The 60,948-nt window shown below is 35.7% G+C and overlaps 3 protein-coding genes and 1 long non-coding RNA gene across 19 annotated transcripts; 1 reads left to right on the plus strand and 3 right to left on the minus strand.

Annotated features, from left to right (window-relative positions):
• Nucleotides 1-7,324: 7,324 nt before the first annotated feature.
• On the minus strand, nt 7,325-26,786 carry LOC18427153 (Ribosomal protein L4/L1 family). Of its 4 annotated transcripts, none has more exons than XR_016049233.1 (9): nt 26,492-26,786; nt 26,294-26,352; nt 16,099-16,222; nt 12,081-12,229; nt 10,578-10,685; nt 10,213-10,332; nt 9,744-9,917; nt 9,022-9,468; nt 7,325-7,610 (listed from the first exon to the last, which is right to left on the minus strand). XR_016049233.1 is itself a non-coding variant. In XM_006836208.4 (9 exons), the coding sequence occupies exons 1-8, from the start codon at nt 26,598-26,600 to the stop codon at nt 9,034-9,036; spliced, it is 945 nt and encodes a 314-aa protein (XP_006836271.4). In that variant the 5' UTR covers nt 26,601-26,610; the 3' UTR covers nt 7,325-7,610; nt 9,022-9,033. The 4 variants fall into 4 exon arrangements, 3 of the variants coding, with proteins under 3 accessions (XP_006836271.4, XP_020518463.1, XP_011620734.3); XM_006836208.4 differs by having other exon boundaries at nt 9,022-9,135; nt 26,492-26,610; XM_020662804.2 differs by lacking the exon at nt 7,325-7,610 and having other exon boundaries at nt 8,846-9,468.
• Nucleotides 26,787-32,456: 5,670 nt separating this feature from the next.
• LOC18427155 (Putative methyltransferase family protein) lies at nt 32,457-37,757 on the plus strand. Of its 9 annotated transcripts, none has more exons than XR_016049283.1 (8): nt 32,457-32,812; nt 32,994-33,061; nt 34,511-34,630; nt 35,066-35,144; nt 35,894-35,948; nt 36,392-36,501; nt 36,586-36,689; nt 37,557-37,757. XR_016049283.1 is itself a non-coding variant. In XM_088858131.1 (8 exons), exons 1-8 carry the CDS (start codon nt 32,736-32,738, stop codon nt 37,675-37,677), a joined length of 729 nt encoding a protein of 242 aa, XP_088714257.1. In that variant the 5' UTR covers nt 32,458-32,735; the 3' UTR covers nt 37,678-37,757. The 9 variants fall into 9 exon arrangements, 4 of the variants coding, with proteins under 4 accessions (XP_088714257.1, XP_088714259.1, XP_088714263.1 ...); XR_016049278.1 differs by having other exon boundaries at nt 32,458-32,812; nt 35,066-35,168; XR_016049282.1 differs by having other exon boundaries at nt 32,458-32,812; nt 35,066-35,168; nt 36,392-36,463; nt 36,543-36,689.
• Nucleotides 33,628-48,793, minus strand: LOC148783488 (uncharacterized). 2 transcript variants are annotated; one of them, XR_016049290.1, is made up of 4 exons: nt 46,851-48,793; nt 46,242-46,347; nt 40,127-40,178; nt 33,628-33,867 (listed from the first exon to the last, which is right to left on the minus strand). It is a non-coding gene; the product is annotated as an uncharacterized LOC148783488 (long non-coding RNA). The 2 variants fall into 2 exon arrangements; XR_016049292.1 differs by lacking the exon at nt 33,628-33,867 and adding an exon at nt 39,048-39,863.
• Nucleotides 46,853-54,356, minus strand: LOC18427156 (MutS2). Of its 4 annotated transcripts, none has more exons than XR_016049242.1 (7): nt 53,790-54,356; nt 52,856-52,961; nt 51,533-51,585; nt 49,767-49,898; nt 49,374-49,446; nt 49,024-49,156; nt 46,853-46,937 (listed from the first exon to the last, which is right to left on the minus strand). XR_016049242.1 is itself a non-coding variant. In XM_006836211.4 (7 exons), exons 1-6 carry the CDS (start codon nt 54,324-54,326, stop codon nt 49,048-49,050), a joined length of 984 nt encoding a protein of 327 aa, XP_006836274.2. In that variant the 5' UTR covers nt 54,327-54,356; the 3' UTR covers nt 48,713-48,897; nt 49,024-49,047. The 4 variants fall into 4 exon arrangements, 2 of the variants coding, with proteins under 2 accessions (XP_006836274.2, XP_020518548.1); XR_002279759.2 differs by lacking the exon at nt 46,853-46,937 and adding an exon at nt 48,713-48,897; XM_006836211.4 differs by lacking the exon at nt 46,853-46,937 and adding an exon at nt 48,713-48,897 and having other exon boundaries at nt 49,024-49,130.
• Between the last annotated feature and the right edge of the window lie 6,592 nt (nt 54,357-60,948).

A 60,948-nucleotide genomic window follows, 5' to 3' on the forward strand; every position in this document is an offset into this window, starting at 1 on the left:
CCCCGTACTATAGAAATAACGTACCTAAAATCTACTTGAAACTATTGTTTTAACATCGAAAAACCCTATAATTGATCTCTCGACCTCGTTTGAATATTAAAGAAAAAAAAAATTAACCTAAAAAATACAACTTCTAACATATTTTTAGATTGTTAATTTTTAAAATTTCTAGATGTCAATTGATATGCTCAACTTATAACATGGAGTTTAAAATTTTATGATTAGGTGCATAAATATATTTTTAGACTAGGGTTCTGGCACCGAAGCTATATTTTTTTTGCAAGATTTAGATTTTTATATTACTTTATTTTTTTAAGGTTGAACTTTACACAAACCACACTTCTTTTATGTTGCCCCCTCTCAAAGTACAAATAAAATTTGTTAGATTTTGTGACACACTTCTAGCCCCTTGATCTCAAATCTAACAACAATGAGTGACTATGACCTTCTTGCAAATAATTGGAAAATTTATTTAAAATTTAATTTATCAACTATTTAATATTGGGTTATATTAGAGTACTCATACATATAAATATTTTTTTAATGTACTCAATATTCTTGTACACTCATTCTCTTCGTTTTGTAACACAAATTTTTGTTGAGTATGGGTTTTTTTAGTCATTAAGATAGGTAAAATAGATATTTTTATATAAAACTAATAGTTAAAAAGCAACTATTGTTCTTTATAGGTATCATCACAATCCATTTAGATGATGCTATTATCTACTATAGCTTATAAATGTTTTTTTTCCATCAAAACTTATGCTATACTTTTAATTGATTATCTAAAACACCCGAGACAAAAATATTGTCAGGGACATAAGTATCAAGTAATAAAAAATATTAAATACTTTAAAGAAATACTCGTGTATGTGTATAAGTATCTTAATATAATTCTTTAATATTTTATCGAGTTAAATTACCCCAACTCATAAGTATATGCATTTTGATAGGACATTTTAATTTAATAAAAACCTCATAAAAAGTTACATATTTTATGTACATTTTGATAAATTTCCATGAATAAATTTTAAGAACAATCCTAAATAATTTCAGTAAATATATGAATTAATCCCAATTATTATCTCTCTAAATTTAATTAACACAATCTTAAATACATTTGAGTAAATAATATATGAACTAATCCCAATTATTCTCTCTCTAAATTTAATTATTTAGTTTTCTAGTAACGACCATTTTCAACAAGCAACAAAGGAGAAAAATCTGCAGGGTTAACTTCGTAATTTGAGCTGATCAAGACATGGGTAGGCTCGCTAAACTATACAAAAGCAAGGGATAATATAATAATTGTATCAGGGAATGTCAGACAGCGGTGACGGCGTCACGTTTCGGACACGGAGACAAGGGACACATCGACACGTGCAAGACCAGGAAGCGAGCTCAGTTACCCAAAGTCCCTCACTGACACGTGTTGAGGTTAGGACACGGCGTGCTGGTTTGCAATGATTAACGCACATGGCTTTGCCGCGCCTGAACAGTAGACGTGTCCGATGTGTCGGCACGTGTCACGAGGGACATCGATATTGGGTCTCGTGAGAGCGTACAATCATTAGACCCCAGACCTGCTCTCTATCTCTCTAAAAGTTTTCGCTCTCCTATCGTTTTGTTTTGAGAATTGACCGGATCCGGATCAGATCGGAAACCCGTTCTTACTATGTATGATACATTAGTTCGTCATTCATACAACGGGTCGGGTCGGTTCAAACAGAGGAAAAATGTACCAAGACCCGAACACGGACACTAACATATAATGCGGGACTCAAATCAGGATCTAATCGGAACCGATTGGGCCCGACCTAAAATTTAAAATATGTATATATTCAAAGGAAAAAGTGACATAAAAAACAGTACATCTTATAATAAATTATTTAGACCATCCATTTTTAATATTTTCATATATTTATATATCTACTTGATTTTAACCACTTTTGGAGTGTAAAATTTTATAATTATATATAAAAATAGATTTTGAGATAATGGTAGGAATTTTTTATTCCAAAATTACATGATGTCGTCAAAGTTGGAGATGCGCCTTAATTGGATTGTTTAATGTTGCAACTTTATAGAAACCACACCCATATTTAAATATATTTTACTATATCTTTATGAAAAAATATACAATGTGATCATTTATCTTTGGTACAAGGTTGTCACAATTAATATTGACTATTGGATGATAAACTAGATGGCTGTATTTATTTTATTGACAAAGGTCAAACTTCAAAAAAAAAAAATTCCAACTTTGTGATACACCGTAATCAGATTTCATATCAGACTATCCAGATCACCTGCATAGTCTGAATCAAGATATCCAAGAAGACTACCAGAAGTCTCACAGCTCCTGTCATAGACCAAGCCAATATCTGCACCTTCACTACCTTTATAAAAAACAGTTCCAGCAGAAGACGAAGGGATGGCACTTGCTTTCCTAACCTTCACGAACAGAGGTTATTTTAACCTACTAAGCATTTCCCCTTTCTCTAAGACCCACGGTCCTCCAAAGCTACTGCTTTAACGATCAACTAAGCTCAGGAAGTCAGGGTTAAGACGTCGACTTATACAGGGTCTTGTCCGAATCAGACTTCGATCTTGGGATAATGCATTTTAAAACATATCATCAAAAACACTCATTTTTTAAGATTTTTAAATATTTATTGATCGGCTCGATCTGCACTACTTTTAGAGTTTTAAATTCTTAAAATTAGAAGCAAATAGCTTTTGAGTCCATTATAAAAAAATTTGCATCGAAGTAACATTTTCAAACAAGTCTGAAGGTTTACCTTATGTTGATTGCTTAAGAGGCCTCTCTCTTTATGGAAGGGATAGAGCCATGGAATCTCTAAAGTTCTTTGATTTTGAGAAATGTGTCAAGGGAAAAGTTTTTATAGAGCCAAGGCTCTAAACATTCAAATTGGATCCTGCCACAAAAAGTTTATTAAAATAGGTTGTTTTAATATTCAAATATCCTCAAATTGATCATCTCGACATCATACATTAATGTATGGACATGAGAAAAAATAGATTTCAAGTTTTGAAAATAGTATATTTTGTAACGCATTTTTAGACCGTCAATTTTCAAGTTTTCATATATCTTTCGATCTACTCTATTTTTTAAGCTTTAAACTTTATAAATAAAGATGAAAATATAGAAAATATATTTTAAGGCTACCACAAAGATTTTCAGTATTGAAACCACATTTCTCAATACTATTTGAAGGTAGGATATAATTTGATTGTTTAGAGCTTAGGCTCTATACAAACTGCACCCATGTATCAATATGTGTTTTAATTTTTAAATACATATCATGTTTCTTTTATTTTGCTGTTCTAACTTAAAATTGTGTATATTTTGATGAGCTTTTGAGAAAAATAAAAATAAAATGAGAAGCGTATATACTTCAGCAAAAACATAATGTATATTTACTCCCTCAGATAGAAGACTGACTTGGGAAGATTTTTATGACCCAGCATTTTGTGAACCACCTAAAAAATTAATAGATGAATATATTCAAAAGAAAATTTGGAATTTTAGTTTTCTAATATTTTATATCTTACCCTTTAAAAAGTTGGACGGTTTCTATTCAATCTTGAGGAATTATCATTTTCAAGACCGTAAAAATTTGCAATTTGTGAATTTTTTTGATTGAGAATGGTATATGGATTGACGATGTTACATCCCAAAATTCGGGGTCCTAAATATAATCCCAATTTGGGTTTTGCCTGAAGGAGTAAATGGACAATATGCTCCCTTGAAAGCATGAAATCTTTTGATGAGCTTAAAATATTAAATAGACTGTGCTACCTCTGGAGTATATTCTGTATATCTACTCCCTCAGCTAGATGACCTACCTAAGAGTACTTTTTGGAAAAGAAAATTTGGGATCCTCATAAATTCACTGCATGACGATTTTCAAACGATAATGTTCAATTTTAAGTTTTCTAAGACCTATATCTCATTGTCAAAAAAAATTAGACGGTCTTTATTTAATCTTGAGATATTATTCTTTTCAAGTGTATAGAGAGTGTTATATTTGAAAATTTAATTTATCGATGTTAGTCTATGAGTTGAAACGGCTACATATCGAAGATTTGGGTATTGGGTTTTACCCGAGTAAATGGACAGTATGCTTTTGTAGGAGCATGAAATCTTTTGGCTTTAGTAATATCCAAAGGCAAATGATTTTGTGCTCTTGAGCTGTTCATTTATTCCCTCAAACAAAAATCAAGCTAGCATATTTTTAGGATCCCAATTTTTGGGAATTTATCCTCCATGACTTAGAGACCAACTCACAAAAAAAAAAGAAAAAAGAAAAAAAAAAAAAAAAAGAAAGACGAAGAAGAAGAAGAAAACAAAAAAAAGAGAGAGAGAGAGAATTTAAACACAAATTCTATCAGCCTAAAAAATAACGATTTAAAATTGAATGAGCACCATCTATGTTTAGACATCAACGTATAAGTTGAAGTCCTTAAAATCTAATTTATTGATTTTTTGTTTTTAAAATAATTATCTGATGATATTTAATGGATTCCAAATTTTCACATCCAAAAACATTTCCAAGTGCAATTTTTACTGTAGGGAGCAACTCCTGCTGGAGCATAATATATGCGTTTAAATCTAAAATGTATTTTAATAATTCCCAATTTAATATTTTTGGAATAGTGAGTATATAAGCACCAAAAGTGTGTGTATGTACATGGAAGTGAGATGTAGGTTTTGCAACGGGCCAGCCCTGGCCATGGGCAAGCCCTTGTCTCCAAAGGCTAGCCCAGGCCCGGCTTGGACTAGGCCACTGGCCCTGCCTGGACCAAGCCCAAGCCCAGCCATGGCACTATCACGTCAAACTGGGACAAATACAATTAAAGAACAAATGAAAGAATAAATAAGGAAACGAAGGCTGGAGCAGCCCTGGTGTAGCTCAGCCCAACCTAACCTCAGTGCCGTATTTTGTGGCCTAGGTCCTAGTGTTTTAGGGCTTACCGTGCTGGGCCGCCCGCCCAGGCCATTGCCAGCCCACTAAGATGGATCCCCGTTGCCCTTCAATAATAATAATACAGAAGATGGATTGTGGTGTACCATACAGGCATGTATCATGCGCACCTTGTCATGCAGAGGCTCAGAGAGTTTGAAAACTACCTGGACATGACTCACTCGAACGAGTAACTAAAGGTCCGTGGTTTGCCAAGCTTGTAGTGGCTTATACAATACACAAGCAAGTACTGTACAAGCTTTCCGGAGTACAACTTAGCTTGATTCTCCTGAATTTGAATGATGCTCGATCGATCGAGTCACTAACTCGTCAAAGTACTCTACAAGTTCATCATGAAAAGTTTTGGTAAAGTTTTATATTATTTGTCTATTTATATAATCTACCGCCTTTATTCAGGCTTGAGACGGGTTAAAAGAAAATTTAAGGTACTCACCCGTCTTAGACCTAAAACACCCAAATTTAGTTCTTAGATTTTGCCCGATAAATCTATTGAAAACCTTGATTTACGGGGAAAAAAATAGATTTAACGGGTTTCCTGAATTGAAAAGAAATGATTTTTTTGTGATCAATGGTCAATATTAGATGAAACTTGATTCCCTAAGCATGTATATTTTTTGCTTTTGATCCAACCACATGCATGATTTTCACAAACAAAACAAGAAAAATGGGATTGAAATTTGGATGTTCAATTCATTTGCATTTTTTGAAAGCTCAAAAACTCCATTCAAACTTTAAAAAAAAAAAAATCCAAATTTTGGTTCTTTGGGTTTTGATTTGGGACAAATAACGAGGGATTGGAGACATCAATTTGTGCTGAGATCGAAGATGCATCGGCCGCAAAATATGGGTACGTTTCACTTTTTTTATTTAAATTTCTAAAATTGGTTTTGTTTTATTAAATAAAATATGATTCATTTTTGTAAACTTTCAAGGTTTTCATACTTTTTCTTGTATCTATTTTACTCAATAGTCTCCATTTCTTTCAGATTTTGATTTATTTTAAGTCAATAACATAAATTAACTCCTACTATTTGTTTAATACAATTTAGGGTGTGGTTTCTATAAGGTTGCAACCAATGTTCAGTGTTCGAAAAACCGGCCGATTAGCTTGCTACCGGTGGAGTGGCGATTTCGATTAAGTCCGGTTTTAGTGTACTAGTAAAAAACACATCTTGAAAGAAATCGGCTAAACAATCGGTTGGTTTGGCCTCGAACCGACAACTTTTTGACAAAGGCCGTTTTTTGCAACAGTGCCCGTTATTTGGGCAGAACCTACGATCCGCCATTTTTTGCAACTTTTTTATGTTTTTTTTTGCCATATTTTTGCTATTTTTTTGCTCAATTATTATACTATACCTTCAAATCTTTTATAAATCCATCAATATTGAATCAAAAACTCCAAGATTAGATCGATTTTGGTGAATTTTTGGTGCGTTTTTTGGTGTTCTTCAGTTTTTTATAAAAAATCCGCCATTCATTTGATTTTGGCCTAGTTTTCCAATTTCTTTCGATAAAAAGTAGGGGATTTTAATTATCACAGAGATACATATATTTCAAGACTCCTGATTTCATTGAAATGGAGAGATTTGGGACTCGATTTTGAGATTGAAGCAGTCAAGGTAAGCCTGAGCCCAAATTTTTTAAATTTTTTTCTTAATTTTGCAGCTTTTTTAGGATTTTTCAGCCAATATTTGACTAGTATTATTTATTGCAATAAATAAAAGAACGATTTTTTAACAACAAAAAAAAAAATTTAGAGCTCGATTTTAGGAATTTAGGGTTTTTTTGTTTTTAATGTTATACAATATATATATATATATATATATATATATATATATATATATATATATATATATATATATATATATATATATTTATAAAAATATGTTTTTTGTGATGAATATGAGAATATATATACACTATATTTGTGTAAGATTATTGATTGCATAAAATAAATGAACGAATTTTAGAACAAAAACAAAAATTTGGAGGTCAATTTTGGGGATTTCCGTGATTTCAGAGATTTTCAGGATATTAGGGTTTATTGAATGAAAAGTCAAATTGATATTTTCTTTGTGAGGATTGTTTTTCATGTTATATAATATATATGTTTATAAAAATATGTTTTTTGTGATGAATATAAGAATATATATAAACAATATTAGTGTGAGATTATTGATTGCATAAAATAAATGAATGAATTTTAAAACAAAAAAAAAAATTGGAGGTCGATTTTTGGGGATTTTAGGGAACAAAAACAAAAATTTGAAAGTCCAGGCATCGAGGCATAGAAGTTAATCAACAAGGGAAAGACGAAGCCGTAACCGTCACCGTAACCTGGTTATTCATGATGATGTTAATATTGAAGATGTTAAAGGCCATAATACAGAACAGGGTGGGGGTAACACAGAAAAAGGTGCGGCTAACATAGAACATGATGGGGATAACACAAACAAGGTGGGGAAGAGCATAAAGGCTGGATGAGTCTAAGAGACTTTGGCCAAGGGTGTACCACAAGAAATATTACTGACTGGCGAAAGGATACAACTGCAGCATTACAGACTCCACCAAGCCTTACTCAGATTTTTCGCTTCGTAAATCCTGATAGTGAAACACAACAATATCAAGATCCCCCTCACCGCTCTCATTACTACTAGCATTGTCAGTTGGCCTTTGTAACTTCATTAATTGAATTAATGCCAAATTCTAAATTGTCTCGCATATCTTCATAGTATTCAAATATTAATTTATATAAAAAGTCGTTTCAATTTTTTTTGTAAGATAAAATGTATGTAATATAACAATATACACTTAATCTAACTTTTTTTATTTTTTTTCAATTTTATTTTTATTTTTTTGGACTTTTTTGTAAAAAAAAAAAAAAACTACTTGACCGGTTAAAACGGTTAACCACCTCCCAACTCCAAAACTAGTTAAACCGTTCCGGTTCAATTTTACGAATATTGGTTGCAACCTTAAACGATCCAATTAAGACGCACATCCAAATTTTATCATAACATGCAATTATGGTTTAAAGAATTCTTAGGATTATCTGAAAATCTATTTTCATATTTAATTATAAAATTTTAAACTCCAAAAAAACCTAAAATCAAGTAGATCTATAAACATATGAAAATCTTGAAAATGGAAAGTCTAAATAATATGTTGCAAGATGCACTATTTTTTAAATTCAAAATCTATTTTTTTTTTATATTCATAGATCTCAACGTCCAGATGATTAATTAGAGGGTTTTTCAACATTAAAACAGCTTTTTTAATGTATTTTTTATGTGCATATGTAATAAACTTTTTCCTTCTTTTATTTCTTTTTTTTTAAATTTTGGACCTTTTTACAAGTTTTATTTTCTTTTTCTTTTTTTTTTCGATGATTGGATATGGATAAGTGCGAATCAATGATCCACAAATATATTAAAATTTGGTCAAATAAAATACAAAGGTGGGGATTAAAAGGGACCTAAAAAAATATTAGACAAGCTAAAAAAAAAAAAATATGAATTTTTCTAAACTTAGGTGGTGTGAGTTAATTCCAGTAGAAGACTAGAAGGCTAAAATAGATATGGTTGGAAATAGTAATATATGATAACTTATAACCTCACCGAAAGTATGACTCTTAATAGAGTAAAATAACGGACCAAAATTCGTGTGGTGAACCCTAATTGTTAAGCAAAGGCTTTGACAATAATGATAATGAGAAACCGGGCTGGTAACATGTATTGAAAGGCATACCATGGGCTGGTAACATCTATTGAAAGGCATACCCAAAAAAGGTGTTGGGGGGGGGGGGAGGGCGGGGGGGCACAAAACAAATATAAGAGTTGCTTAAAAACAGGCCTCTTCACATTGAGTATCAGTGTTTCTTAATTTAACGATCAATGCAAATATATTGTATCGAAATTTCAAAATAGAAACATACAAGAATACAAAATTAAAAAAGAAAAGAAAGGTATTGGCTCATTTGGTAATGGCGGTGAACCGAGTTAAAGCAGCATACCAAATTTAACACTCAGCGGTTAATAGGGGTGTGCATCCGTTCTATGATCCGGTTCACCGCATCGCGGGTCATAACAAGTGTGTCATGTTGTAATATACTGTACACATTCAAACCCTGAGAAAAAAAGAAAAAAAAAAAGCCTCAAAATTAGCAACAACAAGAACTATTTAAGAGAGATTTAAACCACATGACGGGCAATCAGGTAAAGATATTGAGAACCACACTTGGAGAGAGAGAGAGAGAGAGAGAGAGAGAGAGAGAGGAGTGAGATTTGTAAATTCTCGAAAGTAGAATCAGATATGAAGTCGAGAAGATGCAACAAATATTGAGAGCGAGGTAGGAGATGGTAATCCAAACCAGTGATTTAAACAATGGATTAGTGACCCGGATAGGGCATCACAAAAACCGATCCGAATCGATGAATCGGAGGTCCGGATCGCTGTTTTACTGTACAAAGAAAATAGCAAAAAGGCGAAAAAACACGCGTAAAAATTGTGAACCAGCCAAAAACCGATCAAAAACAGTGAATCGGTGTTGTACTGTAGTAAATCACTGGCTCTCTTCTAAACCCTAGACGCAGACGATTGCCTATATATTGACAAAATCAGCACGGGTGACCAATTCCCGAGTAGGACCAAACAATTCCACGCCGACCTGGTGTTTTTTAAATCACTAATCCAAACCATAAAAAGTAGAGTAACCTAGGAAGTTGAAAAACTTACAATTGAAGGGAGGACATTAACGTAATGCAGGTTCTGCGTTGCTAGCTTGAGCTTTTCATTGATGTGTCCACCATCTACTAACAAAAGCTTCTTCACACCCTCCATTTGGGAGACATAACTCACGACATTCTTAGTCTTATGGGAAGGGACCTCCAAGTCCTCGAAAACAAGAAGCTGCCACCCAAAAAGAACCAATCTTAGGATTGTTTTCCTTCTTTTGATGGTTTTTTGTCCAAATACCATTAACATTAGGCCTGATTATTTACTATAAGGGAAAAGAAAAGCATTAAGGCTGATATTGTAAAGCGTTAAGCCTGAAATTGTTACGACTAGGCAGGCACCTAGGGTTCCCTAGGCAGTGCCCAGGGAGAGCCCACCTAGTTGGTCCGCCCAAGCGCTGGGCGGACCGCTTTTTGAATCAATGATATCTACCTATCCACATATATATGTATTCCAGTAACCAACTTGCCTTTCCCTCTGCTACACGAGCTGACAGAGCAATTTTAAGCCCTAGCCGACGAACTTTCTTTTGCAGCTTGAATGCATGGCTACGTGGTTTAGGCCCGTGCATGGTTGCTCCATGCCTAAACTGTTACATGCACAAACAGTAAAGACATGCACAAGTCTGTTTGGTCCTCCGCTATGGAACACCAAGAAATTGCAAATAAATCCCACGCCATGATGCTTTAGAGCTAGATGGGGGCATACATTAGTAAATAAATTGAAGAATCATCAAGCTATGAACAAATTTCATGTTACGCATCCCCTGACTTATGTATTCTACCACAATGTTGAGTAATATACCAAAAATTGAACAAATTTAAAAGAAATTACCTGCGGCCCACGCAATGTTCCATGCCGTGCTCGACCAGAACCTTTTTGCGGCCACGGTTTTTTGCCCGTTCCACTTACTTCACTTAAGGTTTTCGTTGAGTGGGTTCCCTGTGTACGAGCAGCGCAAGAAAGGAACCATTGCATATGTCAAATTAAACAATTAGACAGACATGGAAGAACAAATAATACAAAGAACTCATACCACACATTAGTTGTGTTTGGAATATAGTACACCCCAGGGACATCTACCCCATTCGTGATGAAGATAGAGAGATTAACCGCACCAAGGTGATTATCCGCCATTAGGGACTACATTCAATGCTCAGTGAATATTTTTCAGAACTGATAAGCGATGTGCTTCACACATTCTATATACCATTAATGTATGCCATAGTGTCCCAAGAACAAAACTAAACTTCTTGATGTATGCTATAGTGTCCCAAGAACAAAACTAAACTTTTTTTTTTTCCTTTGGATCGTTCATGCTAGGATTTGAACTTGGGCATGGTACTGCAAAGCTCAACACCTTAATCAGTCAACATGCCCAAAATCCCAAGACTAAACTTGATAAGAGAAAACATGCAAAAAAATTTAAATCAGTAAGAAAACATGTTATGTCTATATGACGAGTATGTGTAGGAAATAGTGTTCCAAAACTGCTATATGCACAAAATGAAGTGCTGGAGGATAATTGAATTAATTAACAAAAATGTGGATTTGAAGATAAAATGGATTCTGTGCTTCTGACACCCTCAAAAAGAAGATAATTGAACTTATTTTTTCGCTATCATATAACAAGGCCCCTAATTGCAACTCACTACCCATAAGAAGTTCAGATTGGTCTAGACTGAAATAGTGAAAAATGCAAATGCTTCATCCCCACGTTTCTCGTCATCCAACAATTACAGTAAATAAACACAATATAAAATAAAAATACCAGAACTCTCAGAAATTCTAATGTTAGTGTATTGCCATATCTCAGTGTTTCTCAGAAGTCGGATGTCCTAATAGTATAAAGCACCGTATAATGCATTTTGGAACCACCCTCTCCCAAATTGTGGTTTCTAACAATAAAGAATTTATATTCCCTGTGAATGTGTGCACTATTATGCAAGATGTATACGTGTGTGCACACAGCTAGATGATTAATGGATCTATACCTACCCACACCAAAACCTCCGCCAAACGGAAAAGCAAACAAAATTTAAACCTCAGGTTACCCCTGGAATCTCAATATATCAAATAACTGAATGGGGTTATTCTAGTCTAACTTCTCTCAGCATCCACCACCCTTCTCGGTGCACAGAGCAAAAGTATTCCCATAAAGAAAACAATCACCATAAAACTAGTTCCTAGAGAATGTAATATGGAAAACTCTCTCAAAAATTCAGTACTGTGACTAACTGAGAATAAATGAGTGCTTCAACTTTGTTTAGAAGGCATGAGTATCAAGATAAAAATATTAATACTTTATTAAAGAATTCGAACAAGTTTACACAGTACCTGCTGTCTTTTTGCAAGTTGCCACCTTACAACCCTATGAACAATGTCTTTCCGAATTGGCACATCAAACACATCACCAGCCAAGACCATCAAACCCATATCTTCATTATGGAAATTTGTTACTCTTGCAACTAGATCCTCATATAATCCTACAAACCAAAAAATATATTACGCCAATATACAAGTCTTCCGATAGCTATTCCCTTGATTATATTCATCCAATCCCAAGCATTATTTTGCAATGGTACACTTTTCTTTTTTCTGGAAAGAACAAAGCATTCTTCTAATACAACCATCATATGCTCAATTGAATGAACATCCTCAATCTAATGTAGTTCATCATAAAAACATATAGTAAAGCAGTGTTTATGGCCCCACTAGGCACACACTTTTTGTTTGATAAAATAAGGAAAGGTGTATAAGGAAATTATTGCAAAACATGCTTTAAATCTACATACAGATATATTTCAAGTCGAATTCATTAAATGAACATGTGAACATCAAAGGAATTTTAATTTGATGGTATATGCTTCCAAGAATAGTAGAATGAGGCAATAATCCCAACAACAATTTAAAATAAATGATCACAATTCTTATTCAATAAAAACAATTGATCAAAATTTAAATGCTCCCAATATTACAAATGCATGTGAGGAGTCAGTACAATAAATGGGCTATTTGTTTGTTGATATGTTTATTATGTATTGGTTGCTTGCACAGACAAGAAAAGGTCCCAACATGTTAATAAATGAATAAATGGACAACCGAAAACAATTAGTTTACAATGCTGCCTGAATCATATTATAATGAGCACGTATAGCATGCTTCCGCTATAAAACAACTCCCTCAAGCAAACGAGTAACTTTAAGAGATTTTTTTGATATGCAATTTTGCATTCTAGTGAGCACGTATAGCATGCTCTTGCAGAAGCATACTGTGCAATAACTCCCTCAGGCAAAAGAGTAACTTGTGAATAAAAAATTTATCCGAAATTTTGGGATCCAAGTATCATCAGATGATTATTTTTAAGGAAAAAATAAAATGGAATTTAAGTTCTTGAACACCAAGAGTTTTGCCCTCTGAAAATTGAACAGTTCTTGTTCAATCCTGGAACATTAATTTTTCTACGGTACATGGAGAGTCCTATTTTAGAAATTTTTTCTTTGAGATTGGTTGTTAGGTTCTAGAGTCTACATCACCAAAACATGAGGTCCAAACAATATCCCTAACATGAGTTTTACTCTGAGGGAGTAAATACACAGTATCCTCCCCAGCAAATCTTTTCACTATTCAAACAATATCATAGACACAAAGGGCAAGACTAAATGAAAATCTACAAACTATAAGGAGCACTTGTTTACATCATAACATGTTATAAATACTTAACACTGCCAGTTTGCATCCAGTTGGTCAGGGCAAGGAACAGAAAAGACCATACAGACCATGGAGTTTGGACCAAAATTGGAATGCCACGATCAGCAGTTTTAGCTTCGTGATTCATTAATGAAGTACAATGGCATCAGAGGCCCTTTGGTCAAATCAGAAAAGCAGTCTCACTTTGCAAAGGGTCAAGAACATTTGCATTCATAGTGTCAACAATTGTTTCATTAATCGTCAAAACTTGGATGCTATGGCATGAAGTGGGCAAGAGAGCAATGAGCTGTCCTGCCCCAACAAAACAGGGCATAAGGATGACATACTGATTCTAATCCAGCCACATATGTTTCATTCAGCTATTACATTAGCTTCGCTTTGCTTATTAATCCCCTTGAAATTAAATTAGGGCAAGGACATAAAAGAAGGAAAGAGAAGGACATAATTGATGTCAGAATATTATGAAACGGATAAGATGCTAAAATTGAATAAAATGAGTCTAGGCAACCAAAATAAATAAATAAAATAAGTAAAATAGAAGTACCATACATATGTAGGATTACAAAGAGTAGAACTTACCAAGCAGGTTCTATTCCAAAGAGTCCTCCCCAGGCCCATCACAGAGCCACAATCCAAGAAACCAGTAAACAATACCTCCAAATAATTGACCATCTCTAATCCTGACTAGCACTTCCCCGGACACCTGTATCCATAGATTTGAGGTATCCCTAGTAGCCCAACATATTATATTCTGAGAGTTCCCTTCGATCATTAAGGCATCAAAGATGCCCATCAATATTTTTGTCCCAATACGACAGGGGGTATCCTTGCCTCCAACAAACCAACAACTCCAAAGGATCCAATAATGCCTTCTTGACTTTATTGTTCCTGAATAAAACACCATTGTTGGCCTAGATTCCCATAGGATATGTTATGTAAATCTACAATGTCCCATGCGGAGGATATCTACCAAAAAGAAAAAAAAACATTCGAAGGATACATCCATCCATTACCTCCCTATTCACAATCTCAAGGCACTTCACTTCCTGGTACACATATAGACTTCCGTTCCCATGCTAGGTACTCCACTCTAACCCAATAAATTCTACCTGGAAAGATTCCAGGAGATGGGGCTTATCTTGATTTTTCTTTTCCACAACCACCATAAATTCACTGTAATAAATATTTTTCCCTAATGAGCACCCAGAAGATAGGGTCACCTTGACTCTCACCGACAAACACTACCCTAAATTAACCCTAAAAAGTTCTATGATCACACTCCCACTGGCCCAAAAAGAAAAGCTCTCTTATCAAATTTTTAGGAAGTACCACAAACAGCTCTGCGAGGTCAATTCTCCAAATATGATGTCATATAAAATTAAACAGAACTGTATTAGTTGGGGCAGTGAGAAAAAAAATATAACATCAAGTCTAGTGATGAAGTAGAGCCAAACCAACACCCTACAATGCTATCAGCAAAGTATCCAGCTCTATTCACGGTTTAGGGGTTCAAATTTCATAGATCAATGCTCCTCATGGGGTCACACTAAATTTATATCAAATTAAAAGTTTTGTACATAATAGGGTAGTAAGACAATGTGATATCTAAGTCTTGTGATAAAGTAGAACCATGCCAACACCCTACAATGCTACCACTGGATATCTCACCCTATTGCCAATTTCAGGTTCAACTTTCAAGGACCTACCCCTCTTCACGGAGATAACACTAGTATTACTAGAATAGTCACCAACTCACAAAAGTTCGCAACAATTCTAAAGACATTAAAAATAATTATCATTTGAACAGGGGACAGTTAATTTATGGCATCATCAGCTTTCCATATGTTATAACAAAAAGCTTGGGTATTTATTCATCATTAACTAGATGCATACACGATTACTTATTTACAATTTTTGTCTCCCATCAGTTGACATTCTAGCTGAAGAGGTGGGATGTTGTGAGACATATATAACAAAGCATTTTGAATGTTTTGTGCACATGTATGTACCATGGCAAATTTACACCGTGTGTGGAAGGACCATTTATCAACAGATAAGTCTCTTTACTCCCATGGTCATTTAGGAAAGGCAGAGGGAAATAGTTATGTCTGCTCTGCTATGCCCTGCATGCTAGAAAATGCCGCCAAAAAACCCACAACTCTATGAAGAAATACTTCCAAATAACTCTGTTCTTTAATGGAATTGTTCAGCTGTCAAAATGGTTCCTTAGTAATTCATAATAGTGTTTGCAAATTACCTTTAAAAGTCTAGTTATTTTCTATTCTTTTATTGTTATTTTATTTTGTAAATTATTACATACGAATAAGCTATTCAATGCCTCATTTTAATCAGTAAGAAACATATTTAGCCACTGCCAAAAACACACACAAAAAAAACCAAGAAAAAAACACATGAAAAGAACAACCCTTGTCCAAATCATATTTCTCCTTTGATAATATCCCTTAAAGCACACCTAACCTATTTTCCATGTGTTCTAGTATGCCTCACTAGTAAAAAAATAGGTCTTGCAATTGTTAAAAAAAAAACATTCTTATGGAATGACAAATGAAACAACAAAAGATAGATGGGGTGTTTTAAAAATGAATATAAACTCATGATTTATGTACACAGCCATCTAATATACCTGGAGTGCGTTCTGGAGTTACCACTTCTTTCTGGGTTAGAAACTCCCGAGGGATGTCACCTTCAGATGTTTGAGGAGTCAAGACAGTCGTGGAAATACTTCTTGTCAAGAACGGTAACTGGACCTGAATCATTAAAATTACAAAGTCATGACAAAGCTCTTCGTCACACGATGAAACATGTGGCATGATGCCAATTCATAGCCATCCCAACAACAGGTTCTCAAATAGCCCAATTTGAAATCATTTTACATATGATCATTAATATTATCGAGAAAGAAAATATTGTACAACTAAGATTCTGCAGTGTTTGACCATTATGCATTATGATAAAACTGAATTCCAAAGGGATTACTATGAAACTTAAATACATACAGATATTGAGGATAATCTTGAGAAAGAAAATACAAATTATTTCTGCAGTATTCAACAATTATGAATGCAAACATCAAAACAACATTAAGACCACCACCATTACTAAAATCTCCATCAAACTCTTTTTTCTTTTTTCTTTTTTCTTTTTTCTTTTTTCTTTTTTCTTTTTTGCAACCAATCTAAGGCGTAAACCATATAATTAGAAACTAAAAGCAAGATCTACATATCTGTTTATTAATTTTTCCAACTCATCAAACTTATGAGCCACATTATGAAGTTGTAGAGAGAGTGATTAAGCAAGGACTACAGTATGAAACGAGTGTATAAGAAACCAATTCGGTTTTATGCCAAGGAGGTCAATAATTGAGGCTATCTTCCTACCTAAGCAGGTGATTGAGAAGTTTAGGGCGAAGGGAAACGACCTCCACATGGTCTTTATTGATATAGAGAAAGTTTATGATAGAGTACTTCAAGATTTAATTTGGTGGGTGTTGGAAAAAAAAGAAGTTTTCATATACTATATCAACTTGGTGAGAAATTTGGGTTTTCTTTTTCTCTTTTTTTAGGCACTACTGTACATGATGTAAGGGGAAATCATATAACCCCATTTTGTATACGGGCACAAGATGTAAGGGGAAAGCCTATAACCCCATTTTGTATACGCTCCCTTAACCCATCCTTTTTTTACCAGGAGTCTCTCCAGGAGTAACCTCGTACCCTCCCTTCTTCACAGCAATACAAAAGTTAACAGTTATCAAAAAAAAAAAAAGTTGGAGAGAAATTTGTACGAGAGAGCGCTAACTATTGTGCAAACAACTAGTGGAGAGACAAATGAGTTTTCAGTGATAATAGGTTTACATCGGGGGTCTACATTGAACCTATATATGTTTGTCTTAGTTTATAGACAACTTATCTAGGCACCTACAAGATCAGGTACCGTGTTGTATGTTGTGTTAAAATTAAAACAAAAACAAACAGGTCTTTATTACCTCTTCTTTTATGCCTGACTGCTTTACTTTGGGTGGTACAAGGGACCACACTTTCTTTCCTTTCTCTTTTACCTCTTTATCGGTTAACTCTTGGAGTCTCCTTGATTTCCTTAAGTTTTGGGTGACATGTGGCACCTTCTCATTTATCTCTCCTTTTTAATACCCTTTATACTTGCCACATGGTCATGATGTGTTGACATCACATGAGATCATGTTATGATAATGATGTGGGCCATTGTTTTCATGACCTATCATCTTGTCCTCCCTTATATATTCGTTTTCAATTTAGAGAGAGAACAAGATAGTTGGTTGGTGAGTGAAAATCTGAAAAATTGTACTACTCTCTCTCTCTCTAAGTGCATTTTCGTTATGACTTATGATGGGTATGCCATGTTTCATGATGTCCATTTACTTATCATAGAGATTGTTACAGCTTTTTTAATGCCTAAGGGAGTATCTTTCTGTTAATTCAGAGAAGTTTTTTGGGCATAATTTCAAATAGTTTGTTGAAATATTTTGGTAACAGAGAAGAACATATCGGTATGATTTCACTGGGGTTTGAGCGGATCTTTGAACGTGCAATTCAGAGATTCAAGAATTTCTTCCTGATCTGGCTGTATCCTGGGAGTGTTCTCGCTGGGTACCGTTTGAATATTGATTTTCTAACCAAGTCGGTGGCGTTAAAAACTTTGAAGAAAGCAAGCTCCTCTCATGCCTCCAGAACCTCCGAAACCTGCTCTGATTCCTACAGGAGTTGACAGGTACTGGGAGTGTTTTGTTCCCAGATATAACCTCGGAAACCTACTCCGATTCCTACGAGAGTCTGAGTGGTACTAGGAGTGTTCTAGTATTATTCTTTTGTCACAGATCTCGGATAAGGGGAGGTGCTGCCAAAATTTTTCTAGGAATTGAGATGGTAAGTTAGGCCATCTAAGTCAGGCCATCGACTGTAAGTTAGGCCATCGACTGTAAGTCAAGCCATTGACTGTAAGTTAAGCCATCAACTATAAGTTAGCCCATCGACATTAAGTTAGGCAAACAACTGTAACTCAGCCCATCAAACGACAATCAGGTTTTAGACCGTTTGTCAAGGTATCCACAAACTGTCTAGTTATCTACCGTGACTGAAACTAACAATTTCAAAGTGTTTAAATTTACAAGATGGCTGCTGGAAGCTCACTGAAAGCAATGACCCAGGATTTCGTAAACTAGATCTCTTTGAAGGAATTAATTTCAGAAGAGGGCAATCTAAGGTCCTATTTCTTCTAAGAACCTTAAAAGTAGAGTATGTAATAAGGAAACCACGTCCCGCTGCTCCAACTAGTCCCTCGGAGAATACCGGTGATCAGATTACTTCAGATCGGATTACCGAAGAAATTGAAGCATGGGATGAAAATGATTACATATGTAAAGGGCATATCCTGAATGCACTTAGTGATCCTTTGTTTGATCTTTACTCATGAATGTCAACTGCAAAAGAACTCTGGGAGGTTCTAGAAGCCAAATATAAAGAAGATGCTTGTAGAAAAAAGTATCTCATTAGTAGATACTTAAATTTTAAAATTACGGAAGAAAACTTAGTACTGGCTCAAATTCATGATTTTCAAATCATAGCCAATGAACTCGCATCTAATGGTATTAAATTTGATAATTTATTCCATGTTGAGGCAATAATCGATAAATTGTTGCCTTCCTGGAAAGACTACAAGAACACACTGATGCACAAGTCTGAAGACTTCAGCCTTGAACAGTTGATGACCCATTTGAGGATCGAAGAGGAGACCAGACTTCGAGATAAGAAAGAATATAAGTCTCAGATGGCCATCAGAGCCCATGCAGTTGAAGGTTCGAGAAAGAAGAAGCCGACGACTGAAAAAGGAATGAAAATTGAAGATAACAAAGAAGAAAAGAAGGACTCGAAAGTTTAAAATACAAAGATAGTTCAGGCTAAGGGTAAGAAACCCCCGGTATGCCATTTTTGCAACAAAGCCGACCATATGAAGAAATTTTGTAGAATTAAAATAAGATAGCAGGCTCATGCTAATGTGGCCAAAGAAAAATTTGTCGCTATGATCTTTGAAGTTAATGGTGTATGGTAGGTCGACTTTGGAGCTGCCAGGCATGATTGTAACAATAAAAACATCTTTAGGACCTATGAAATGGTGGGGGAGGAAACTGCCCTGTATATGGGCAATTCTTCCTCCTCTAAGGTACTTGGTAAAGGGACAGTTGAAGTAAAATTCACATCCGGTAAAGTCCTCACCCTCATGGATGTAATCATGCCCTGAAGTCCGGAGAAATTTGATGTCAGCATACCTTTTGAACAAGAGGGGTTTCAAACTTGTTTTTGAGTCCGACAAGTTTATCTCGTCAAAGAATGATGTCTTTGTGGGAAGGGGTTACGCTACTGAGGGTATGTTCAAGCTCAATGTTCTCGATGAAAAAGGTGCATCTTCTTCTGTATATATGCTTGACTCCTTTTCTTTATGGCATGGTAGATTAGGTCATGTTAATTATCATGCATTAAAGAAAATGAGTACTTTAGACCTAATTCCTAAGTGTGAGAATTTAGAAAATACTCTGTGTGATGTATGTGTGCGGTCAAAGATCACAAGAAAACCCTTTCCTAAAGCGGAATGAAGTTCTAGGTTACCGGAATTGACACATAGTGATGTCTGTGATCTAAGAGGCGCACAGACTCATGGTGGGAAGAAATACTTTGTCACTTTCATAGATGATTTCTCAAGGATACACCTATGTTTATTTGATTAGAAACAAAGATGAAGTATTTGAGAAATTCAAGGTTTACAAAACAGAAGTTGAAAACCAACTGAATTTAAGAATTAAGGTTTTCAGAAGTGACAGAGGTGGTGAATATTGTTCTGTCGACTTCACTAATTATTGTGAAGAAAATAGAATAATTCACCAGGTTACTGCCCCATACACACCATAACATAATGTTTAGCCGAAAGGAAAAATCACACTCTTATGGATATGATGAATGCCATGCTCATCAATTCTTACCTCCTTGCAAATCTTTGGGGAGAGGCTTTCATGTTTCCATGTTTCATTTTAAATCGGATACCATATTCAAAATCTTATATTACACCATATGAACTCTAGAAATGAAGGAAACCTCTTTTAGGATTCCTCAACGTTTGAGGTTGTGCAGCTTTGGTAAGGCTTCCTGACCTTAAGAGGCCCAAAATTGGACCTAGATCCGTCAATTGTGTTTTTGTGGGCTATGCTAATTACAACAAAGCATATAGATTTCGGGACCTGAAATCTAATGTAATTATAGAGTCCACAGATGCAGAATTTTTTGAACACACATTTATTGGTGAGCAAGATAATGAATATGAAGAACAACGAAATAAACATAAAATTGGTGAGCATGAGAACCCTGAGGATTTAGAACCCACGAGAAGTAAGAGAATCAGGAAACCAATAGATTTTGGTCCTGATTTTCAAATGTATCTTTTGGAAGAAGATCCTAAAAATTTCCAAGATGCCATGTCCTCACGTGATGCTTCTTTTTGAAGGGAGGTAGTTACGATGAGATGAAATCGATTCTGGAGAATGATACTTGGATATTGGTCGATTTACCTTCTGGTTCTAAGCCCTTAGGATATAAATGGATTTTAAGGCGGATGGTACTATTGAAATGTAAAGCTAGACAGGTTGCAAAAGAATTTAAACAAAAGGCAAGGTTGAGTTCTTTGACACTTATGCTCCAGTCACACGAATTGCTACCAATCGAGTTCGCTTTGCCTTGGCTTCTATTTACCATCTAGAAATTCATCAGATGAATGTCAAAACAGCTTTTCTCCATAGTGAACTAGATGAAGAAATTTATCTTGAGCAACCTGAGGGATTTGTCCTCAAGGGACAAGAACACAAAGTTTGTAAACTTGTGAAATCCCTATATTGTTTGAAGCAAGCACCCAAACAATGGCATGAAAATTTTAATAGAATTATTTTATCACACGGTTTTCAGATCAATGATGTTGATACGTACGTGTACGCCAGAGTTTGTGACAGTGCAGTTGTTATAATTTGCCTGTATGTAGATGATATGCTCATACTAGGCAGCACTACTGCATGCATAAAGGACACAAAGAACTTATTGTCTTCTGAGTTTAATATGAAAGACATAGGGCAAGCTGATGTGATATTGGAATTAAAATAGGGAGGAATCCGGCTGTGTATGTATTATTAACCTAGAGCCACTATATAGAAAAAGTGCTCAAAAGATTTGGCCACTTTGATTCCAAGCCAGTTTCGACCCCTTATGATGCTCAAATTAACTCAGAAAGAACCATAACGGTCTTGTTTCCCAATTGGACTATGCTTGAGTCATTGGACATATAATGTATGCAATGTCTTGCACTAGACCTAAGATAGCCTTTGTTGTGGGTAAACTGAGTAGATACACCAGTAAACAAAGTCAAGAGCATTGGAATGCAGTCAATAAGGTCCTGCGGTATCTCAAAGGAACCATTAACTATGGCCTACATTATGTGGGTAAACCCGTTGTATTCGAAGGATACAGCGATGCAAACTGGATTACGGATTCTGATGAATCCATGCTTACTAGCGGATGGATCTTCACCTTTGCTGGAGGTGTCGTTGCTTAGGGTTATAAGAAGCAAACTTGTATCTCCAAATCCAGGATGGAATCGGGGTTAATAGCTTTGGAAATCACTAGTAAAGTGGCTGAGTGGCTAAGGAACTTGTTGGTAGACGTACCCCTTGTCTCTGGGCCCATGCCTGCAGTCTCAATATGGGGTGACTGCGAAGCTGCAGTATTCCAAGCGAAAAGCAAATTTATCCTAGAAAATCCAGATATATTCACTTGAGGCACAGTCAATTGAGCCTTTTGTTGGAAGATGGAGTTATTTCAATACTCCATGTTCGCGGATCCATTAACTAAAGGCCTTGCAAGGGACCAAGTCTGGAAGACAGCTAGAGGGATGGGATTGAAACCCAGTTATATTATGCCACAAAGTGATGGGAACCCGACCTAAGGACAAGGAGATCCCAAGTTTAAGGTTCAAAAGGACAAACAAGTCACTCGTGTGATGTCTGATGTAAGTTTACACCACAAAATTTTATATTATGGAAATTTATAAGATTTCTGCCCCATCCTTGGCTGTGTGGTGTATTTACTGCAACAAAAAAGAGAATGAGCTTCGCTCTTAATGATTCCATTTGCCTAGACGATATAAGGCCTAGGCTCGGGTGTCGCACTGCAAGACATCTTTCATAGACTCACCTATATGAGTGTGGAGGTGGAGGCCGCTTCCAATGGAAACTAGGCATTTCCTTGACCGCTCATGAAAACAGGATTAGCGCAGGGCCTTTAAAGCGCAAGCCTTTTAGAAAATCACAGTCTTTGAAAGGAAATGTGTGGTATGTGGGATGCTTATCTTTTATGGACATAGTTCAAGGTTCGTCCACTCACTGTCCTGATAAGTGTTCTGTATAATACTATGCGAAGGTTCAAGTCTACTAGACACCTTCCCTTATGCATTCTCTTTCCTGATATGTTCTTTGGCAGTCCTTTTGTTTTGGAACAAGTGGGGGATTGTTAAAATTTTGTGTTGTTTCAAAACAAACAGGCCTTTATTACCTCTTCTTTTATGCTTGACTTCTTTACTTTGGGTGGTACAAGGGACCACACTTTCTTTCCTTTCTCTTTTACCTCTTTATTCGGTTAACTCTTGGAGTCTCCCTGATTTCCTTAAGTTTTGGGCGACATGTGGCGCCTTCTCATCTCTCTCTCCTTTTAACACTCTTTATACTTGCCACATGGTTATGATGTGTTGACATCACATAAGATCATGTTATGGTAATGATGTGGTCCTTTGTTTTCATGACCTATCATCCTCTCCTCCCTTATATATTTGTTTTCAATTTAGAGAGAGAACAAGATACTTGGTTGGTGTGTGAAAATCTGAAAAATCATACTACTACTCTCTCTCTCTCTCTAAGTGCATTTTCACTGTGACTTATGATGGGTATGCCATGTTTCATGATGTCTATTTACCTATCATAGAGATTGTTACAGCTTTTTGAATGCTTAAGGGAGCATCTTCCTGTTAATTCAGAGAAGATTTTTTGGCATAATTTCAAATGGTCTGGAGAAATATTTTGGTAATAGAGGACATATCGGTATGATTTTACTGTGGTTTTGAGCGAATCTTTGAACGTGCAATTCAGAGATTTAGGAATTTCTTCCTGATCTGGCTGTATCCTGGGAGTGTTCTCACCAAATACCATTTGTATATCGATTTTCTAACCGAGTCGGTGCCGTTAAACACTTCGAAGAAAGCGAGCTCCTCTCATACCTCCAGATTTCAAATTTACATAGCCATTCGATATAACCTTCGAAACCTGCTCCGATTCCTACACGAGTCCGACTGGTACTAGGAGTGTTTTGTTCCAGATATAACCTCTAAAACCTGCTCCGATTCCTACGGGAGTCCGACTGGTACTAGGAGTGTTCTGGTATTATTCGTTTATCACAGAACCCGGATAAGGGGAGGTGCTGCCAAAAATTTTCTGGGAATTGAGATAGTAAGTTAGGCCATCAGTCAGGCCATTGACTGTAAGTTAGGCCATCGATTGTAAGTTAAGCCATCAACTGTGAGTCAGGCAATCGACTGTCAGTCAGCCCATTGAACAACAGTCAGGTTCTAAACTGTTTGTCAGGGTATCCACAAACTGTCTGGTTATCTACCGTGACTGAAACTAACATGTTGTTCGAGGACGACATAGTTTTGATCGATGAGACCTACAGTCACGTCAACACAAAGCTAGAACTTCAAAGGAAAATTCTAGAATTTAAAGGTTTTAAAATTAGTCAAACTACGATATAGTATATAGAATGCAAGTTTAGTAATACTAGGAGTAGAGACGAGGAAGTAGTTAAGATTGACGATCAAAAATACTAAAAAAGAGTGCACTTTCCATATCTTGGGTCAATAATACAGAAAAATGAAGAGATTGAGGGAGATGTCTCACATAGAATTAGAGTTGGATGGGCAAGGTGGAGATGTCCAATTAGAGTTTTATGCGATCGTCGTATACCAACGAAGCTAAAGGACAAATTCTATAGGACAATTTTGGGACCAGCTTTGCTTTATGAAACGGAATATTGGGCAGTCAGGAAACAACATATTCACAGGATGAGTGTAACTCAGATGAGGAAGTTGAGATGGATGAATGGCAAGATAAGAAGGGATAAAATTCAAAATAAATACTCTCGAGAGAACTTAAGTGTGGCTCCAATAGGTGATAAGATGAGAGACAATAGACTTAAGTGGGCTGACTACGTGCAAGGCAGACCCAATACAACACTTGTTAAGAGGTGCGAATTGATTTAGATGGAAGGCTAAAAAAGGACAAGGAGTAGGCCCAAAAGGACATTGTTGGAAGTAGTGAGAAAAGATATAGAGACTTATAACCTCACTAGATAGAATGGAATGACGAACCACGATTCGTACAACCGACGCCAAATAATTGAGAAAAGGCTCTAATGATGATGATGAAAATTTTTCAACTCATCTATATAAGTAACAATAGATATTGCAAACATTTCTACAAAATATGATTCACTTGGTACAAACATATGAGGCCAATTAAACTCATGTTTTGTTCTGTAACAAGTGTTCTCAGCAACCATGTGTCAAACCGACAAGAGGCATGTGTTGTCTCTAACCTAGTATTCATAGTAAGCTGAAAACGAGTCTTGAAATGAATCAGTGTTTTAAAAAGCAAAACGCCCAACGCCTAGGCAACTGCCTAGGCGGTTCAGAAGGCCTGGGCACATCACCCAGGCCTAGGCGGCCAAATTAGACGGATATCCCTAGGTGCCCGGAAACCCGACTAGGCGGCCGCCCCATTTGTTTAATACTACAGGGGAAAGTAGGGTATTTTTAGGTCATTTTTTTAATACTAAAGGGAAAACTTGTGAGTTTTATGTTCATTTGAAACCTAAAACAAATTAGAGGTTATTTTAGAGAGAGAAAACCAATAAAAAATAAAAAAATCTACTGGGCTGCCCAGGTTCTGGGCGCTGAGCGGCTTGGACCCCCGGGACCGCCTACGTGCCGCCTAGCGCTTTTTGAAACACTGTAATGAATAAACCACAAAATCGTGATATAAAAATGGAAGTTAATGGAACTCTTCCAGACATTTGGTTTGTGCATTACAAATACCTCATGCATGGACAAGAAAGATGGTAAAGATATCGAAACAGGAACATCTGATAAATAAAATAAAACATAAGGAACCCTGTGGTACATATGCCAAAAATCTGACATTTTTCCTCTAAATACTATAACAATATAAATTGGGGGGGTTTCCTATGTATAGTTTCCTTTCAGGACACAATCTTAAGGATTGGAAGGATTAATCTAGCCCTTGCTCATCAGATGATTAGTATACAGACAAGTAATTAATAAACATGAATAAAAAAAAAAATACACATAAAAAAATTTATTGTGAAATATTGCAAGTAATTTCTCATAAATCCTAAGATTTATAAAAATAAAGAGTTCAGAATCAAGTTTTGCTAGTAATTCGGTCATTTGGTTACATATTTTTTTCCCATATTTCCTACTCAAAACTCAAAACCCAAAATTGAAAATTGTAATGAGTTGTTAACCCATTGATTCACACTATTATGATGCTCACTGATCCTTACTTGGCTCCATTGTCTAACTTTCACATTATCTCTCTGATTTTCCTTTTCTTTTAATCAGTTTTGCGCTTTTTTATTTACCCATTGGATTTTTACAATAATTGATGAAAATATAAGCAATCATACCTGCGGTGCATCCAAATATGAGAGAAAGTGGTCTCTGAAATCATTGCCAGGTGAAGCTCCTGCAATTTAAACAACCCATAACTTTATTAATTTGGGAAAACCCCATAAATGTTTCCAAAAATCACAGATAATAGCTCGATTTTCAGGAACACGGAATCCTTTATAAATGCAAATCTAATGTGATTTGAAATGGCGCACCTATTGAAGAAAAAGCTTTGAAATCATTTGCATAAGGAGAGAGAAAATGGCGAATTGTTGAGTTTCTAGAGAGAGAATAAATGGAGGTTAGGGCTTTCCTCGTGCTCATTGTGGTCCTTGAGGAAGAACAAGTTACAGAGATCCTTCGTTTTAAAACCCTACTGGCAGCGGGGGAGGTTTTTAAGGGGCAAACGATGGAAAATACAGGCATGATCAAGGAACTTTTCTCAACCATGGGAAACAATAACCCCTTTCTAGTGAGTAAATATCACGAAGGCTCTTTACCTTGGCAATCGCATTAGACGTTTATGAATTATGATGCCTTCTCAAAATGAAATTTGAAGCAAAAAAAAATGGGAAAGGGTTTAAGCAAGTATACATAAAAAATATATCCAAAAAAGGTCCTCCAATATCAAAATACGCTCCAATTAATCATCTCAACATGAATATATATATATATATATATATAATAAAATAAAATCTCAAATCAACAAATAGTGTATTTTGTAACATAATTGATATCCTTTCTTTAAAAAAACTTAATTGTTTGGAGATCTACTCGATCTACAGCATTTTGGAGTTAAGTTTCACAATTATGTATAAAAATAAAATTTTAGAGCATAACAACATTTCTATGCGGCCAGCCTGCATATTGTAGAAATGTGGGCTTGGCAATAAATATATTTTTTAAATTTAACGTGATCTTAATTTTTAAAGAATATATAATCTTTAACATGGAGATCATGAATATGATTTATAATATATATATATATATATATATATATATAAATAAATAATGATTGTATTTAAAAAAATATTTGGACTGTTAGTTACAATTGTTTTTAGATGGACTACCTATTTGCATCAATCTTTAAAATGGATGCTTTATATATCTAGACTGCATATTATAAAAATGCGATCCCGCCTACATGAAACAGTTTTCCTTCTAGTAATGAAACTTCATCTTTTAACAAGATTTAAAGGTGTGAAAGCTTATACAAACCACACCCAAAAAATTAGTGTAGATTTGGCATATCACAAATAGAAATGGTCCCCTATTTGTGGTATGAATGGATCTCAAGATATCATCTTGTGACGCCTTACCAACCTGACAATATTAATAAGTATTTAAAAAAAATTGAAAATTAATTTATTTTTTTCTTAATATGGTTCAGTCAATCGAGCCAAGGCCAACTCAACTAGTTCAACTAGGAACTGGTGGGTGACGGGTTCAACCTAGGGGTGTGAATTGGGTTGAGTGAAGACCCTGATGGGTCAACACAAATAGATCGGGTCTCGGTCCACTTGACATTGACTTGACTCATATCTAACTCAAGGCTGGGTCCAATTTGGATCCTATCGGCTACAGTCAGGTCAGGGTTGGGTTGACTTTACCCAACTCGGTATATATTATAAAATACATACAAATGATATTAACTCTATGTTATATATATATATATATATATATATATATATATATATATATATATATATATATATATATATATATATATATATATATATATATATATTATTTTTTATATTTATTGGGTGAGGTTTGTATAACATATCAAGTTTAAACAATCACGGTAAGGTGCACCTCAATATCTCATTAAAATATGTATTTTGGGTGTTGAAACCAATGATTTAAAAATCGGCGAGTCGAACCGGAGGCACAGCCCGTGCCAATTCCAGCACAAAATCGGGAACCGTCCTGTTTTAGAGCAGAACCGCCGCGTTCCCACCCGGTTCTGTCTGGTTCCGTCCCGGTTCTAGCGGTTCCCTCCCAGTTCTAGCTTCAAAAGCACCTTCACACGTGTGTACAAGTCACGCGTGCGACACGCACCGCTCCCACACGTGTGTATGTGTGACACGAGCGGTACACACTCCCACACGTGTCATACGAACATGCACGCGTGCACGTGTGCACCACACATACTCCCACACGTGCCACACACAATCCCACACGTGTCATACGTGCGGCACGTACATGCACGCGTGCACGTGTGCACATGTGCACCGGTTCTAGCTGGTTCAAGCCTCAAAAACACTTTCACACGTGTGTACGCGTCACACATGCGACACACAACACTCCCACATATGCCACACGTGCAACGCGCACATGCACAGATGCCCTAGTGTTTTCACACTTGTGTTTATCTTCCAATTACATAGTTATTTATATAACATATTTGAATTCTCATCTTTCGATGTGGGATAATTCCCAAACATCATTAAATGAAAACATAATGTTAAGGAGGCATGATGGTTATTACTAATGTTATTTGATTTGACTTCTCAAGTTCGAATCCCCTCTTAGGCCATATAATAATTTATGCTTTCTTGAGCTAATTTGTTGTTCCCCTTTGGACATATAATAAATTAAAGTGTTACTTCCAAAATTTGTACGTATTTTATTAATTTTTACATTGATAACCAAATCTTTTATTTTATTTATTAATTTTTACATTATAAAACATGTAATGTACTATTTTTCTTACAGTTGTCAATAATACATTTTAAATTAGATAATATTATACAATATTTTTATTTTATTATTATTTATCGAATAAAATAATTATAAAATATAAACTAATAATTATAATTTCAGTATATAATATTATAATTAGTTAGGTTGTAATAATTTTGGATTATAGTTAGTTAGGCTGTAATAATTTGGGTTTTTTTAGCGGATTAGGGTTTTTCGCCAAAACGAGATTTTAATGGCCATTCTTTCATTGATTTAGTCGACTCTTTATTGTATTTCATGTATAATTATATATTTTATCCATGATAATTCTATGATTTTTCTTTTATGTGATGCAAATTTAATACTTAAGGTTATATAGGGAAAGAGCATCTCAATATTCACAAATTGATGAAAAAAATGAAAGTTAACAATGTAGTACCCTCATTTCTTATTGGATTCCTAAAAAATAATATTTATAATAAATTTTAATATTTTTTTTCGGATTTTTTTGAAGCTTTAATCCGACCGATTCAGCCGATTCCTGATCCGGATCGCCGATTCGTCGATCCGGATCGATTTTTTAGGTGCCCGATCGGTTCCGGATCGACGAATAGGCGATCCGGATCGAGAATCGGCTGAATCAGTCGGATTAAAGCTTCAAAAAAATCCGAAAAATTAGTTGTTTTTTAGGAATCCAATAAGAAATTAGGGTACTACATTGTTAACTTTCATTTTTTTCATCAATTTGTGAATATTGAGATGCTATTTCCCTGCATGAACTTATGTTGACCATTAAATTTACATCACACAAAAGAAATCATAGAATTATCATGGATTAATTACATAATCATATATGGACTACAATAAAGAGTTGACTAAATCGATGAAAATTTGGCCACTAAAATCTCGAATTGATGGAAAAACCTAATCCGCTAAAAAACTTAAATTATTACAACCTAACTAACTATAATATTATATACCAACAATATTTTATAATTATTTTATTATATAAATAATAACAAATCCAAAATATTTTATAATATTATCTAATTTAAAATGTATTATTGACAATTGTAAGAAAAATAGTACACTACAAGATTTATAATACAAAAATTAATAAATAAAATAAAATATTTGGTTATCAATATAGAAATTATTAGAATGCGTACCAGTTTTCTTTAATTTTTTAGGTTTCTAGAATAAATTAGTGGAAGAGATTGTTAGTAGAAAGAGAGAGATTTCAAATGGCCTCATTGTATGAATCTTATCTTTAAATTAATATTACTAAATTTATGTTAAAGACCATCTTGTTATAAAAATAAAAAATATAATTCGACCATTTATTCCTAGGTTGTATGAAGAAAATACCTTTTATTTTTTTGACAAGAAATAATTATTGTGTTATCTTTTATTTTATTTTCCAAGAAAAACATGATACTTGTTGATTATCTTTGTTTTTTTTTTTTGACAAACAAAAAAGATGTTGTACTACATTTTTTTTTACTTGTTGTATTACTTTTTTTTTTTTTTTTTACAAGAAAAATAAAAAAATGATGTTGTCAAAGTACATTTTATTTTTTTATGCCTTTTGTTTTATTTTATTTGCAAGAAATACTTGTTATATTATCTTGTATTTTTTTTACAAGAAAAATAAAAAAATGTTGTATTATCTTTTTATCTTCATCTTAAAAAGCCTTTTATTTTATATTTTTTTACAACAGTATTTTTTGCCTTTGTTTATTTTTTTTACAACAAATTGTATTTTTTTTAAAAGAAAAATAAAAAAATATTGTATTATCTTTTTTATCTTTATCTTGAAAAGCCTTTTATTTTATATTTTTTCTATTTTTTTACAATAGTATTTTCTACCTTTTTTTTATTTTTTTGACAACCAAATTTTTTTTGTATTTTTTGGTTGTGCGATAAGGGGTTCGAACTAAAAAAAAAAAAAAAAATTTGTTGTGCGCTAAGGGGTTCGAACTCAAAATATTTTTTGGTGTTCACTATGGGGTTCAAACTCAAAACATACACCCAAAATTCGGTGTTGCCAACCAACATAGCCATATCACCGCATGTAATTCTTCTCGCTTCCATAATAATATATATTCTATCATATTGCTTTAATGACTTTTTGTGGGAATTATCCCACATTGAAGGACGAGTGTTGTTTGGTTCTCTATAAAGCCATGTGTATTAGATTTCTTATTGCGCGTGCAGAAACGTGATGGAGGCAAACGTGAGATGAGTTGCCACGTGTCACTCTCGTGCGATGGCCACGTGTCACTCATGTGAGGCCTGAACCGGTGCACGTGTGGGAGTGTGTGTATGGCACGTGTGACACGTACACACGTGTGAAGGCTAGAACCGGGTGGGAACCGCTAGAACCGGGTGGGAACCGACGATTCTGCTCTAGAACCGGGTGGGAACCGACGGTTCTGCTCTAGAACCGGGCGGTTCTCGATTTTGTGCCGGAACCGGTACGGTAAGTACCGATTCCCAAGTCGAACCGGGCGGCGTTTTTTTAAACATTGGTTGAAACCCTTATGATGGCCTAAAAATCTATTTTCCACCCTTCTAATAAAATTGAAAGCTCAAAAAATGATGTAGATCTATGAACACTTGGAAATCGACAATAAATATTGGTTTTCAAAATGTATTATTTTTTAGGCTTGAAATTCACTTTTCCTTTCATATACATATATGACGAGGTCAAACTGATTAATTCAAGGGTTTTTTAATGAATAAACTTTTGAGGTGTACCTTGATTCTAGAGTATAAGGTTGACAACTTATGTAAACTCTTTTCATATTTATTTATAGATGTGGTTTGTATAAGGCCTAGACTTTATGAAAATAAAGTAACGCCTTACCTCGAGTGTGTATTCGAAAGGTACTTTGGGCACAAAAATTCTACATGATGGCTCTAAAATCACATTCCAACATCGATTATGAATTTTGAAGCTCAACAAATGGTACATACGATTAATTTGAAACTTCCATCACTCATTTTTTGGACTTTAAATCCTAAATTTGTCCACAACCATAATGGCAAAGGTGGAAAGGATTGATTTGAATATTTTTCAAGGCCAAAATTGTAAATTTTTTGTCGAGGCTCTAAACAGTCAAAAATAAAGCATACTTTCAAATAGTATCGGGAAATGTGGTTTCAATGTTGGATATCTTTGTGACAACCTTAAAATATATTTCCATCTTAATTATAAAATTTAGAGCTTTAGAAATAGTGTAGATCAAGTAGGTCTATGAAAACTTAAAAATCTTGAAAATTGACGGTCATAAAATGTGTTACAATATGCACTATTTCTAAAACTAGAAATCCATTTTTTTTCACATGTCCATGTATCTTGATGTCGAGATGATCAATTTGAGGATATTTGGGCATCAAGACAACCTCTTCTAGTGAATTTTTTGAGGTGAGTTCTAATTTGATTGTTCAAAGCCTCGGCTCTATATAAACTTTTTCCTTTGAGGTAAGGCCTAACTAAGGATGCAGCCTTATCTAACCATTTTCCTTTTACTCGTTTTTATAACAGGGCCCGACTCGAACCAACAGGTCAGGACCATCCGGTTCGACTGACCCGACCCATCCCCAGCCCTTGGCCCATCCAACCCGTCCCCATTTTTAGAAATGGTCTTCTACCAAGCTCAAATTACACAAAGGGCACAAGTGGCAATTGTGGGAACTTTGGGGATTTCAGTCATTTCTTGCCCTTATTATTAAATCCCTAATTCTTTCTCCCTCCATTAAGGAGAGGCAATGGAGGGAAGTGATAGAGCATGCGCAGAAGAAGAGGACATGGTTTGCTTGGATGAATCTTTCTTCATCAATGACAAGTACACTCCCATTTCTATGTTTCATGTTTATCATTTTTAATCACCACTCAAAATCACAGAGAACTTCTCTAGATTTGTAACATTTGCAAACGTTAACACTGAATTCTTATTATTTCTGTTTACTTTCACAATCTTTTCTACCTGTTTCTCTTTCATGTATATGTTTATTATTTGTATGCAGCTACCAGCTTACCACTTTCACTTTTGGGTCTGAAATTGTTGAGCTGTTTTGCCTGCAATCTGCCTCGAGTATGGATCTGAAAAATCCTTTTTACCTGGTTATTTTTTATTTAATGCTTATTATTGCATTTGGGTTTTTTTAGAAATTGTTTGTTTCTTGTTCCTGGTTATGTTAATTCACTGTGTTGGTTGATTTCACTTTCTTTTTATTCTCAATCTGTACTCTTCTTACCATGGTCTTTTTCCTTATATACCAGTTAATCACTTGCAAGATAAATATTTGGTTACAGTCGAATAGGGGATAAATTGTACAATAGTTCAAATGGGTCTTGAATGAATCTTTTCTTGCATTAAAAAAACAAAATAAAAATAAAAATCGAGACTGTCAAAGTAATTAAAAGAAAAAGGGAAAAGTTTGAGACTTTTTTTTTTCCCCCAGGACATATCGAATTATGCTGGTGATTTTCACTCATTTTAACTTGTTTATGCAAGTTGCGTGGTTTTATTTTCTTGACTTTATTACTCTATTAAGAAAGCATTGTGGAATTCTAGGCCCTTATATTTATCTCGAGAACATCACTTGGCTTTCTTATAATTTTATTAATGGATAGGCTTCCTAAAATACATGGAAAGTGTTTTTATCTCTAAGGGAGCACCTAACTTAAACATGACAGAGAAACTAATGAGGAGCATTGTAACCCGTAATCCGTCTGGGGAGGGACACATTAGGGTCCTGAGCCCTAGTCCGGTCTGACAGACTTGGTAGAGTCCAAAAATAAAATAAATTGGGCGCTTCCCATCTGCATGGTTCTGGGATTGGCTGCCAAGATTGAGTGGCTTGGGCAGGTCGAAATGGACTGATCCTTCCAATTGTCCTGAAGCACGAATGAAAGATAGGTTTTAACTTCTTGTTGTTGAATAAAAATGATCTGGAATTAACTTCTTCTTGTTGAATGAAAAATGATATGCAATCTTAAGATTGGTGTATAAATAGATCAAATTCTGATTGTCTACAAATTTTACATATTTTCATTTCTACATAGCATATGAGCATATTTAGGAATATTTCTACACTTGTTAGCATGTCTATAAGTGTTTATTTTGTTTTTATTTTTCAGCATGCATATGAGCTATGCTCATTGATTATTGCTCTTCTTTTTTAAAAATAAAGTAAAAAGGATAATTTTAATGTCTACTATAATCCATTCATGGAATACCATAATTTATTGTGGTTGTCACTTCAATGAAATGATGGATGGTGATGGAGAGAGCTGGTGGCAACCTGTTGGAGTTATATCCTGTTCTGGTGGGTGCCACTATAACACCATCATTTCAATGGACCTTGAGGACCCCCGTGGATGATAAGTATACCATATTCCATTGGGATATAGTGCACTCTCCCTTTATGTTTTAGTATTAGGGGTACTTTGCCTTATGATTTTAGTTTTTTTATTCACATCTTTAGGGAGATTTACTATGCTTTATGGATGTCAACTTACACATCGATTTGTGCTTCAGCCGACTATGATCTTACGGGGCAATTGGTGTGGCCAGGCGCTCATTTGATGAACAATTATCTTTCAGTGAATGTGCATGCACTTCAAGGGCAATCTATTATTGAATTAGGCTCTGGTGTTGGTAAATAAATAACCGTACTTGCTTCCACTTTCTTGCTTGGCTCATAGAGGTGTCAAAGTTGGTTTGATTTTGTAGTTCTTTTAGAAGAGCGTGGGAGTCATGTTGGGTAAATTCTAGAAAAGAAAAAGATCTTTAAGATATTGCAATTTATATTTCAAGGATTGTTCTATCATTGCTTTAATATGATATCATGTTGGTAATTTTTATGCAGTTTGGTGTGCACGTGCTTTATTGGTCACATGCATGTGAGAGATGATAGTGAAGAAAAAAAATTACAGAGAATCGTGAATATTATAGATGCCTATGTGAATGGCTCACACAACCACATACATGTGCATGCTCGTGCTCACACATGCACACACTCTAGCATAATCTTAATCAATGAGGCCGTACAGCTTGAAAATGAGTATGCATGATGACCTTATTTGATTTCAGGAGTTACGGGGATGCTTTGTGGCAAACATTGTCGTGAGATTTTGTTAACCGATCATAAGGAGGAAGTACTGAAGGAAAGGTCTATACTGCATGTGATCTCCAGGTTTTATTGTAATTTTGGATCATTAGCATAACATTCTTAGCCCAATCTAAAACTATTAAGTCATATCTGCACTTCAAAAATAGAAAAACAGAAAAGTTCTCTTTGACCATCAATGCTTTAATATCATAGAAGTCACTTTTTCTTTGCTCCTTTCATCATTAACCTACTATGGATCAATGATTGGAGATTAACATATGAATATTCGTCTGCACCCCTCTCCAGTTAATCTCCATCCATCCATCCATCAATCAGGACAGACAGTTGCTGTAGCCTTGGACTACCATAGCCATTGGACAGTGTCATACTTCCTGAAAATTTTGATTTCTTTTCATATAACTGGTCATAATTTCATAGTTCATGTATGAACATCAGACTTGGTCAAGTGGCCATAACTCCTGAATCAAACAGATTACTAAATGTACATTACATACTATATTAAGAATGCATCTGCATATCCATAAGATAAAAATATACATAAGAATTTAAAGAACTAGTTATGTAAGGAAGATAGATAAGGAACTTGTATAAACATAGACTTAATAGGTTAATACTAAGCAGAAAGATAATATCCTTTTATGTCGGTTTTCTTGTATGCGTCCATTCAGATTAGTTTCTTTGAAATTTTTTGTGGTCAATTCACAAGGGAATAAGATAAGGCCATACTGTTGTGTTGTTTTGAACTGGCCATTTTTGCCTTGTAAAACATTAAGTTTGGTTCATTTCAGGTCTTGAAGAAGAATATAGAGCTCAATTCTCCTTCAAAGACTACTATTTGTGCAGGTGAGAAAATTTTGGTATTTTCTTTATATCTTTTACTTATAACTTGTTCTTTTTCCTTTAGGTCCATTATCAGTTGGTAAATTTTGTGCCTTATATGATATAATAACTTAATGATTTTAGTAATTATGCTTTCATGAACTTCGCATCAATCATTAGCATGTCTAAGATCTCAACTCTGAGATGGAAAGAGGTGGGATTTATAAGAAATGAAAGTACATGAGCAAGGACAAGTTTATCGACTTAGAGAAATGTTTGTGAAGAGAACCAATTATATTATTTTTTTAAGAAGGAAAGAAAAGCAAAAAAGAAAAAAGTTCAACATCATATGCTATCAATATTGTGATATTAAAATAGCTGAGCAAAATTGCTTGCTTGATTAACTAATTTAAAGTGTGCATCTAAGTGATGGGTTAGGTGATCAGTGAGAAATTTGTTGTTTGCAGATCTGGTGGCTGAGAAGTTAGAATGGGGCAACACAGATCAACTGAGCCACATTTTGGAAAGATATCCAGCGGGTTTTGACCTGATCCTTGGAGCTGATATTTATATCCTGGTTTCATTTCTCTTTCTCAAGCTTAATTTATTCTTGACCAGGGATTTGTTAGCAGTAAGTCCTTGATAGTTCGCAAGTTTTCAGCAGGCTAGCATTCCTCTACTCTTTGACACAGTGGAAAGGCTTCTACGCTTCAAGGGTGGCAGTCACTGCAAGTTCATACTGGCTTACGTATCTCGAGCTAAGACGTATGTTTCATGGTTTACATCTTCGAGTCTATATATTGAACTTCTGTTAGTTATATTATGTGTTTATCATGTAAAACAATATAAATTGCTTCCTTTTTCTTAGAAATGATTGACCATCGAACTGGAGAGAGTGAGCGAGGGAGAGAACTCAACTTATAGAGAGAGAGAGATGATGAAGTCATACGTTAAATTTGTGAGAGAGAGAGTTGATGAACATGCTCATACTGTAATAGTATACACATTGAGAGTTTTGTGTTGTAATGTTCCAACTTCTTGTGCAAGGTTTCAAAAAACGGTCCTCCTGGGGCCTAGGCGCTCAAGACAACTTTAATCGCACATTGGCACCCAAGGATAGGCCTTTTTTTCGATTTTGAAAGATGGCAAAGGGTGTAATTTTGACCCAAAAAGGTTTAAATAGGTTATGGGGGTTATTTTCAACCCCTAAAGTTAAATTTAATATATTTGTATACAAAAAAAAGTATGTTACAATATTTTTAAATTCAATAAATTACAAAATTGAAACAATTAGCATATATGTGTTTGGACAATACATGTATGTATATTTTTTAAGAATTTACACTATAGGGCACCTAAGGTTCTGGGTGCCTGGGCGCCGACCACCTAAGGATTTGTGCTTAAGGTGAAATAATTTGCTCTGTATCGGTTTCACCTCATTTTTGTTTACTAGTTTGTTAGGAACTGCTTTTAACTCAAAGCACCTTTAGGATATGAATGGAGTTGATCTCTCTCAAACACACACAAATGCCATACAGACATACAATTAACTCTCTCGCTCTCGCTCTCTCTCTCTCCCCCCCTCTCTCTCACTCGTATATTGAATTTACTGTTCCTTGTTTTCTTGGCCAGTATGGATGCATTAATCATCAGCGAAGCTTCTCGACATGGTCTTCAAGTTCTGGAAGTTGATGGCACCCGATCCACAGTGGGAAACCATGAAGGTGTTATCTTTGAGATGTCCATCCATTGAACGTTGGATATGTTTTCTCCAATTTGAACTTTTTGTTAAGAACCCAACATAGAACTTTAAGAAGTTATATTTAATTTCCACTAGTATGTACAGGCATGAGAGAGAGAGAGGGAGAGAGAGAGAGAGAGGCATGAGAGAGAGATTTCAGTCATTTTCACTCCCCTTTTTTAGGTTTTTAATTGTTTCAATGTTGAGTTTACTTTGGGTTCAAACAAAGTTGCAGGATTACATAGAGCCTAGGAGGAAATCTTCAAAAATAAGCATTCCCTTAGAGGTGAAATGTGCTTTAGTCCTAAAGTAAGAACCTCAGGTGGTGGTTGTTAAGATCGTGGAGGGTGACTTCTTGTTAGCTTTGTGTTTCAAAGAAAACATCAGCTTGTTTTGCATTTGTTTTCAAATGACCTTAAGTGGTAATTTATATTTGTATAATTAAAAAAATCTCTCTCTCTCACACTATTCTAAAATATGGATTCTCCAAGCCTGAATCCTAAGTTCAATAGAGCTTTGGGTAGTTTCAATTGTTTTGCCCTTTTGAGGAAAGGACTCGGTTTTGGTGAGTCAGCCGACTGACATATTACCGTGAGGTCTTGTCTATCTAACATCCATCTCTTAGATGGATATTAAAAAAGGGAAAAGTTTATATAAGGTTGCAAGAATCACATATGCACCTCCAAAATCCATTGGAAAAGGTTATTTTAATGTTGAAGATGTCGAGATATATGAATTTGAAAAAAAAAAAGGTTTTGCGTCTATATCTTGCAAAACATTATCCAGACTGTCTATTTTCAAGATTTTCATATGTTTATAAGTCTATTTGATTTTAACTATTTTTTAAATTTAAAATTTTATAATTAGATATGAAAATAGACTTTGAGATGATCTTAATAATTTTTTACACCAAAATTACATGTTATTATAAAATTTGGAGGTGCACCGTATTTGGATTTTTAAAGTACACCCATTAAAAAATTGTTTGAAGTACACCCAGTAAAAAATGTTACATTTTGAAAGTTAAAATAGATGGTGAAGGAAGGAATTACAAAAAAATATTTATATTTTTGAAAAAGGAAAAGTTTCCAAAAGTTAGATTAGTGCCATGGTTGAGATTATTGATACTCTAAAATTTTAGATTGAAAATATGTCTTGAAATATATTTTGTAGGGAGGCCACACAAGAATAGTGTGAGTCAGCTGACTCACCAAACACTTTTCCTTGGGAACAGTCAAATCACCTCAATTACAAAAAATACTGAGGTGGTCAAACTAATCAATTTATCAAAAGAATAGTTACTTTGAACAGATTATTTCACTTATGGACCTTATATTAAAAATATAGGTTTTTGAGTCTTTAAAGCTGGAATCGGCACTTCATTGACTTCAAATATGCAATAATTTGATTGAAAGCTGAAAGATCCCTGTGGTAGGGAATATCATATGATGCATATTCTATGGTCTTGCTCTTGATCTTTTGGGGATCTTGATGGGTTTCTTGGTCCCAACTTTGTGGGGATATTATTCTCAACCTTTTGGGATCGTGCAAGAAATTAAGAGTACAATGTGTAATTTTACAATTTCCCACTGAGAACTAGAATTAAACAATGTAATCTTGAGAAATAGAACTATTTTAAGACCCCACTGTTTAATTTTTGTAAAAATTAACTGTGTAATCTTTAACAGGTTGGGATTGCTTCCAACCTTTTGGGATCTTGAACTCGAATAGCGGGGATCAAGATCTCGAAATTTAAAAATTGAGATCCCTTAAAGATCAATCTCATGGAGTACTGTAGAGAGATTTTGGAGCTGAAGCACCACCTAGGTTAGGCGATCCAGGTGATATGTCACCATTACCATCTTCTATATGCCTTGATTATCAGCCCCAAACCATTGGCTTTATATTCCCCTGATATGTCATATTACCAACTAGACCTCGACTAGCTTTCATTACCGAATTACAAATCCCTTCCCTGCCAATAAAAGATAAAATTCCCCACCTTATTCCACAAATTACTAAACAAAAGGAAAAGGTTCTACCATGTGATACCATACTAAGATTAAAAATGCTGATCACTCCCTTAGCACATGCCAATGGAAGGCAAGGTCAGATTATCAAGTTTGTCTCAATTGTGATGCGCTACTATGCTGAAGGCAAAATACTAATAGCACTGGACTCCCAATTCCACAATTTACCTAAAATGTAGAAGTCGGTGAATGAGGAAAAAAATTATAGCCTTCAGGTGATTCTCAGTTACAATACTTAATCCAGAATAACTTATTCAGGATTGTCTTTAACTGATATTGAAAGAATTAAAGCAGTTCAATTTTTAACTAATGACCTATGAAGCTATTGGAAATATCTCAAGGGATTCTCAGATGCTAGGACAATGTCAGTCTACAAAAGACTTGCAACATTAAAAAACAATTTTATTGCGCATTTCAAGGTCAGTACTTACAGAAATTGCAGTGTAGCAAGCTCGGACATCCATTTCACCTGCATCATGCATTCTGATGGAAGAAATATCAACACATTGAAAGTAAATGTACCTAACAGATACGAATGCTTAAAAGTACAATTCCCCGAACATTATACTTGGAGCATTATTGTAGAATACCAATTTATGTTATCAGCTAAATACTGTTATTTTTTGGAAATTCCAAACTTCTCACAAAGACAGACATGAAGAAGATAAGTAGCATTAGTGAAGCAAATATGAAACCAGTGTTTTAAAATACGCCTGCATAGCGCTTTATGCGAAAGCATCATGTGCTATGCGGCTTGAGGCGCATTGGCTCAGGCCGCATATGCACTTTTTAGGGATAAACCTGCATATGCGGTGTCTCCCGGCGTATAGTGCCTGTATACAACGCCCAGGCTCATGGGCAAAAATAATGCCCACGAGCATGGACAGTAAGGTAATCCTCCCCTCCCCGAAATGGGGGAGAGTGGAAGGGTTTTGGGGTACAAAACCGCCCAAACCCAAAAAAAGGCCATGGTGATGCTTGTTTTATCATAAACAATAGTTGAAAAAATGGGTGAAATTTTTTCGTTTGAAATCATCGGATTGCTTTGGATTTTGGTTGGGTTGTCGATTGGGATTTGGCTTGGGCGTTGATTTGAAGAAGTTTGGGCTTATATTCATCAACACGTGGAGAGTTTCAAGGGCCGAGAAGATATCAAAACCAACTTCTTCAAGGCATACGCTCAGAGCAGACTCAAGGTGAGGATCAAAGGTTATAGGGAGATCCTAAACCTCTACTCCAGCATTAATTATGACAAACGGGGCCCTCATTGAACCCCTCTCAGTGGTCGTAGATCAGCCCTCCCTCCTCGACCCCCACCTTAGGTGGTCCCCTAGGCTGGCGCCAATCCCCAACCCCCTTGTCCTTTATGAAGATCATCTCATGGAATGTTTGGGATTTGGGACAAGACCTCAAACGTAATGCAGCGTGGGACATGTGCGCCAAGCACAGTCCACTCCCACCATCTTAGACTTAACATAAACAAAACAACCTGATCCCTCTCTTCAACTCATTCGCCAGGTCTAGGGATGGAGACCTTGCCAATGGCTTTCGCAGGCTACCTCAGGTGCCTCCAAGGGTTATTGGGTTATCCGGAACCCCTCAGAGCATTCCCTAATGTCCTCCCACATAGGGGACTTCTCTGTTACTGCTATCCTTTCTAGGACCTCGGATGGTCTTCTTTGGAAATTCACAGTTGTCTATGACCCTAACTCAACATCACTCACACCAACACCTGGGATGAGCTCGATTTCATTGCCTCCCTCCCTCACCGCTCTTGGTGATTAGGGGAGAACTTCAATATCACCAGGTGATCGTTTGAGAGAAACTCAAACTCCAATATTTCACAAGGAATGTCGGACTTTTCCGTCTTCATCTCCTGCAATGAACTCCTGGACATCCCTCTTCAGGGCAACCTATTTACCTAGTCAAACCACTCCTCTCAAACCACTCTGTCCAAACTCGACAGGTTTCTTCTCTCCCTGTCTTGGGACTAAGACTTCCCCTGCTCTAGTGTCGTGGCTCTTCCTAAATCTACTTCTGACCACTATCCCATCCTTCTAAACACCCAACCCGCTTTGAGAGACCCCAGACCCTTCCAGTTCGAACTTTCTTGGTTGGAAGAACCATATGTATCATCTTTTATTCCCCAATGGTGGGAGTCGTTTTCATCCTTAGTCTCAGGTAGGGTGAGGTATATCCTTCGAACTAAAATTCAATGCCTCAAAACCTGGAGCATAACCATCCCAGGAGATTTCTCTCATCTTAAAAACTCTCACTTGGCCACCATCCGAGAGTTAGATAGCCTTGAAGGATCCCGGTCCCCTCTCAAGAAAGAAGCGATTTATCGGTCCCAGAGATCCAGGGTCAAATGGCTCCGCCACAGAGACCACAACACCGGCTTTTTCACCGAATTGCCAATTGCCGACGTCCGGACGACACCATATTCACTCTCAAGGTGGGCAACTCCATCCTCGATCGATCTCAAGACATTGAAGAAGCCATCCTTTCTTTCTACCTAGACCTCCACTCTGCTCTGTCGGACTCCATACCTAGAATGGGGGACTCACAATTCTTGATGGTGCCTCTGCTTTAGCTTCTGCGGTTGGAACGTATGTTTTCCGAAGCTGAATTCTAAAGGCCATTGCGGATCTGGGTAAAGACAAAGTGCTAGGCCCGGGAGGCTTTCCAGTAGCCCCCTTCAAGTTGTTTTGGGATACTTTCACGCCTGACTTCCTCAGTTTCTTTGAGGAATTCTACCACCAAGGTATCCTGCACAAAGAGATGAATGCAACCTTCATCGCCCTAGTTCCTAAAGTCAAAGGGGCAGAGGAACTGAAGGATTTTAGGCCTATCAGCTTGGTCAACACAACCTATAAGATACTATCGTGTTGGCCTCGAGATTGAAAGAGGTCCTACCTTTTGTGATCTCTCTCTCTCTCTCTCTCTCTCTCTCTCTCTCTCTCTTAGAGCGCCTTCATCAAAGATATGCAAATTTTGGATGGGATCCTGGTGGCACACTAGTGCTTACACTCTAGACACTTAGCAAAAATTGACGTTGATTTTAAAGAAATACCTCATTTACATTCTAGATTTTGGATAGGGTCCGGGCCACATTTTCAAGATAGATTGGGAAAAAGCCTATGACTATGTTGATTGGCCGATCTTGGACGAAACAATGGCCAAAATGGGGTTTAGGGATTGATGGAGAAAATGCGGGGTTGCTACTCTCATCCATATTTCTCAATGTCAATTAATGAGGCTCCCAAGGGTTTCCTTCCCTCTTCTAGGGGTCTCCGACAAGGGGACCCTCTTCCTCCATTCTTGTTCGCTATTGCAGCGGAGGTATTCAGTCAATCTATTTTTTGTATGTACCACTGGGCCTCCTTTCTGGGTTCAAAAGCAGTACCAGAGGTCCCACGGTCTCCCACCTTCAGTACGCCGATGATACTCTGGTGTTCACCGATGCCATCCCAGAGGAATATGAGTGCCTACGCCTCTTCCTCAGATGTTTCAAGTACGCCACTGGTTTCAAAGTAAATATAAAGAAATCCACTATGATAGGGGTGCGTCTCACACCTTTGGCGACTAGAGCTCTCATCCCAGATTGGAAGTGTAAAGTGGAAGACATTCCTACTAGCTATCTTGGGATGCCCTTGGGCATTGGAAAATCTAAGAAGAGATAATGGTCTCACATTATAGACAGAGTAGACCACAGGTTGGAAAGGCAAGTTCTTGTCTTTTGCAGGAATAAAAACTCTCATAAAGGCAACCCTGTCCCATACACCTGTATATCTCATGTCACTCTTCCAAATGCCTGCAACAGTTGCCAATCACCTAGAACAGCTTATGAGGAATTTTCTTTGATCAGCAGATTCTTAATAAAAGAAATTCACTTCATTGCTTGGATAAAGTCTGCTAATCAAAGCACTTGGGTGGACTAGGGATCGAGATTCTCAGAAAATAGAACATGACATTGCTAAGAAAATGGTGGTGGTGTCTTGCGAACAACAATAACCTGCTCTGGACTCAAGTGGTCAGATGCAAATACAAAATTCCCCTCGATGCCTGGTTTCCAGAGGGTAGTCCACAGAGTAGGACTTCTGGGGCCTGGAAATCTTTCTTGTCTGCCCTCTCTATCTTTAAGCAAAACATTTGCTTCCAGCCAAGGGAAGGCCTTAGAATCAGCTTCTGATCTGATCTCTGGTTGGGCCACACCGCTCTCAGGGAAAGGTTCCCTTCCCTGTTCTCTCTAGCCACCAATACCTCCCCCTCGATTGTAGAAGAGATCTCGAATGCAGGCAGCTCCAAGGCTTGGAATTTGTCCTTTAGACACCCTCTCTCGAAAGCTGAATTCCTGAAATTTATCTCACTCTCATCCCCCTCTTACACGCCACATTCCTTGCCCTCTCTGGGCTAGATAGTCTCATTTGGACTCCCTCTCCTCGTGTTCCTTTGTCCGAATTCTATGGTTTTCAAGGAATGGTCCTCGATGGCCCCACAGAACGTTCAAGCTTTCAATTGGCTTGTGGGTTCTGAAAAAGCTCTCACCGTGGACCAGCTCCAACGCAGTCCCTATCCCAAACCGCTATGTCATGTGCCTCTACGAAGAAGAGAACAATCGTCATCTCTTTATCCATTGCAATATAGCACTAAACTTGTGGAGCAGATACCTACGACTTTTCGGATTGTCCTGGGTTACGCCAGCCTCCATTCCAGCCCTCTTCAAACTTGCGGGGACCCTCCTTGGCGGCCTGGCCCAAGGCGGGCTGGCTCTTATGAAAGGCTTCCATAGAGGCCACGATTTGGGTAATCTGGACAGAAAGGAACTCAAGGATCTTTCGAGCAGTCAAGTGCAAAGTCTCAACCCTTTTTCACAAGATTAAGACCTTGGTTATCTTTTGGGTCTCTAATCACAAGGCCTTCAAAGGTATTTCAACTTTGTCTTTCCAACTAAGTTGGGACCAAGTCCTCCTCTTCCAATGTCGTCAGGCTGCACGAGCTAGCTGCTGGTCTTCTCCACCGGCTAGTCTGATAAAGTTCAACTTCAATGGGTGCTCCCTTGGGAACCCCGGACCGGCAGGTATCGACGAGGTTTTCAAAGACTACGATGGGAACATCCTGGCCTCTTTTTCCAAGCACATTGGCCATGCCGACTCCTAGCTTGCCGAGTCTTTGGCTCTTCTCATGGGACTCAAAATGTTAGACCCCTGGTGGGGACAACCTCTTTTAGTGGAAGGAGACACCCGGAATATTATTACCTGGGCTGCCGGCTACGCCACACGACCTTGGTATCTTGCATCTATTTACGATGAGATTTCACAACTTTGCAAGGATATAGCCTTCCCATGGACGCATCTTTGGAGGGAATCAAACGGCCTAGCGGACCAGATGGCTAAGGATGGAGCTCTCGCACAGGTCGCAGATCCTTAGAAGAACTCGAGACGCACGCTTTCATGACCATGGCCTTATCTTTTTGTACATTTGTGATTTTTGTGGTCCTGCCCCTCGGGATTTTTACTCTTGACAGACCTTTCTCTTATTCCTTTTTTGTACATCTTTGAAACAGGCAATGTTATAAGCCCCTCTCATTTATTGTATAGGCTTACTTGACCAAGGTTAGCTTATTTTTTGCCGAGAGGCCCGAAATGTGAGCGCTCTCTCTGGACCCTTGTAATCTTCTTCTTTTTCAATACAATAGTTAACAGCATCGAAAAAAAGAAACGCACACCCAAATCATAGATCATTTGCATTTGTATGCCAGTTACATCCTTCCAAAGGAACCTCCACCTTACTTCCCAGCAAAGGATCCATTGACGAGTGTCTTAAAGTCAGCTATTATGAAAGTTATTAAATTGGTTTTCCTGTGGATACAAGAAACAAGCACTCAATGGGGCAGCAGAATACATAAGCTACATTCACAAAGCCACCACAATGATAAATTCTACAATCCAATGAATGGAACTTAAAACTTCATCTTCTTTTCTTGGCTTTTTAATTGATTAGAACATCATCTCTATAACCAAAGGGTGCAGGAAATCTTCTCACCCATGGCTCTTGTACCATCAGGTCACATTCCATCAGCAATCTAACAAAAGAACCAACCTCCAGTCTGATCATCCCTTTGAAAGTACTTTTAGTGTTTCACTTTTGCATAAATTCCACTTTAGTAATTAAAACCTTCACTTAATATTATATACAACTTTCTTCTTTTTGCCCAGCTCTTGCCCCCAAGTGTACATTACAACTACATTCACAATACTTTTTGCATATCCCCTTAAAATTTAATTAAATTGTGCCATAAAGACAAACAAGGGAGCACCACATTACATGGCTAAATAACAAACCAGAACAGGTATGGCCACTGGCCATAAAGGCTAACAAAAATGCAAGATTGAGATAACCTTTTCTCAATGCAAAAGCAATTAAAGGTCATGACATTAATAGGGTAACAAAGGTAAAGGCAAGCAATCTCAAAACCAAAAAAGTCATTGCATGACAACAGCTCACATAAGAGATCCACATTATAGTCTACACCATATCACGAACCTGACAACGGGAAAGAAAGTCAATTGCGCGATCCTCCAGTTTGTCATCAACAGAATCTCCCAATAAAGCAATCGACTGAATAATCCAATAGCAAAGCCAAGGGCGACTAAAACCCACAAAAGAGAAAAGATTCACAGAATTTTAATAATGTTGTGTATGAATTTAGAGAACTAACTTGTTGGAATAAGAAAATTAATATAGATAACTTTTAATAACTAAAAGAAAACACAAGAAACTACAAGTTAACTATTCTCACAAAAAATGCAATTTCCTGTTCTCACAAAAAAAAGCTTTTATTAACTAATATTACTATGGGATTGTATACTATGAGACCATTTATCTTTGTTACAAGGAGGTTACAATTGCTATTTGCTACTAGCCATTAGATGCCAAATTGGATGGCTTCGAGTGTGCCATAAAGTTTGAGAATTTTTCTTTTAAACTTTGAGTCTAGTTATTGACACACCCAATTGAGATCTAACGGACAAAATTAATAGCGACCTCCTTGTATTAAAAGTAAATGATCTCTTTGTATACTATTCCTATTAATATAGTCTTTGACAAATAATGGAAGTTGAATATTCAATCAGTGGGCAGAGAGAAAGATACTTGGCATCTAACACACTATAACCGGGTCCAAGTTGCTTAAGGCCTGCATTGAGAAACTCAATGTGTCTTTCATACCAAAGCTCCAGCCTGTGGTGTAAAAAAGCATTTCACAATGAGAATGAATAGGAACCATGAGGGTTACTCATGGTAAATAAACACTTAATGAAAAGTTAATGGATTTTAACTACTCTTAAGAAACAAGGTAAGCTTAAATTACTAGCTCCGCATCCCATCTGAGATGAACAAGTTTTCTCATTCATTCAATGGTACCCTTGAGAGATAACAGCCACTATAAAGAGATGGAAACCATTTCATAGTTAAGAAAGGAAATATTAGTTTCTTTTAATGAGAGTCAACACTTCAGAAATCGATATCTCCAGAAAATCAACACTCATGCGAGGAGGAGAAACCCCAATTCCAGTAACCAACAAAGAAAAATGATTTATGTTCTAGAGAGAGAGATCGTGGGAGCAGAGCCGATATAAGTGAATAACCCAAATTGACTGGATTTCTAGTAAATCAGTGAGGACGGGATCCCCTTCCGGTGGTAGTAATGGAGGTCAAGTTGTCATGTTGTGGCAGCCACGATCTTGACCACCTATGCTTTGCGTCCATTCCTATTTTTGGGTAGTTCAATGGGGAAGGGGAAGTGCATTGATTGTTCTTTTGCTCTTGTGCATTGTTGGCTCTTAACAATGGGACTGATGATAATGTCATTAGGAAATAACTTTTCACAGCAAATGAAGAATGGTAATGCTGCTAATTGCTTAAAGCAACAGGACTGAGCTTAAAGCCCAAAGAATATGGAATTCTTCTTGTAACAGCAAAATAGATGCATGAAAATCAATAATAGATGAATAATGGTGACTCAATGCACCAATAATAATGCAATTAAGAAAAAGCTTCCATATTAAACAAACAACCTACAAAAATTAATTACAACAAACAAGGTTGTGCCCAATTTGGACCATGCAATTGTTGTCTTTAAGGTAATCAACGAACTTGGATTGATTTTTCAATATGCTATTGAGTTATGGTGAGCATGTTCCAATACATCCTAGCCAGTGATACAATATATCTTGCCTTCGATTTGCACATCTGAAAAAGTGGCCACAGATATGAACAACTATAGGGGTGGCAATGGGTTGGATCGGTCAGGTTCCGACCCAAACTTTATGGATTTTTAATTATATTTAAATATATTGTATACATTGAGACCCGAAAAACATATTATTGGACCCACCTGAATAGTGTTCCGATCCAAGATTGGGACCCAAGCCCAACCCATTGGATCCAATTTTGGACCCATACCCAGAGGTCTAGGTCCATTACCACCCCTAAACAACTAACTTATTTGCCTTCAACGAAAACTCAAAAATCAAAACCCGGAGAAAGAAATTTCATGGTGATTCAACCTTGATGAAGATGATTTTTGTAGTGATTTAGAGGAGCTAATTAAGTAATTTAGCTGCAATTGTTTCATGGGCCAAAACTCGAAAGCACCCATGCATTTTCAAGATTTCAAACCCAAATAGGGGCATTTTTAAGTATATTTTTAACAAAAATACTTAAGTGAAATGATTTTATTAAAGTAACCACCTTGTCGGCAGATTGATTGAGCTGATCATCTTTAGTCATTTTCGAGATGGTTCGATCATTTTAAATGATATTTTCCAGTATTATTATTTTTTCAATCTTACAGTTTTGGATTAGACTCTCTAACATTCTCTTTTCCTTAATCTCCTCCATTGATCCATCTCATCTCACTAATGGGAACACATTTACAAAAAACAAAAAAGAAGAAGTGAAAACCTATTAAATATCTCAACTACCCTTATCGGTAAATTGTTTCGGTCCTAAAGTAATCAAATGAGGGTTTTGTTTTCAGTTAAAGCCCTGTTATCAGTTTGATACATGCAGCATTGGTCATGCATATGCATTTCATATGACCCTTAAAGATGGAAATCTCAGCATTGCTCTGAGAGAGTTGATTTTGGGCCTTGGATCACAGAAGATACATTGTTTCTCATAATAATGTTACATAAACCTGCACAGAGAGAGAGAGAGAGAGAGAGAGAGAGAGTAAGTACAGGAACCAATTACAGCGAATTATGACAATTGGGGTTGTTGCACAAAAAAAAGGGGCAACAACCAAGGGAAAAATTTCCATCACCATGAAGGTAGGTGAAGAAGAATGCTAAGAACCACTGATGCAGCTCTGGATCCCTTCTCTTTTCATTCCTTTGCCATATGATGCAATAAGGAGAGCCTCCGCTCGCCCTGTGTATTAAACACAGTCAAATTCACTGCACAATCAGTTATTTCTTATACCAATTAGCATTTTGTTGCTCCCAATCTTTTAATTTCTTTGTCCAAATACAAGGATGAATTTCAAAGATGTTCTGTATTTCATTAATTCATAAAAAGTGGGCAGGAAGCCCTTGGCACATGGCCATGACGCTTAAAGACTCAGATGGAATCATTGTCTAGTGAGATAGAGAGAGATTAGTGACTAACACATACCATGATCCTTCTTCCTCTTTAACGAGGAGGATAGAGAAGGAAACAACTCGCACGCCCTGTTCCGGCTATCATCCTGTCAAACAGAGAAAAAGACTGATATTAAGCTTGCATATCATTTATTCTACCATCTCCTTGAAGAAAAATGCTTCTTGAACATACTGATCTCAAGTAAAACCAATATTACTAAAAAGTTTCTAAAACATACAAACACCTTATGAAAATAAAAAAAACTTACTGAATGTTATCCACTAAGTTTTTAGCCTTGTCTTATATTTATTTGGAAACTAGGTAAGTGGAAAATGCCATTATTTGTTCAAAGCCTTGCACCAAAAATAATAATAAATAATAATAATCCCAAATGATTCCATAGGTATTCTGACCATGCAGAGTTACCTTTGTTGAGGTGCCTCCAGTGAGTTCGAAGTGATTCTTCCAAAGAAGGGAAGGAATTGGGACAACAGAAAATCCAGAGGTAACTAAAATACCAATCCATAATCCGTAACCAAACCCTCCACTCCACCAACCCTGCGTTGCAATCAAGAAAACACCATTTCTAACATGAACTCTGCCCTTTCAGTTTAAATACAAAAAATTTACATTAACAACAGGTACATTTAAAATGTTTAAGAGGAAAAATAATGAACATCCAATGGACCCATGTTACAAGGATTGATACACAAATTATAAAAAGGCTCACAATACAATCGGTACTTGATTTATTTATTTTGTCTTCTATTTTTTGGAAATGGCTTATTATGATAAAGAGCTCCAAATCACATCATTACAAGTTAATGAATCAATTAAGTACCATTTGCAAGTTAAGCATAGTGAGCAATTCAAACTGGATTAACTGTTAACCTTTTTCTTTTTTTTAAATCAATAAAAGCTCATTGGAAGTTTTTTTTTTTGAGTAAATGTTAACAGAAGAAGTCATGCAAATTACAGAAAAAAGTACTGAGAAATGGAAAGAGGTGAAGTATTCGGTGGCAATTCTCTCAAATGGCACAAATTCTCAACAACCAACCATCCTCCAAACTTAACCAGATCCACTAGATTAACCGCCACTTTATTAGCCTCCCATCCTACAATAGAAATCCCAACAAACTATATGGGAATGTATATCACACACATCTATGCGGTATATCCTACACGGGGACGGAGGGGATGGTTGAGGTGGTGGGTGTCATCAGTGGCAGATGGTGGAGATGAATAGCAGTTCTGATGATAGTATCGACCTGGAAGCACAGTTCATCTCCACCGTCTATCTTTAGAATAGATAGTGGATGCCCCACCTGTTTATGGTAGACTTTCTTAAACAAATGTCAAAAAGAAAATCAATTTAACAAAAACAGATGAACATAGTTTTTAACTTAATGACTGTGACAAGTATGGCGATCAGAATTTAATATTGTTCGTCTCTCTTTAATAAACTGCTTCCAAGCAATCAATTTGTCAAAATCATAACATGGCAATATGATACATGTGGATCATGATGAATACTGTCAAGAGGTCATCATCTTGGCCAATTATTAATTCATATGAGCACGTATTATAAGTAGGTGAAGCAGTGATTGCTAAATAAAAACATTGACAACTGCCTCAATTGTGCTCTGGCATGATCATTAATGGCCCTTAGTTGGCTTTCAGGTGTTTATAACGGTCATCACATTTTTCAAACAAGAACGCGGGAGGAGAATAAATAGTTTTCTCATCCATGCTGGTTTTTGTCCCTTTGAGTAACTCTTTGTGATTTTCAGGGAAAAAGAGCAATAGAAATACAAAAAAGGTATTAAACCTCATGGTGTGAACAAAGAAAGATGAGAATTTTTTCCCATACTCGATACAAGTTAGCAGTTTAAAAAAAAACAAGAAAGACGAGATTTGTGTACAGTAATGAAATATATTAAGTGTATTTGGAATGGTAGAACTTAATAGTAATATTACAGATGCATAAACACACACAATTTCAACAATCTCAGAACTTGGAATTTACAGATATGCATCTTGCCTATAGAAAGACAAAAGAAAAGCCTACCAAAAGAAAAGTTTTGTATAACAAAAGAATGACAGATTTTCAATTAACGGAAGCATAATGAAGTTAAAATACTAAGCAATTTTAATCCCTAAAACAGAACACTTATAACACCATCATGACTAACCTGTTTTCCATCTTTTGGAAAAGGTATTGATTGTTCAACATATGCAGTAGTTCCTGAAATGAACTTTATTTGGTCATAAAATCAAGGCAGTTTTATTCAATGATTTACTATTAAGCCATTAATACAATAGTATATCTAAAATTTCAGAATCATAATGACTGAAAAATAAAAAGAATCGAATCCATGTCTTATAGCATCATATGCCTGGGTCAGATGGTCATATCCTCATGACCAATCTTTGCTATGAGTGCTGATTATTTCAACAATAAAATGTGTGCATGGTATAGCATCAAAGTATCAGCTACTGATGCGGCTAACAGTGACCATCAATGTTGGCCTAGTTGAGAAAGGGCACGTGACCAGAAGACACGAACATGCAAACAAAGGGCCCGGTGCCTAAAATGCACCATCAATTATGAAAACCATAGTTTTGAGAACATAAGTTATCCAAAGACAAAAGATTAAAGATCAAAACAAATAAATAGAGCATAGAACAGGATACTATTGGCTGACAGCAAATCAGTGTTGTCTCAGAAGAAACAACAATAATATGCATGCACAGACAAAAAGAAGGCTTGTTGCATAAGATGTTTCACCATTTTATCAAACAAAGATTAACACAAAAGAAAGCACATAAATGTGTGTGCATGTATTCAGATGTGCATGCAAATGTACATTATGTATGTGTATGTGTAAATATATGAATGCATGCACCCAGCACATACACACAAGAAACAGTGATAAAGGCACTTTTGTATGTGAATACATGGACAACTCTAAAATGTGCATTATATGGAGCCTTTCCAGGCCCAATAAGAACCAAGTTGTGGTTTGATTTATACGGGCAAAGATAATACTTAAGAATGTTTTCAGGAATCTGAACAGGATTTTTTTTTTCTATATGAATCTGAAGAGGAATTATTATTAAATGATGCAGGAAAAGTGATCTGTTTGCAGAAATTTTACAAATTTAAATTTGGATTCAGCAAATGATCAGTTATACCATATGAAATACACTGCCATTAATCACATTTTTTTGATGAAGGCTGCCGTTAATCACGTTGATGGTCAGTTAGTTGAAGTGAGTTATAAAGCTTGGTGTTCTAATTTCTATGTAGGAATGCATAGAACCGCAACTCATATTGGTGGATTGTAAACATAAGCTAGAAAACTTCCACAAAAATCAGGGAAAGAAAAACCACAGTTAATATATTTTAACCATGCAAGCTAATATTTTAATTGATATAAAAAAAGAAATTATGCAGTTCTTAACTAAGAGCAAATGTACAGGGAAATTGTTCGAGGGCTTAACATGAATCATACCGAGTGGTGCCCCAAAACTGCGAAGCAACAGGATAGTGGACCTTACATCTAGGCGCTTTCGTGCCCCTTTGCCAACTAAAACTTCCAAATAAGGAGTATCAAATACCTACAAAACAGTGAAAGAGAGACTAAATATGTAACAGCCAAAACTTCATGGTAAAGATAAGAAAATTTCAACAATGACCAATAGGACATATGAAAGAATCAAACATCTATAACCAAAAATGAGAAGCCATTAAACACTAAGAATAAGTTCAGTACATTTAACGATTAATGCCATCTCTCATAAGAAAAGAAACAACAATTAGGTGTGTCTCACTTTGATTATTTAATTTGAGACATATATATGCCACACACTTTCGAAAATAGCTTCTAAACCTCCAAATCTTAAATTTGTGTCAATAACATATCACTATTCCCCATGGCAAGGGGTCCTGTGGGAGAACTTGGAGAAAAGCTCCAACAATTCCTAGCATTTCACGAGGACTGAATGCGAGAACAATGGACGAATATGCTTCTGAGAGTTTTTTTTTAAAAAAATTACATCAAATTGCTGGATCAACAAGCTTGAAATCTTAGCTGGTAAGGCTATTCTTTGTGAGATTGATGAGCACAACCATAATAATGACATGAATTTTGATGAGACCAAAATCAGAACTTCTGGGCCCAAAACAAAACCTCACATCAAATTTAACTTAGTAAATTACAGAGCAGGGCAATGACCATGATATCAATACTAACAGACACACATATATTGCCTACTAACCACTCCTCTATTGACATATCAATATCACAAAAAAATTGTCTACATTTACATAAACTAAAATGTGCATATCATGGGCATGCAAACATCAAAGCATAAATGCACATGGATAATACTGGAAATTACATAAGTACATAAATACATACATTTTTTTGAACAATACATACATACCTGAGCAGAGCATCCTGAACCATCAGTTTTGAGTAACGCAATGGCCCCCGATAAATCGGGATCAATGCCCATAACCCATTCATACCCATCATCTGGTATCTCAGATACTGGTTCCAATGGACATGTAAGAGAAGAAAGCCAATTCTCTCTGAGCTCAGCCTCAGAAACCCTAGTTTTTTTCACTGTCCTTCGAGCTCTGCAACTATCGGCCTCGCCCAACTCTTGAACCGGCGCTTCCGCTCCTGATTTCGCGAACCCACAAAAGCCTCTTAATTTGGAGGAGGAAACGTGTGCAATTGCAAAAGATGAGGGAGTGATGTAACAAAATTTGCTGAACCCACAGATGCTTTTGAATTTCGAGGAGGAAAAATGGGTTAATTCAGAGAAAGGAGCAATAGTAGAACAAGATTTGGAAAAGCCAGAAATAGGTCTAAATTTAGAGGAGGAAAAATGGGTTAATTTGGTGAAATGGGGCCTGATACGGTACATGGGTAGAGTGGGGTTGAAATAATTTGGCGGGAACCTGAGGGTCGCCATTAAAATCAGAGGAAACGTGCAGGTTTTGGAGATATTAAAGGGAGGGGAATTATACTATGATGTCTTGTGATCGTGAGTGTTATGACCGTCTAATCAAGGGATGGACGATGAGATGAGGGAATTATACTATGATGTCTTGTGACAGAAGAAATGTTTGTGATCATGAGTGTTATGACCGTCTAATCAAGGGATGGACGATGAGATGGAGAAAGTCGATGTACTAGTGGTTTATTTTGGTGAGTCACTCTCTCTCCATCATTCTTCATCCATTAACTGGATGGTGATGAGACTCATGACTGTAGGTTTTCCATGATACGATGGATCAAGATCATTGTTGCCTTGAAGGATGAGATTTTCGTGGCTCCCGCTTCCGAAATCCATCCTTGGTTTTGGATCCTAAGATTTCATAGGTCAATAATCTCAACCACTATGATCATCAATATGGAAAAGTAGATGAATTTTGAAATTTTATTGCCTCATTCGTTTACTTCTTCACAAATATGAGCTTTTTACTATTTTTGGAGCTACAAATACATGGATCTAAGATATAAATATATTTCTAATTCACTAACATGCTTTCCCATAAAACGCTTCTGATTTCTCGTGAAACAAACATGAAAAATGAGTGGTCTAGTGAGAAATATATTTCCCGAAGGACACATTTGGCACACGTAAAAATACTTTTGTGAAAATATTTTCATATGAAATAACTCTTTCATGTGATTAGATGTGGAAGTTTTTTCACACTAATTAGCTCTCAATTAGTGTATAAAAATACAGTGGGACCCATTTGTGTAAAAAGCTCTTACTCCTAATCACATTGAGAGTTTTTCATGTAAAATACTTTCATGAAAATATTTTCACGCGTACGAAATAAAAAAGATTTACTACACTCCTAACATGCCCTAATAAAGAGCCGAGTGGGGTTTCACTCCAATGTTATATGCAAAGAATCTATCACCGTCGACCCTTTTGGTTGGTTGGTGATGCTTGATATGAGTAGTTTGTTTGTATGATCATATGGATCACTTGAATGGTGGGGCGTCACTCCATTTTAACTAGGCCAAAGTAACATTGCACACTGGCCGTTGATCGTATGATAGTAGGCCATCTTGCCATTGCAAGAAAGGTGTGTAAAAGGCAGTTTTCAAGTTTTCAAAAGTAAGAGAAGTATACTATAATTTAGTGGACTATGGAGAAAACAGTAGTCCATTGAGATCACAACCGTCCATTTTAATAATCGATGGAGCGAAATCCACTAGAAGAGGAAATTGCATTGATGGTTGGTCCAATTTGACTTGCCCTCTAACCAATTACATGCTCCATTGCACATTCATCCAATGCTAAGTTTGATATAAAACATTTTATAAATCCTAATTCTTTGGGGTAGTTTAGTATGGAAGAAATCTTCTATCCATAATAGAAATAGATCTTAAGACATCACATTGTATTGCCCTGTCACATACTTATTTATTTTATTTTTTTAATAGAAAAACATACTTCTCTTCATATGGAGAATTTCCATCGATGATCCTTTACCTCCATGTTCCGATTCAACTTGGCCAATTTCGAGTCAGAGAGCAATTTTCGAATCACTGGTAACAACACTCGAAAATGTGCCGTTGTTATGAACTTATGGGTGAAATTCTCCATCTCATTCACCTAACAATTTATTTTGTTATATTTCATCTGAAAGCCCAGTCAACAAGGTATTCTATAAAACAAAAAAATAAACATGTAATTTATGTTGAATTTTTTTAAACAAGTTATTCCATATCCTAATCTCAAGTATGATTAAACATAGGACCCGGTTTCTATGCGGCCAAGCCCGCATATGTAGAAATGCAGGCCCTTTTATAAATCTATTTTTGAGATGGATTTTAAGATTTAATTTTTAAAGATATGTATTCTCTGAGATCATGAATACGAATAAATAAATAAATTTTAAAACCTAAAAAAATAATTCTAGTAAGAAAACATTGGGACAGTTAGTTTCTATTGTTTTTAGGTAGAACACCTACTTGCATCCATCTTTAAGATGGATGCTTTACACTTTGTGGACCGCATATGTAGAAATGTAGTCCAGCCCGCATGAAACAATTTTCCTTATACATATAAATTACCTGGAAAATTTACAACAATATTGTTTACCTTTCATACAAAAATGCGACAAATAATACTAGTCATTAGATGTTCAATCAGGTTGCTGAGAGTATAGCATTGATCATACTCAAAGTCCAGAATAATTTTCTTCAAACTTTTGGAAGAGAAATTACACACCGCAGACCACTTGATTTTACATCAACTACTTCGGATGTCGGAAATCCCTTTTCTTTTTTTTTTTATCCCTCATCATCATAATCATCATCACCAAAGCCTTTTCCTAACTATTTGGGGTAGGGTAAAGTTTTGGTAAAGTTTTATATCGGCTGGTTATCAAACACAATCTACCTCCTTTAACCAGGCTAGGGGAAAAGTTTGAAGTTCTCACCCTTCCTAGACCAACCATTATTTTCTCTAAAATATCTAAAGATAAAAATAGTATCAAATAAATGAATCTTCACAATTCTTAAGGGACTGAAACGACTTGCTTGTTCAATGAACAGAAAGTGAAGAAGTCAATATGAACATTGTATTTCAGTTAGATTAGAAAATGAATCTGGCTAAAATTGTTGGTAAGTGTGAGCCGTTCATTTCCAAAGCCGCTCTTATTGAGCTCCCAAATTAAGGTGCGCCAGTATTTATCAAGCTTAGCATGAGAATCCTGCATGATTTATATTGAGTCTTAGATAATCATGTGGTAGGCACAAATCAGGGTTTTAAAAATTGCCAATTTGGATCAGGAGTCGTTTACCTGAATTGGCATTGGTCTGTTGCTGGGTCGATTCCCTTCGAGATTAGGTGATCAACCCTAATCTCTCATATGTACCTTACTTTATATATATATATATATATATATATTTATTTATTTATTTATTTATTTATTTTTACAATTTAAACTGAAAATCATCACACACCTACCTCTTACCGATTTATACAATTTTCTTTGGTCTTATTATTATTGTTATTGTCAAAATAGCATAAACTTATAAATGGGCTCAAGGTTAAGTGGTCAAGGTGGTGGGCTGCCACAATGTGACGTATTAAGATGCCTTCCTTGTTAAAGTACAAAAAAAATAAAAAATAAAATGAAAAAATAAACTTCAGTATTGTTATATATAACTATTACCTGTTGAGAGCTCTTATCTTCATAACTGCCCATAAAGGCAGGTTAAAAATAAGGCTGTGATATGAACATCAAAATGGGGACTTATCAGATGATATATGACACTATAGGACTTATTTTGAGTTCGCAAAATTTATATGTAAAGAAGGTTGGGATTGTTTTCTTTCTGACTATTACAAAGGGGCCACTTTTCTCATTTTTATGGCAACATAAAGGCATGCAAATTAGGTCTTATTGACTGGTCATGCCAGGTTGGTTGGACTGTAGTTTGGTTCTTTAATTGGTTTCATCTCAAGCAAAAATTTGAGTTTAGTTGAAAATTTTCAAATAAATATTTGACTGATTTTCACTGATTAGACAAATAAAACAATGTTAGGCAACCATTTTTATAAGGGTGAGTTTTTACAAGTTACCACACCTTATCTCGTACAAGTAAGGTACCTTCTAAATTTTGCCATAAGATGTAGTTCAGATTTCGGAAATCTTATGGTGGCTTGAAAATCCATATTCAACTTTATTTATGAAATTGAACATTTCAAAAATTGTGCAGATTGAGTAGTTATATAAAACACTTTAAAATATTGAAAATAATGGTTGAGATAATATGTTACAAGATGAACTATTACTTGATTTTTGATTTTTGAACTATTTTTTTATTTTATTTATTATACCATACATCTCAATGTCGAGGGAATCATTATGAAAGTTTTCCAACTTCGCATTTTTTCTACTAGATTTTTGAGGTGCACCTTATTTCAAAAGTATAACCTTATATAAACTTTGGACACGGTTTCTACGAGTCCATGTAGAAATGAGTTCCTTTTTAAATATCTATATTTGAGATGGATTTTTTAACCCAATTTTTAAGGACATATACTAACATGGAGATCATGAATATAAACATAATAAAATAATTTTAAAATTTTCAAAAACTAAAAAAATTAGTTTTATGAATAAACATGTGGACTGTTACTGTTTTTAGAAGGACCATCCATTTGCATCCATCTATCCATCTTTAAAATGGATGCCTTATACCTCGGAGACGTAAGTGTAGAAATGCACCCCCCAACGTATAGAACAATTTTTCATAATTTTTTTTTTACAATATATATATTTTTTTAACAACTTTTTTTATTTATTTTTTATTTTTTTTATAATTCAGTTTATACACAAGTTTTGATTGGACCGTATTCTTGAACTGTATAGTAGTGATCTAGTTCTAATAAAACTATATTCAACTGGTTCGACCAATGATCATCCTCGACCTATTAAGCGGTCTAGTTCTAACGACACTATATAACGTACGACAAAAACACGCTGAGCTCCCTGCCAACTTGCATCCATTAAAACACGTAGATCGTGGATTTATTGCATAATAACCCATGCAGCCAAGTTATATAAATTATTTAATGGGTTTTTATACAGCCTAATTTACATAAATTATTTAATGGGTTTTGAGCAATGTTTTAAAACCAAATGCGGTAGATCGTCTACACCACATATTCACGTTAGATCGTCCAATCACTGGTCCTGAATAGGTTTGAATTGGTGACTCAAAAAATATTAAAAACAAAGATAAAAAACATTTTAAAATAAAGATTTATGTGGTGAGGGGATTTAGTAGTATCTAAAAAAATATTAAATAAATTTTAAAAACAAAAAATATTAAAAGGTTAGGGTGACTGAACTAGTACCGATACTTTCTTGAAATTGTTTTGATGCAAACAAATTCCTTGTTTAGATTGGTGATCTCCAATCCAAATCGCCAGGTTTGACATTAATTTTAAGTACTAGCTCACCTACAAAAAAAGAAAAAGAAAAAAAGAAACTACTTTCATTGTGTTACGTTTTTTATAAGAAAAATTGTTTCATGCGGCGGGGACCACATTTCTATATTTGCGGTCCCCGAGGTATAAAGCATTCATTTTAAGGATGGATGCAAATCGGTGGTCAATCTAAAAATAATTGAAACTAACTATTCAAATATTTTCTTAATAGAATTATTATTTTTAAGGGATTGTGTACAATGAAACCATTTACATTCAGTACATGGAGGTCACAATTACTTACAACCATCTGATGTGAAATCTGATAGCTTGGGTGCATCACAAAGTTTGAGAAAATTTCTTTTAAAATTTGAGCTTGGTTAATGAAATAAATGCAGCCACCCAATTTCACATGCAATGGTTAAGGTTAATTGTGACTATTTTGTATCAAAGTTAAATGGTCTCATTACATACTTTCCCTATTTTTAAGTTTTAAAATTTATTTATTTTTTAATATTCATGATCTCCACGTTAGAGATTATATATCCTTAAAAATTAGATAAAAAATTCATCGCAAAAATAGATTTTTAAGAAGTGACTCATTTCTACGTGGACTCATAAAAACTGTGCCTTTTTTTATAAACACATGTTCACATGTAACTAAGAGCATTTTGTTTGAGAAGTGAGAGGGGCATAAATTACAATAAATTATATTACAGCACCATGTTCATGTGGGATTATACTATAACTTGCTCCAAAGAGTTACTTCGGAGGACTTTCTCGTACTGAAATTTTATACATTCGCATGGAAAATATTTTCTAGAAAATATTTTCACACGAAACAAATATGACATATATGAATATTATTTTATGATAGGCTAGAACTACAGCCCCCAGGCGATCTTGTTAAGCTTTTCCAAATCCCCCAAAATAGACCGAGTAACCTTAGCTTAAAACGCTAAGAGGCTTCGTTCCTTAGCCTTGCGGCGTAAGCTACTAAGTAACCTCCGCTTTCGTCGCCTTCGTTTTCTTAAAGAGGAATTTGAAGTCTGAAATATTTAGATCTAACCGTCCAAAAGTTGGGGCGATCCCCATGCAATCCTAGAATGTTGTGTTTTCGAATTGGATGTTTGAAATTTTCCTTGTTGAGTTTGATCGTTAGGTTGAGAAGCTAACATCCTTAAACTCAAGGTCCTAGAATATTCCCTGATAGGGTTTTAGTGAGGAGACTAAATTGTAAAAACGGACTCCCTGAAATACTCCAAAATAAGACTATCTGAGAGAGTGAATCGAGGATATGTTTCCGTAGAAGTATGTAATATTATCATTTTATATCTTATGATGATAGTGGGGTAGTTCAGCTAGAACCATCTTTTTGTTTTTAGTTTTTCTTAGTATATATGGGGGATACATGCAGTACCCATTTTAGAAATAGATAGTGGTTCGTGGGAATGGAAATCTAGACCGGTAACTGAGGTTTAGGTGGTGCTATCTTACTGGCTTGGACCCTCATGGCACCAATTGACACAGGTCATCAACTTTTTTTTTTTGGGAAAATTACAAATAACCCTAAAGAATAGACTTCCTATGTAACATAGTGCCAACCAAACATTTTTTCTCACTTTTTACC

Source organism: Amborella trichopoda, chromosome 1, assembly GCF_054954075.1.
Source record: "Amborella trichopoda isolate Santa Cruz 75 chromosome 1, AtrichopodaSantaCruz75HAP2 v2.0, whole genome shotgun sequence".
In the NCBI taxonomy this organism is placed as follows: Eukaryota; Viridiplantae; Streptophyta; class Magnoliopsida; order Amborellales; family Amborellaceae; genus Amborella; species Amborella trichopoda.

What these genes read in the sequence shown, in the direction of transcription:
- LOC18427153 (XM_020662804.2), bottom strand. Translation starts at nt 26,726, where the DNA reads ATGGTTGAGAAAAGTTCCTTGATCATGCCTGTATTTTCCATCGTTTGC. An exon ending in CAAAGCTTTTTCTTCAATAG is followed by an intron (nt 26,353 to 26,491) that starts GTGCGCCATTTC and finishes TTTAAATTGCAG; the next exon opens with GAGCTTCACCTGGCAATGAT. An exon ending in CTCGTGTAGCAGAGGGAAAG is followed by an intron (nt 9,918 to 10,212) that starts GCAAGTTGGTTA and finishes TTTGGGTGGCAG; the next exon opens with CTTCTTGTTTTCGAGGACTT.
- LOC18427155 (XM_088858131.1), top strand. Translation starts at nt 32,736, where the DNA reads ATGGAGGGAAGTGATAGAGCATGCGCAGAAGAAGAGGACATGGTTTGC. An exon ending in TCATAAGGAGGAAGTACTGA is followed by an intron (nt 35,138 to 35,891) that starts AGGAAAGGTCTA and finishes TTGGTTCATTTC; the next exon opens with AGGTCTTGAAGAAGAATATA. An exon ending in GAGCTGATATTTATATCCTG is followed by an intron (nt 36,502 to 36,585) that starts GTTTCATTTCTC and finishes GCAAGTTTTCAG; the next exon opens with CAGGCTAGCATTCCTCTACT.
- LOC18427156 (XM_006836211.4), bottom strand. Translation starts at nt 54,326, where the DNA reads ATGGCGACCCTCAGGTTCCCGCCAAATTATTTCAACCCCACTCTACCC. An exon ending in GTTCAGGATGCTCTGCTCAG is followed by an intron (nt 52,962 to 53,789) that starts GTATGTATGTAT and finishes ACTGTTTTGTAG; the next exon opens with GTATTTGATACTCCTTATTT. An exon ending in AAAGAGGAAGAAGGATCATG is followed by an intron (nt 49,131 to 49,373) that starts GTATGTGTTAGT and finishes TTTAATACACAG; the next exon opens with GGCGAGCGGAGGCTCTCCTT.